Below are 72,089 nucleotides of genomic sequence, written 5' to 3'. Positions count from 1 at the left end.
CTTGGTTTAATGACTGATTAATTCCTTTTGATAATGCCTTGTTTTGTTAATTTGGTTGAATTGAAAAAGCTAGGTCAAACTGGATGCAGATTATATGGACTTCTGAGGGGTCTTTGTCCAGTAGTCGATCGCGACCTATCGAATTGATTAATTAGGGATAAGGGGAAGGGAATCTTCATATTTATTAAGTAGGTGAGACAATCAATTGCCAGAGAAAAAGGATTTATATTATCAGATCTATATAGGACATTTTTACGGCAGTTGAAGTACATGACTGACTTCTTAGCTTTCTTAATTATTCGGAAGTCTTGTCTACAGAGCCTTTCATCGATAACTAATTATTTATCTGAACCTTTTTTACAGCATTATTATCACTGCATTTCACCATTGGACGACAGGGTTATTCATCGAGCAAATTTAACTAAACCCTAATAAAAGACCAAATAAAAATTCCCTCTTCACTCCAAAAATTCCTAAAAATTACAATTCCCTTACCAACATTGGTCGCAATGAAGCTCATGATCCAATCAAAACGAATATTGGCTGAGGTAACCACCATATAACAGGGCAAATGCTTAATAAACCGCCAAATTGGACCCCACCCTAGCGTAACAGGTGAAGTATGCCCCATAAAATTATATTAGTGATATAAATGAAGAGGCCAGACGTGGGGTGGCCTTGGTGGAATTAAAAATATAAGTTCCCCAGTAAATGGTTCCTGGGAATACTCTTTGGGACAGTTGAGTAGGTTGTAACTGCTGATTGTGTAAATGCTGTTTAAATTTCTACTAATTTACTTGGATTACTTGGTTTTTTATGACAAAATCACTTTCCTGCAAAGGCGTCATATGATAAACTAGCTGTTGCCCGCGACTTCGTCCGCGTGGTAGAAGATATAAGTTAGGAATTTTTGAACGGAAGCAGAATATTAAGCAGAGTACAGAATATTTTTCCCCGTTTTTGCTACATTTTCCATTGTATCTTCGCTCCTACTAGTCCTGTAAGAAGGTTGTAGATAGGATATTAGCTAGCCTATACCCTTCCTCGATGAATGGTCTATTCAACACAAAAATAATCTTTCAATTTGGACTAGTAGTTCCTGAGATTAGCGCGTTCAAACAAACAAACAAACTCTTCAGCTTTATACAGTATAAGTATGTATATTAGTATAAGTATAGATTTGCAAAAACAGTCGTAGGAGTCTTAAATGCATGGTTTATTTTTTAAATTAAATGTATCTATTACGGACGCTACCACTTGTTTTTAATATTGCACACAATTGAACATTGTGCTTTCAAAGCATAATAATTCGTTATTTTGCAGTAAGAACATTTTTCTTATGATTATTAGCAAAGACGGCCGAATGGTATATAATAAAGCACAGCAGGCAGTTTTGTGATTCACAAATGCTTATTCTGAGTCTGGGCGTCTTTTGACTTGAATGTTTGTGAAAGCCCCCGCGACCTTACTTCCATAGTGTGGGAGTCGTAAAAAAAATATAAGAAACTTAGAAAGTTTGCGCCTACCGAATCAAAGTCCACAAAAATAATAAACAGTGGTCACCATATATGTATGTTGTCGCAGGTCTCGCTTTTAACTAGCAATAAATCGTAGTTTACGAAGGCCCGTCCCTACCGCCATCGCTTAAAGTAAACAAGCTGCGGTTGTGAAAAAGAGACGTGGCTATTCGGCTTGTATTGCGCCATCTCACTTCTACAGCTGATGTAGACTTGAATTCAGAGGAAGTGTTAGTTGTCCTGCTATAATTTTGACACTAAACTTTACTGTGTTATTACATATTAAGTACGTTTTCTGCCTTACGGCCAGGATTGGTCGTATATTTAATGGTTATAACGTTTTATAACAACTTGAATTATGAAATATTTATTTATTTACACTTTTTATACAATATTTGTACAATGGCGGACTTAATGCCTGAGGCATTCTCTACCAGTCAACCATAGGGTGGATGCGGAGATATCAAGAGGTAGGTGTGCCTATAAATAAAAGTCATAATATAATCATGAAAATTATCCTAATATAAAAAAAATAATATAAAATCCTAATTTTACATCATACATAAAGTGCAATATGTAGACTTACTTATTTACATACTAAGGAAAATGATACTAATACGAAAGATATATTACATGCACATACTTAAATTTAAGAATTAGGAAGAGGAAGGTTGTAGGGACAACTCAGCTAGACTTTCCAGTAACAGTTTACGAACCCTTACTTTAAATATGTGTCAAGGAAGATAATGGAGAAGAACGAAGAAGAAGGATTCTGCGACACGTTTTAGACTGCACTACTACAGATGACATCATACTTACGTACGTTTTAAGCTCTTAAATGATTGAGGATGTTAATTTTTGATTAACCTGTTGGTCTAGTGGTCAGTAGCCCTAGCTGCTTTACCAGGGGTCGTCTTGTGTGATGAGCACGATCGTTTTGTATATATTTGTGTGTAATTATCTGTAGTATGTATTATTTCGAAATATTTAGGTAAGTATGTTTATCAATTGTCTATACTTGGCGTTGCTCTGTAGATCCATCAGAGAACCAAGGTAATCGACATAGCCCACCGGATAAGCAAGCTGAACTTTCTCTCAACGCCATCTAGTCTAGTCTGAAACTAAGCAAAACTTGTATTATGAATACTAGACAACTCATAAAAAACCTATATATTTATAGCAAAACCCAAAGAACTGGTTCTGGTTTACTCCAATAACACATCGGCCTTAACCCTTTACGTCCAAAAAAGAAACACTCAAACAGGAAACCTTTTGAAAAAACTTCATTTAATGCTTTGTACGCAGTGTATCCATGAAAAAACTCATTTCGAGTTAATCCTCTATATAAAGAAACTTCCCCGTACGTCCGTACGTTCGGCGTACAACTAAAATGTACAGAGTTAAACTTTTTCGTCTAAATTATTTATTAAGCTTCGTTGTCCGTTTTTGTGCGCTAAATTTTCATAGCATTTTTTTGTTTTATAACTATTGTTTTGTGTGTGATTATGGGTAGTGGGTTTTGTTGAAATATACGCAATTAGAGATGACTATAGGTCTAAAATACAGTTTAAAGGAAAAAAGCCGCGAGTTATTTTAATAGTAATGGTGCATTTGACAATTTTCGTGTTAGAATAACGAGCTGATCGCTTAAACATTACAGTGTATCACCGTATCAGTCACAAAACATTTCGACAAGGTCTTGCACGTAGGTAATACGCGAGGTTTAACGTCTTAAAATCCCCGACAGTACTAATATTCACCCCTCCAAAACCTTCAATTAAACATGCATATTTAAGAGCGTTGTTACATAAATATGTTTAATACAAAAAACCTAAATTGAAATAGCTCGATCAATCAGACAGGCACGACAAACTTATAACAACCATCTTTTTGCATCGTTTGTTAAAAACATTTGAACATTTTGCCGAACAGAATTCCGATCATCCAAACATTACAAGGATTTTTCTTGGAGCATGGCCTTGGGTATAAGAGAAACTCCAGCAAGCACTAAAGCATTCTCTGGTTTAAAAGTTAGTACCATAATACTGGTTACTGCTGACGGGCTCTCTTTTCCGCACGTAGGTTGAAACAGTCATTTTGCGTAGGGTGGCTTTGGCAGGCCAGTCCAAAACCAAGTTGGCTGTCAGTCCAACCATCCTAACAGACTCTTGCCCTTCTGGATCCCTCTAGAAGTGGAGAAGTGTTTGTGACGTTCACAATCCTCTTTGGTGGAGCTCCCTATACCATGGATCCTTGCCCGGTAATTTACCACCCTCGTGCACCCCAGGAGCACCTAAGGGGATGATTCTTCATAGTACTATATAGTACCCTACCATTAATAGTACCTAAATATATTTATAAATAAATTCACACATTTTACCAATACGGATTCTGCTAACAGATTAGCTCTAAAGCTTAATTGTTTAGATTGAACTAAAATATAGAGGAGGATTTTTTTCCCACTCGCTTTGAAGTTTTATACATTTGAGTGTTCGGTGAATAGCTTTTGGTTATTTCGGTGCGATTTTAAATCGACAGGTCAGAGTTCAGTGGATTAAATTAAAACTAAAAGTTAAAAGTGTGTTGTTTTGTTTTGCCATTCGGAATTTTAAATATACTCCCTAAAGGTGATTTTTTACTATTACTACTAGCTACTAGTATAATATTCTTGCATATTAATCGGTATCGGGAAAAACAGAATATTTTTGACAGATTTTTTAAGGTACGCAATAAACTTTTTAGGTTGTAGCAAAATATATACAGATTAAAAATTAAGGTGGTAATATACTAGAGAATTTGATTTCGCTCGAGTAAAAGCACGACGAAATGTTTGGGCATAAGGCTCGATCTGTTACCATTAAAAACTCTAGCGTACTACTACCCTAACAATCTTCTCTATTATTATTTTCTTGAATTTTTACAACTTACAAGACTCTGCCTCAAACACTAAAATAGTTTCCACAAGTAGCAAGAACTTAAAACTTCATATTTAAATAACTAATTTAGCCTTTGTATAACGGAATGGAGGAATCCTTTTTTCTTTCTATAAGAAATTTGTATTATTTTCAATTTCGCCCTTTGCAAGTTTTCTTTTGAAGTGGATGGTACCCTGTGTACGGTTAGCAAAACAAGTGGAAGCATATCCTAAATACTACTTATCAAAAAATCGCTACTTCTTCTACTTGTCAAAATATTTCTCCCAACTAGTGTTCATTTACTCATTTTTAATTTTTGCCGTATTTTATTTAGCAATTTTTAACATAAATTATTTTTTAATAAAAGTAGAGATAAGTACTAAGTGTTTGGCGTCTTAGCTTTGCTGTCGGTACGTGGTTAAAGGTTTCCTTTTGACCGTGGAGTTATGGCTTAAAAATAGATTAAACCGAAACGCGGTAAGCGGTATCGGTCGGGAAATTGCTTTAAGAATACCATCCTTTGTGCTTGTTTGTGTTGTAACTGGCTTTAAAACGGCTGCGATTTTAAATCTATTCTTTTTGGATAACTTAAATAGATTGTTTAAATCTAATTTTAAAGATTTTTTTATGATAGACATCAATCCTCACGCGTCGTTAAAAATATTGAAAACCTGATATTTTTAATATCAACTGGCGTGGGGATATATTGGTATCTTATTAGTTTTTTACCTACGCAATAACAAAAAATCTTATCTAACAGAAAAGATGTGATAACTTAATTAAGTAAAGTACAAATACAAATATTTTACTAATAATATAATAATACTAATTTTATTCACTACTCTGCATGGCTGGATTTGTGATTGTCACCTAACACTAAAAAGGTGTTCCAAAAAAGTTTCCTACCTCTTTCTTCACAACCCTAACTCGAATTCCGTTTTTGAACTCCATATATTTACTCAACGTACATAGTACACAAGACATGTCCTTCCATAACAAGATATGATTCCAGCGCACATCGGCAGGCATAATTCAAAGCTGGAACACTCGAGTGCGCCGATCTCCTCTAACTCGATTAGTCTGCACATCTGAAGGCAATCGATACGATACATGTATTCTGAGAATATCCGACATCCCTATTATAAGGAATACAGGATGTAACAAAAACCTTCGTCAGGTTTGTGTCCTGTTATGAGATTATGGAGAAATGTGATGGTCGGTTGTGGTAAAATGGGGTGTGGTTAAAATGTTTTGGTAGGATTAAAAAAAAAATTAAGATTTTATGTTTGTGTGGTTGTTTTTATCCGAATCTAAAAGTTTTTAGATGTCTGGGATATTGCGGTTGTAAATTGGGGGTTTAACATAGCCTAGATAGGCTGACTACATTAATGGTCTCTTCCCTAAGGATGGTGACGTGTATTGTTCGAAATCACTCTGCTAGATTTGGACTAATCGAACTAGTTTCTATGGTGAAGTCACGAATCAAATTGGTTAAAAATTTGAAACAAGCTATCCTCATATCCGCACAAACTTATATTTACCTATTTTTCAACGTACCTTACGATTTTCCAGCTTATATTCAGCAACATCCAATCACACGCTTATCTTCAAATGTTACACATAAATAGTTATTCCTACCTTCCATATAATTATAATTACTTTGTTACTATTATAGAACGCTTTCAATACGATCGCTTGCAGCTAATTACAATGTACGCATATCAAAATGGTTTCTCTGACGTTGCCAATTACAATCTTAATTAACTGAATGGATCGTAGTCTTTATTGTTCAAAGGCTTTTGATATGCCTTTGCATTCATGGCATAAGCGATCACAATAGGTAATGCGTACTATGATGTTGAGTATCTAGAGAAGGATGATAGAGCTGTGGCATTTTCTGCTAGGATGTGTTCTTACCAGCTTACAGTTTATTTGTAGTGGTCTGCTTTTCTTAGCCCTGTTTATGTGTATATATGACAAGAGGTTTTACCTATGGAATCGTAGTATTGTGACAAATAAACTTGAAGTTGGGTCCTCAAAATTAATTTGTTAACCTACCATTTTATATTCTTTTGGTTATTTTCGTCGTGTTACATTTGTAACTTAAGTTTTCAAAACTAATCACTGACTAGATTTTCATAATTATATTAAATTTGGTCGTCGACATTGAAACTATTAGCAAGTCAAAATAAAAAAAACCTGCATCCATATCGGTTTACCTGTTGAAGAGCTACGGTGACACAGACAGGCACATACAATCACAGACAGACCATAAAAGCGTTCAATCTTATATTTCTTTCAACCAATCGATGGACCTTTGCCAGAAATCACTCTTTCATTTAAATAAATACACATCAAAATCGGTTTGTTCGTTGAAGTGCCAAACACAGATACATAGACAGACGCACATTGCGGTCAAACTAGCTGCCATAACACCCCTCTTTTTGCATTAAAAATACAAGATGATCGACATAGATGATTTCAACAGCCTTTGACAGTAGAATCGCCGAAACTCATTTCAATCTAAGTACATTTGAAATGAAGACTTTACTGAATAATGTACACGTTAAAACCCAACCCTTTGTTCGAAAATTCTATTGAAAGTATATTAATAAAACACTGGCTTTATGAGACCTAAAAGCTTTGATCGACCTAATGACCCGCCCGGCATGACCTAAGCCTACACAATTTTGCGAGCCGTCGGGAACTGGTGAGGTCAGGTGTCATGGCTTCAGACTTTTAGAACACAAGAACTGAAAGGCTTCTATCAAGTTTCCTGTGGAAATTATCTAAAGTGTATGTAAATTCCTGGGTAATTGGAAACTATTTTGTTTTTATTATAGGCTAGTAGATGGAATATTTATTTTTGTATTAGGTTAAAGATTTTTTAAATCCTTTAGTATTATGGTGACCATGTAGTTTTAGATTGTAATCGAAAAGTGTATTGATTTCTAGCTAGCTGATTTGGCAAACTTTTTGCTACATAGAGATTTATACGGAAGTTCTAGTGTTGAAAAATCATTAAATTTGAAAAAGAATTTGGTGACTTAGGGGCGTAAAAATACATAGTCGATTCTCAGATCTAGGTATTTGCATTTTTTATAACTGTAGCCACCTCATGTCTGGCTCAACAACGGATCCATCAGTTTTTATCCACGATCTTCTTTTTAAGTTCTTATTGTTAAAGCACCAATAGGAATATATCTTTCTTAATATTACAGTCCAGCACAATCTAGTGACGGATGCCCAGACTGACTGATAGACAGACGGACAGACACCAAAGCCTCAGTCATAGGGTTCCTATTTTACACTTCAGTTTCGAAACCTTAAAAACAGATCCATATTTTCCATAAATAAATCACATCAAACAATAGACGCAAATTCTTGCGTGAGTAAAAATAAAAGTAATATTCGTACTCCCAAAAATTGGCATACTTTTACGAAATCCCCGCATATATATGCATCCGCGCAAGTTGAAATTTGATTTGTAGGTACGTATTTACTATTGAGAGTCAATATTGAGTTCCAAACTCAATAAGACAAAGCAGATGTTACTTGTTTATGTCATAAACTTGGAGAGACTTTATATAGTGTGCGTACACTGGCAGCGAAGCGATAGATTTTTAAAGCGTAATTATATAATCTGGGTTTGTGATTTTAATGGTTAAAAATTTTAACGATATAAAAACTATAATTTGGAATGCAGTAGATGAAAAGAATAAAGATTTTTGGTCTACAGTATAAAGAAAGAGGTATTACACGAACGAACCAAAGGGTTAAAACAGAACTATATTACTGAGAGTTCTGTCTGTCTGTTTATCCGTTAGCCTGACCGGCCGTTCTTCACTAAGCTTTACCCCATGAATCGATATAACTATAAAATTAAAATTTTCACAGGTAATCTATTTTTGATACCGTTAATTATTCCATGAAACCATGTTTTACTATAATAATATACCAATCCGAAAGTATATTAATAGGCCATTCAACAATAAATTTCAGCCATAAAAATGCCTAATACTTACGTTGCAAAAATTATCAAACCTCGGCTTATCGGCCTATTATCTTATTAAAATTTATCTAGAAATTTGGTTATTTAGTTTTTAATTAGTAATTTAACTTTTCTGGTATTAACAAAACTTTTCGCATACGCCGTCTTTCGCTACGCATTAAGTGTTCAACATACTCGAATCCCAATATCTCAATAAATGGTACAGCATTATTCAAATGGATGTTCAGTTGTGCAGCGCATCGTGAAGCGTCGAAGTACCGACAAATATTATAAACTATACTGTGCCTTGCGGTTTCTCCCGTCGTTTAATGCAAAAGAGAAGAAATTTAGTATCTTTCATTAATTCTCGTTCTGATTTTATCTCAGCTCTTTTGTACACTAGACATATTTGTCAGAAAAAAATCTTCGGAGGCATTTGCGTATATTGATAAGTCTTAAAGCTTGGAGTTTTTTGCCGGTTCTTCTCCAAAAAATGATATTTTTTAACATTTCAACAATAACGTGCACGTTTTAGAAGTCCCTTCTTGATTTCTTTTTTTGACTTCAGTCATTGGTAAATTTCTCCAATAGTAAAAAAAATAAACCGTAATTTAAGCTTGTCGAAGCGGACTAAACAAACATACACTGGACTTGCCGTTACTGCTTACCATACCAAAATATACTGGAACTAGTAATGTGGGCTCCGTTGGAAAACAGCAACATGTCAGATGATTATCTACTGTTTAGATAATACACATGCGTTCAATACTGGGGGAAAATCAGCTAATATCGGCCTGAGGTAGCCTGCGGTGATCATGGCGAATAGAGTATGATGGAAATTAAAATGAAGCGTTTTAGAATTTACCTAACGAATTTTGTACTTGTTTTCTATTGAGAGAGGAAGAAATAATGTTAAATCTTTGTAATTTTTTTATTATTCTGTGACCCGACGGTGGAGGAGAAACTTTGGAAAACGTGGATTTGACGACCTCCGTAGTCGAGTGGCGTACGCACCGGTTTCAAGGTGTCGCTAGCTCTGAGATCCCAGGTTCGATCCCCGGTCGGGTCAATGTAAAAAAATTCACATTTCTACATTGTCTCGGGTCTGGGTGTTTGTGGTACCTTCGTTGTATCTGGATTCCATAACACAAGTGCTTTAGCAACTTACTTTGGGTGCAGAACAATGTATGTGATGTGGTCCGCATTTATTTATATTATTTATTTTTTTTGGTAAATCTAATTGTCCATCCACAGTTAACACATAATGCGCGGTGATCAATGCTCAAGTGTAATCTTAAAAAAAAAAACGGGATCTTTACCCAAAGCAGGACGGTTATAAGATTGGCAGAATTATCATATCAGTTAGTAGTTATTTAAATGCAAGTTTTCAGACACAAGTAACCCAGATATAAAAATTATCTTAGTAATAGGACACAGGCTGTAAAAATTGGTAATAACCTTAGCGCTAAGCTTAATGTTAGTTTCGGTGTGCCACAGGGATCAGTACTTGGGCCAACATTGTTCTTGATCTATGTAAATGATCTTTGTAACGTTGAATTACCCGATGCTAAAGTGATTACATTTGCTGACGATACTGTAATTTTATTTCAACAAAAAACATGGAGTGATGTCAAATCGTCAGCTGAGATTGGTCTAAAAAATATAATTGAATGGCTTGATTACAACCTGCTTACCTTAAATCTTAAAAAAACTAGATTTATAACATTTAGTATAAAAAATAATTTGCAACCGACTGACTTTAATTTAAAAGCTCATTCCTCTAATTGTTCTGCTGCAAGTATTTGCGGGTGCCCTGTCTTATCTCCTAGTAAAAGTATAAAATACCTTGGAGTTGAGATCGATGAAAATTTAAATTGGAAAGAACACATTCATAATCTAAAATCTCGTATTCGCAAACTTATACCGATTTTTAAAAAAATAAGAAACTTAAAAGACAAAGCTACGAACAAAACGGTCTATTTTGCACTGTGTCAATCGATAGTAACTTATGGTATCTCTGCCTGCGGTGGCGCTAGGAAAAGTACTCTTTTAAAAATAGAAAGGGCCCACAGATGTATTCTAAAGGTGATTAATTTTAAAAATTTTAGATATCCTACAACTGCGTTGTACAAAGAGTTTGAAGTCCTAAATATTCGTCAACTGTTTATTAAAAAAATAGTCCTGAGACAACATTCCTACGAAAAGCCTGTTTCCAAATCTCTTAGAAGAATGCATGAGGTGTATGACGTCCCAGCATGCAAAACCACGTTTGCACAGTGTTTCTCTTATTTCTTGGCTCCTCTATTGTACAATCGCATAAGCAAAATTAAACCTCTTAAACATACGACGAGATTTGTGTGTGGAAGGGCTCTGGATGAGTTTCTGAGCAACCTGGATTATGAACAGACTGAAAAACTTTTACAAATATGTCAGTAATTATTTATATAAAAATATTTAAAATATATATTTTATTGAATATAGTTTAATACAAAACAAAATTTATATAAACAATAAAAAGAATAAATGAATTTATGTAATTGATATATATATATAAATATATACAATATAATCACATATACATGTACAATAAATACATTACATTAAAGTTATAGATACTCTTCAAAACATGAATATATGTAAATAATATATATAAACATATACAATAAATACATTGCATTAAAGTTCAATATATACTATATACTTTTCAAGTTATAATACAAAAAAAAAAAAAATAACTTACTTATGTTCTTACTTTTAATTTTATTATTTTAGTCTTAGAAACACCTTTTTTATTATTATTTTATTTTTACACTTAACTTATTGCAATTTCTAAACAAATAATGTTTTATGTGAAAATACTTTATTTACATTGTAATAGCGTTACTAGTTGCGTTATCTGATTAGTTTGCGTATACTACTTGTTTATGCTAAGCTTGTAACTAGTTATCGTCAACTATGATTCACAGCAAAAGAAATGTATTTAGTAAAAAGTGTCTTAACGTGTTTACATTATGACTATTATACTTTGAGCGAGAATCTTACCTTGCCGTAACACAGTCCTAGACTAGCACGGGAGGTAAAGAACTTTTCTCTGTATACCGTCATTGGGCATTTATTATTTTATCAATTATGTGAACCATTGCTTTACTCGTGATAGCATTATTATAATTTAAACTGTTCTTCTCACCTTGCTACTTGTTATATATAACTTGTAATGTAGTGTAGTTGAACGTAAGTGAGTGTGCCCTATATTATTATGTACCTAAATATATATTATTGGTGTACTGTAACCTAAACTTATGGTCAATAAACTTTTATTATTTATAAATAATATTTATATATCTTACTTAACTCACATTTACTTATAAATACGATGCAAAGGTTTGTTGCGAAATTAAACCTTCTGGACGAACGTCTGGACTGATAACCAAATGGCAAAGGTTACCACTCCAAATCCCCGATAGGACAAGCATCCATGTGATCCACGAAGCTTGCTCCGAATCTGCATGTGATTTGAATGTTTGGAAAAAACCTCGATATAACTTTTCAGCGGGAGTCGATTTTTTAAGTAAAGACGTCTCTCACAATTTTATCTGATACTAGCTGTTGCCCGCGACTTCGTCCCCGTGGGTAGAAGATATAAGTTATGATTTATACCTGCCCTGTTTTTTTTCACATTTTCCATTGTATCTTTGCTCCTATTAGTCGCAGCGTGATGGCTTATTACTTATTTATAATTTATTTAGCCTAAAACCTTCCTCAATGAATGGTCTATTCAACACAAAAAAAAAATTCAATTTGGTCCAATAGTTCCTGAGATTAGCGCGTTCAAACAAACAAACTCTTCAGCTTTATATATTAAGTATAGAGTATAGATTTGACACAGCTATCAGTATTTAAGAAGTCAATTTTACATAATAAAACTAAAATCGAAGAATTAAGTCACCACCTGGAGTTCTCTAGTCTAAAACCTCAAAAAAGTACCGTTATAATCTTTTGAATAATTCAGGCGAGCTGAGAGACACCGTAAGGTTACGTCTTAGGGCCAAAGATTACCATTTCTGTCAGTCAAATAAAACAAATCTGTTTAAAAAACGTCCATTACGATGTTCAAGCTACAGAATCTTAGACAACAGCCTAATTACGTTATTTTTCTTCCTCCCTCTTGGTTTTCTATTTGCAATGTATAAGTATAGTACAGTCGCAAATAAAATACCCGAGACGATCACAAGATCATTTTTTTGACACCAAATTTACGAACATTCTAGCGTAATTTGCGAAAAGATGCCTTAATTTTTATAAAAATAATAATTTATGATAATTTAAATGTGAACTGTATGTTATGTTAATTTATAATTTAAATGTTTATTTGATATTCTAATGTTATAATAATGTATGTACTTAATGTCTAATCCTAATACTGTATTTTTCTCTCATTTTGTGTTGACGTACCTAATTGGTGATCCGTGTTAGCATAAATAAATAAATTAGCCGTGATAGACAAACGGTTAAAGGTAAAAAAATAAATATATAAAAGTTAAGTACTCATTGTTATGGTCAGTAATTACATAGATCACATTTTTTTTTATTACATTTGTACGGAATCCTCAGTGCCACACGTCTGACTGGCACTTGAGCAGTATTGTTTGTGACCGTATCACAATAATTTAATTCTCAGATAGGTATCTAATGGAATTAAATTACCGCAAGAACTTTTCAACTTGTCTGTACTAATTTTTGAGAAAAATCATTATGCAAATTAAGGGCGGTTGCTTATGTTTAAATCAGGCATTATTTCCTTGTCAAGGATAAAAACAAGCAAGACCAATTTTTCAAGTCAAATTTGTGAATCTCTAGTCATTAATCATTTTGTCCGGAAAATGTCACAGTTCATTTTAGATCTTGTTAAACATCGACTTTGCTTGTAAAACAGTTGATGACTGTCAAACACGATTCACTAAGGAAAAATTCGTGTACGTATTTATGCAGTCAGAAGCAAAATAAGTTTCTAGTATTCATATAGTGTCAATTTTCGGTGTCGCGTGTTTTTCAGGCTTGACCGATTATTTTTTCGTATCTTTCATTGTCAGACTGTTTACTTACGCTTGTCCTTTTTATTACCTTTTAGTAGTTTTCCAATTGCGATTTTCCAGTAAATCTGAACCTTTAGGGTTTCCGAATTCACATTCCAGCCAAATTTGAACCAAAGAACGAAAGGAAATAACAATTGCACATAACAACCAAAACTACACATAACGAACAAACATTAATCATTCACGTGTAACCCACAAATGAAAACAAACAAAAATACACATAATGAACATACACTTATCATCCACTAACTTAACGTCCAAAGAGACTGCACATCAGCTTGTGACCAATTACTGCCAAACCTACCACCTCTCCTTAAAGTAAGACCATTTGAAGAAGCAAGAGGACAATATACAATACTAGCTGTTGCCTGCGACTTCGTCCGCGTGGTTAGAAGAAATTGTGACTATAACTTGAGATTTAAACTATCCTATCTCTCAAGTTGGATCGAACTGCACATGGTGTGCTAAATTTATTATAATCGGTTAAGTGGTTTAGGAGTCCATTGAGGACAAACATTGTGACACGAGATTTATATATATTAAGATAGAGCGACAACTCCCTCCCACAATCTTTAGCCCCTGTAGTTAAAAAACTCGTAAACTGAACCATCTTGATTAGATTTTTAGAGACTTATCAGTGAGTACAAAAACAAATGACAAGAGGGAGCAATTACTTACGTCCTTACCTAAATAAAAGTTGACGTCAGCAGTAAAATGATATAGCCATACCATGCTATAGATAGAGCAGAAGCACTGCTTTGAGTTGTCCATGAATTTCAACTAGGTAACAGTAATGAGTAGATAAAATAGATGATTTGAAAGTACACTTTATGGTGCGAACTTATTTAACATACTTTTTTACCACGACAGAATAAACAGAATACAGTTGATGACAGGAAATTGATATTGATATTGACTATTGATGAACTATTGATATTGACAAAGATAAACTACATCTTTGTCAATATCAATAGTTCAGATAAATATAAAAATCCGTGTCGAATATTTTTCGAGACTATTAATTTATATTCTTTTCATTTCCTGTCATCAACTGTATTCTGTTTATTCTGTCGTGGTAAAAAAGTCTATCAGATAAATATAAAAATCCGTATCCGTATCCGTATCTATAATTTAGGATAGGGTTTAACGACTTCGCAAAATTTTATGCACATAAGTGACGTCAAACATAAGACATACTAACTGAAATTCTATTAATTTATTTTTACAGGACAAAGATAAATTATTTGATAATATATTTTTTTATACAAGAATTATCACTGGTGTTCGGTTCTGTGTACCCCAGTTACAAGTTGAAAATAAAACACTTATGTGAATACCGTTATCAATCACACGTATTTTTATCCTGTCTTAGCTACCAAATCTATTTCGCTTTTCCCTGATTTCAAAACAATTCATGATCAATGGTCCTTCTGAATTATCTCTCCAACATTTAATACGTATAAAGGTAGCAATAGCAGTGCAATAGCCATAGATTACAGTAACAACCGGGTACAGATTGCACGGGTCATAACAGATAAACGCAGGTTGTACTTCAAGTTGCCTCCTCGAAAGTATTTGAGTTTGTCCCTAGAGGATAATATAGATCTGTCGTGGCGTAGAGTAGTTAATGTGAGAAGTGTTAGCCGGTATACTGGTTTGTTTTTTAACCCCTGACGTGAAAATAGGGGAGTTATGAGTTTGACGTGTCTGTCTGTCTGTATGTGGCATCATAGCATTGCGATTTAAATTTAGTTTGTTTCGTTATAAAGGTGAATGTCGTGAGAGTGTTTTTATTAGATATGTTTTATACAAAACCGATCATGAGATTACTCTAGGCTATTCTATTTAATTTTTTTTGGGAGTAAAAGTTAATTTAATGACGGGGATTTTTTTTTTATCACTTACGCTGTTTTTTTATTCCGATAATTTTTCTCCACGTAAGTGTTCTGTTTTAATAAATTGGCGACTACAAGGTCATGGGGACTAAGCGATTTCTATCGTCATAAGGCGAATTTAACTACTCCATTGCACATTTCTAATTAAGCTTTAATTGTTGAGGAAAGTTAATTATAGAGAATTCCAAGCTACAAACGAGTTTTTTTTTATTTCTAAATCTAAACTGAAATAATCCTTTGTTCTGTTACCTTAAAGCTCTTTTAAATTTATAGTATCTGAAGCTAAAATACATTACAATTACACAACACGTATAACGTAAACAAAATATCTCTAGCTTGATCCTATATTCTCCTATGATAAAAGCCTACTTTTAAATATATTATATGACGTCAAGATAAGAGAAATCCCAATAGGGCTTGAGTTGCTGTAACCGTATCTGTTATGAGTCCAACATACGTCGATATTGCCTTACTGAGGAAAATGTACGGATTATGTATAGATGTATAATATATTGGATATGTTTATATGTCAAGAGAAATGTGAATACAAAGTTGAGGATAAATTGTTGGTATGACTTACCTGAGAAACATGTTTAAAAAGTGTTTGATTTTTTTCAATACTCAATCATTTATTGCATTCCATATGTTAGAGAGATGGTAGAAAATAAATAGCAGTTAGAGTTCAATATGGACCCTGTTGGGCACGCAAAAAATATAGGAGAGAGGAAGAGGGCAGAATAGCAATTTAGGCAAATTAATATTGCCATAAATAATAATTAATAATAATTGTATAATATTAATATAATAGTTGTTACTTTTATTGTGGTATGTAAAAATCAAATGTTTTTATGTGTACAGAAATGAAATAGATTTTGTCTGATTTTTAATCAAAATAATGATACTAACGTTTGTGTGACTATGAGATCCATTTCCCATTTCCTGTACAGACTTCACAAAAAATACATTTTACTCATAAAACACATTACCAATTTTTAACTTAAGAAAAAAATAGCATCTGAAACAATTTTACCCAATTCCCAACAAAACTCTCAATGTCCGAAGAACCCTACTCATATAACATCCAAGAATTGTCAATACACCCAACAAATTGTCCATCACAGTAGTTAAAATAGACAAAGGAGGTCCGGTTGTGTGTCACGAGAACGATACTCCAACTTCACTTTGATTCCCATTCGATCACTCCCATTCAATTCCGTTCATTCATTCGATATAGCAGATGGTAACAATGAGTTTCCTACTAGCAGGCTAGTGACTGTAATTTGATTCTGAAAACATCTTTGTTTTAAAGTGAGGTTCGGTCAGAATAATTGTTTAATTTTTGCAATTATTATTTGTATGTTTGGTATGGAGATAGCTTACCGCTTGTCTAAAAGCCCGTGTATTAATCATAGGTATAAACTCGACTTTAAAAAATGGTAATGCTTTACACATATAACCGACAGCCAGACAAGCAAAGCCGCGAGAAAAAACTAGGAGATAAATAACTGCCCGTGACCATGATATCTGCAAAGGTGCCGAAACGTCGGGAACTAAAATCTAAAATTAGACCGCGAGAAAATCCGTAAAAGTAGTTTTATTTCAATGTCTAACATTCGCGTAAACCTAAGAAACCATTAAATAAATAACTATTTGAATCTGAAATCATCAACCCACCGAAGAGCTTGATCATTGGTGATATCAATGCTTCAGTTTTTGTTGTATAAACAATAAAAACTCCAGCAGCGAAAAATTAAGTTCAGTGACGTTTTGATATTCTACGGTTCAATTTTAAAATTCCATTTTTCAATCAATGTGTCATCTACCGTACTATCTACTCTTCTATGTAGGGTTAAATCCCCAAAAACTGGCCAACAGCTCAATGGATTTGCATTGAAAATGAGACTAGCCTAAAACGTTTTATAAAATGTGCTAATACCGTCCCCCCTGCCTGGCTTAATACTTTAAAACCGTTAAAGTGAACATCCCCTAAAGTTTCCACCGCATTTCCGCAGAGGTGTTCTGAGGTATATTTAAAATTTAAATTGTATTTTTACATTTTTAAGACGAAAAACGAAGACTGGTTTGGTTTTTTTGGGATTTTTATGTTCTTTTTCGTGTTTAAAAAAGGAAGCGCTATTTATTTAAATAACTTAACAGACAGTAGAAAATAGAAACTCATTTATAGATAACAGAAATCATTCAATTAATCGAATTATTAAAACCTAAAACGTGTTCAACATAAATTTGAATTGTTATTTAGAACAAACATGATGCATAGATTGTAATCATTAGATAAATTAGTTAAAACAATTTCAGCCTGATAATCTACAAGAATTTATACGAGAAAAAAAATATTTTCAGACTAATCATAAAATGAAATCTCATCCAATCCAAAAATTCCACCTTCAGCGGCCATCTTTATTTCAGATACTATTCATTTGAGATGTAGCAATCTCAAATGAATAGTAAACTGAAAGCGCATGTTGCTCATAAGTGGAGAGCGTCCGGTCATTACATGGACGTGACTCCAATGGCAACGAGACCTTCAATAGCCACCTTCAATAGCAACCTTCATTAGGTATCTCACATCTGTGAATACCTAAGTCCCTGAAAGATGGGTAAATGAAAATTGCAAAAAGGGTTACTTCCGTATTTTTTTTTTTAAGCCATTACTTTTCCACTGCAGGGCAAAGGCCTCCCTTAGATTCTTCCACTCTGTCCGGTCGATTGCTTTTACCATCCACTGTTTATGGTGCAAAAACTTAATTGATTAAGGTAATGTGTAAAAAACAGCCGATACTCATAATTAAACGTGCCTTACAAATTTTTTTGAGTACGTCTCATGGTCACCCATCCACAAATCGACCGTATCAAGTGTAGCTTATTAAGTGATCGATCTATTTGGGCAGTTGTAGTTAGCCACAAGCTCCTCCGCAACATTAAATACAAATAATCTACATAAATTAAACTGTAGAACAAGCAAACAAAACGGTAATCCATAAATCCCTATCTTCAGCCACCATCAAACTAACCCCCCAACTCAATTTACCAGTCAAATTTTATCTGAACATCAAAAATATTACGCGTGGAGGGTAGAAGTACCCTCTAGCTAAAATCTGACTTAAAAGGGCCTTAAAACACGTAACCTTTAACATTTCCCTGTATGTCTAATAAAATCGTGGCAAGTGCGAGTCTAGTTATGCTGTGGATTCCGTATCATGGCAAAACGTACAACAGTACGTAAGTCCTTTCGCTAATCTGGTTTTTAGGTATCATCTACATATTAATATAATTAATACAAAATTATGTGACTGAGTGTGTGTATGTTTGTTACCTCACGCCGAAACGGCTGGACCAAATTTGAAAAAAAATAGCAGATATCTTGGATTAACATATAGGCTATACGACTGCATTAAGTGAAGGTAATATTTTAGCTGCTATAACCGACCTCCAGGTCTCTAGTCGTCAAAAAATAATATTATTAGAGGCAATGCATACTTATTTTTTTTAGCTTGTATAAGGTTGCTGAATTTAATAATTTCTGCCAATATTTCTGATCTACTTAAAGATTAGCGATTTATATTCATAGGCACGATTCAAAAGAAAAACAGAGAGAAAAAAAGAAGTTTAAAAAATTGCGCCTCCACCCCGGTGTATTGAGCCTTAGCCCCCGTTAGAACCCTGCTTACGGAACTCTAAGAAGCGAGTACAGATTTGAATATGCATTAACGGTATTTTGTTTGCGCCCCTATGCCGGTCGGTCCCTAAGGCAGGGCTGCCAAATCTGCACATACGCTGTTGCATATTTTATTTTTATCGATCGCTGTATGATGGGGTGAAAGGTTATTTGTGTTTGTCTGTGAGGTATTTTGGTGATTATTTTAGATTCATATTTACTTAGATCTTGGAAATAGCTAATTATTTTTTTTAGGTAATCTGTTCATTATTTAATTGATTTTTTTTGAGATCCCTTGAAGCATATTCAAATTATTTTTATCGATCCTCAGTTGATCCGTGATATCTTACAAAAAAGCATGTAAATATAATGGTGATTGAAAAGCGCTTCTTTGCTTAAACGGCTAAACAAAATTTCTGTAACAGCCCTAATAAAAAGCCCCATTAGTCAGAGTGTTATTTTAACGCCTACAAGTTCTGAAAGTGAAGTTTTGTTCTTGGCTCTGTCATTAAGTGGCTCTAGACGGTTAATTATTACTGTTTTCAGATGCTTTCCCCTTTCGTTTCGTGCTAAAAGCGGTTGATACGGAAATATTAGTTGTATACATCCTCTTATGGGGAGAGCATTTTCCCTTTCGGGGAGCGGAAAAGCTTTAGAAGCTAAATGTACGCAAGATAAAATTGTTAAGATTTGTCCTTGTATATTTTATGCGACTTAATGTATTTTAGTGTAGAATGTATTATTTTATGCTGTTTAAATGTCTGTTTGGGATAATGTCGAGTTAAAGCTTATGGAAGTAGGATGGAGTTAAATTTAATTGCCAAATGCCGGTTACTAAGTTATTCATCCTTATTTCATGAGTATTTTCAGTGAAAAAACTAGATTGAGGATACAAAATTAAGGTTTCTAGAAAACTGAAATTCTACAGTATTGATTAGTTTTGAAGCCAACACCTACGTTTTTCATTTGCTACTTCTCCGCGTCAGCTCATGATTAAGGACTCCGGTTTTGTCCAAAACTAGTCAAGTGATCCCGATAAATAAGCACGAGTAAACCGTTGCATCATTTAATAATTAACCAGTCTCACGATAGTTACTTTAAAAAAAGTACCACCAATCAAACTAATCTAACTCCACACAAGTTCCACAAACACCAAATCACCGATCATTAGGCGCATGGCACATGCTTAAGATATGCCGTAATAAAAACTGGAACGAATTTTAACTGCTGTTACCATTTAGTTGAACGGTCGTTTCAAAGCACTCGACGCTCTGTGGAAGACATTATCCACACGTTCGAAACGTAATGACCCTTCAAAGATGGGGAAACTGAGGGTAAAAATGAATTGCAGTTTTTTTTTTCGAAATTATCTTTTTAAACCGACTGTTACAGTGATTTTGGTATTGTCTTTTGCGGTTTTTAAGGATATACGAGTATCGTATGATATTTAATCAAATATGATGTTTTAAGTTCATATTGAGTGGTATACAATTTTATTAAAATAGTTTTTTTTTCTGAACATCATGATCCTAGTCTTTTCCCAACTATGTTGGAGTCGGCTTCCTATCTTAGCCACGAGGGTCTACTACATTTTATAAAAAAAAGTTAAAATGGTAAATGTCTAATGATCTAATGTTACATAAAATCAAATAAATAAATATTTAATAATTTGTGCTTACTAATAACGTATTTGTGGCATATACTAAAAGTATAGGATTTTGGATATCTTTATGTTTAATAAATAGTGTCCTTAGATATCACAGTACCATCTCTTAAAACCAATATAAACAAAATCTTCTGTTCATTTCTCACTGATAGCTCTCCTATTCTCATCAATCATTCAATCTACTTAGGTAAGTGCTCATACTTTGCGAGAATATTAAATAGCTTTAATAATACATTTCAATATTAAAATTAGTTAGTCTTCTACCAATAATGCCATCGTTAATTATAACCAAAGTTAATGTAAACGTCAATAAAATATTTCGCTGTCGGTTATTTCTATAATAATAATTTAAACATAAATCTTTATTAAATTGTGTGCTAAGCGACCGACCCAGTGTTTATCGATAAATCATTGAAAATTATTGTTTTAATTGCAATAAATTCCAAACACATAAATTCAATTTAACAGCCCCGTTTCCGAACCGTACCGCAAAATGTCAAAATTTAACATGTCAATGTCATCGAGAAATTAATTTAAATTTTTGAATTTCGAACTTGTAGATTCCATTAATAATTGAATATCATCCGATTAGTTTCTTATTTTTATGGGTGTTAAATGAATTACGTTTGTGAATATGATTTTGCATTTCTATATTCTACATCTTTTATTTTATCCAAATACGATTTTTTGTATAAATCGTGCAAAACGGTATCATGAAATAAAGCTTTTCAATTTTAAAAGGCAGTGATCGTTAACAAGTGTGAATAAAAGTTGATATAAAGATTTTTTGAGCTTTTGTACTGAGATTATTCGTATAAGCGGATCGGTATTCATTATAATGTTTCATTTGTTACGATAAAGTATTCAAAATACTAGCGTACCTAGCTTATCATTTCAACTTTCCTCATAAAATATAATTGCAAATTTGAGCCCGTGTATTATTTGAATAAATATCTACACTTGCAACATACCAACACACCTTTACCAACATATTTTTATTTATTATCAGTTATAGCGGTAACAGAAATATTCTGAAACATTCAACATCTGCCGTGAAAATTTTGACTGCCTATCTTTCGGATTACAGACAGAAGGATAAACCTTACACCTCAACAGAAACAGAGTTCCGTTTTTACCTTTGATTACAAAACCATATAATTAGATTGGTACTACGCTAAACAGGTTAATCTTTAATAGGAACACAAAAAAATGTTCCATAATCTCCTGAAACAATCAAGCAAAGATTTAAATAAAACCAAGAGTCACATTACACAAAGAAATATGACTAACAGAGATAGAATCAAATGAAACCACTTCGCACCTAACGGGGAATCGAATTTCTGATAATGAGTACAAAATGTCGGCGACTGGAAGTGCACTTAGCCACATTATGCATGCAAATCGAAATCGTTCAGCGTCATCTGTGAGCTGGTAATCTGATTATGCGGGACCTGGTCGCATGGTAACGGTAGTACAGAAGTTCCAGTTGCATTTACTGTTTAAATAGTATTGGTCTGGTTTTTTTGTGACAACGCCATCTAGTGTCTAGTGGACTTGTATTGTGAGTACTAGACAACTGATAAACATCTTCTAATATATAAAATTCATGTCACGATGTCAGTTACCGTACTCCTCCGAAATGGCTTTACCGATTTGTACCAAAATTTATATGCGGTAGTAGGTCTGAATATCGACTAACATCTATTTTTCATATCCGTTATAAGGGGTTGCGCACACTAAAAAATAATATTTCTTTTTTTGGATGAAATTTTTTGTTTTTATTTTTTTATAACGTGGCATTAAAAAACACATACAACTAGAAATAATTTATTAGGCAAAGCAACTTTTGCTGGGTCAGCTAGTAGTTATATATTTGTAAGTACATATTTTAGATACATTACTACCAGACACAGAACAAATGATCGTGCAAAAGGCAACAGTAAGCCTAAATTGTGATAACTTTTATTTTTTTCCTGATAATATAATGTACTCCGCATTTCGCATAGCTTTTAGGATTTTGTACCCAACGGGTATAGGGATAAACTATTACTGATGCTCCTCTGTTCTTCCTCCCATCCGTGACAGACTGTATCTGTCACGTGATAGCTAGGCAGTTGACATATATATCTTTGTCAAGTCAGACCTCAAAATAAACCTTCTGTCCCCACTTGCGTTATGAATCAATATCCAAGCTTTATGTAGTACTTACATATATATCGCGGAACAGAGAATTATCTGATTATGTTAATGAGGGTGATTTTAAACTTAATTGTTCCCGTTTGTGTTTTACTCGCTGATCAACTGTGCGGTGACAGTTGAACTACCAATTCCAAAGTGTTTGACGCATCTGTGTGATTTAACTATAACTGTAATTATTTTGGAGTTAATGAAATATTGAACAAATATTTTCGTTTGGACGAAAATGATCGGAGTATTTATGAATGGCACTGCAACTTTGTAAGTAGAATTTAAGCTCTAAGTGTAATTTAAGACCATCTAAGCAAGCAATTAAATTATTTATTGTTGATAATTACTTTAGAATTCTACTGTTTTTACAAAAGTATGCAAAAATTTCTCTTAGCAGACTCCTAGATACAAGTCGACCTAATCAGTCATACTGTATTTTAATTTTTTCTGTACAATGTAGAAACTAATATACTTTAAGAACGTCATTAACACAATATTAATCTAAAACAAAGGTTTCCTGAATGATCCGAGAAGAAAAACCAGTCACCAGTTAGAGTACTATAATAGAGGTAAGTGGTTCAAAGAGTACATTAGTACTTACACCTTACATTTGCAAACCACATTCATCATTATCACAAACTCATAATAAAAGTAACTGAATCACAAATCTTTTCTCCCGAATGACATCAATCTTCAAGTGAAAATTCGAATCACGCTCGGGCACGTTCGTCAGGCGTCGTACGCACTCGGGTCGCACTCGGCCGACGTTTTATTGGCTCAAAGGCTCACTTGACAGTTGACAGTTCGAACCCTCGTTACGTACTGTGTGTGGAAGTTAATTCAAATTTCGATTAATCGAGTCTGAAGAATCGTTTATGTGATTGATCGATATTTGACTGTTTGTAGGGGTATTACCTATCTTGTTATTGCAAACTGAAATTGTGAGCAAAGTTTGCTTTGATATTGCTGCCAAATTTTACATTTCCTTGTGTTATTGCGATGAAGTTTGTTTATTGAGTACACATTCACATTTGTTAAAAAATTGTATGTATTGTAAAAAAAAATGTAACAAAATTGTCTGAAGCAAGGAATTTTATTCTAGTGCCTTTACAAGACAAAAAATCTTCTTGAGATCACTCCATCAACACACAATCATTTTGAACATAAAAACAAAACTCCAAAATGTAAATCCAGGATTGTTTTCTCCAAATAAAAAAGCAAAGTGACCCATACATCGAACCCGGGTATCGTACGTGGGCAGATCCGGGGCGCTAAGCAGTAAATTGTCGAACGTACGTGTTTGCCTTTGCCAAAACGTAAATATAAACGGATTACGTACGGAATAAAAACGGGCATTAATTTGACATGTGTTTATCTCGGATTATTGTGCAATTAGCGACAAAACCCACTTTGAATAACGGTTAGGGGGAATGGAACTGGTAATTTTGCTTGTTTTGCTTTGAGTCGGCTGTCAATTGTTTTTAATACGTCTGACCAAAACGTGACGGTTGTGTTTTGAGGTTTTTTTAAGGATCCGTACTCAAAGGGTAAGAACTTAATACTATTATTGAAGCTCCGCTGTACATCTGATTGTCCGTCAGTCTATCCATCCGTCCGTTTGTCAGAACTGCATCAGTATTTTTTTTTAAATTGCCGCTAGAAATAACAAGTCCTAAAAATAAAGATCCTTCAGCCGATCCGAACTATATTGCACTTTAATTTTAGGATATATTGTTTTTCCTTCATCATAGCATTACGTCACACGTCTTACGGCATACGTCTTCCATTACTGTTTACACAAGTATCTACATGCACAACACACTCTATTACCAAAGTAACCGAGAGTATATAAAAGCAGTTCAAAGACAGCTGCACACGACAGGTCCTAACAAGTATAACTACTTTTAATTGTTCGCTAAAATAGCTCGCATGATATCGCCACACTGCGAGCTTAAGTGAGAGAAGTTGGAACAAGGATGTGAGGCAAGGCATGTGTAGTTTAAAAGAGGATTTAAGAGTTTAAAAACCATTTTCTGGACAGAATTCTAGGCCTTACCAACTCGTCAAGTCGTGGGTTTCCTAGAGTTTGTAACGTTTTAGGCTTTTGTTTTTTTGGGACTAGCTCAGCTTATTAATGCAACGTTTTCACGGATATTCGAAACCAGTGTTTCGCAAGGAGATAACTTGAAAAAATAAAGTGACTCCCGCATTAAGGAATTTATTGCTTTTGTCGCGGGGGCACATGCACAAATACATCCAGACTCAGGACAAACATTCGTATATCACACAAATGCGCTCAGTGAGTTTGGCGTGATAACCTAAACCACTCGGCTATCCATGCAGTCTGACAAACTTTGTAGAAATAAGGAAAGGAAGGTCCATTTTACCTTATTAATCTAACTCAAAATCAATTTTTCTCTAAACTAGTACACTATACAATACATAATATATAACATAGCAACTTAAGTACATGAAAACGTTTGTTAGGTGTTCACAATTGTCTATCCTGAGTAACTGATGAATATAAGTAACAGAAGATTAAATAAACATTTATTTAGTAACAAGAAGCTTTTATTATTTTAGTCCATATGTTTCAAATAAAAACCCACTGAGACTAAATCATATTGGCAAACTTGTCATTCCAAACTAGCAGCGTCTCTCATGGGGAATAAAACTTTTAATAACTGTTTTCATCTAAAAAAAATGTGTATTGGAAAATATACAGCAATATTTCGCGACACTAAAACTCGATACGAAATTGGGACAACCATCGCTTTTGTCCATGTGTATAACAGTTTTATTAGTGGTTATTCCATTTTCGAGTCTTAACAAGTGAATTATTGGATCATAATTTTAGGATTTATTGAATTGGAACTTCTCTTTCTATTTATTAAAGGAATTATTTTTTTCGTCCAATTCTTTACTGGATGTTTTCTAGATCGCTTTTATGCATAGCGCTAGAATTAATGATTTCAAGTTTCATATGACGTTTCTGTAGATGTCTGGGATTCTTTAAATTTTTACGGAACAAAAGAATGCATTAACCTTGTTTATTGTTTGTCTTCTTTTTCATCCCATGAATACTCCTGGAATCCATAACAATCCTCTTGCAACGGCATTAAATATGTGTCCACTAATAAAAAGTCAAAATCCGACCCGACATCCAAATCAAAAGAAAATACAAAAATACTCCGACACGTTGGCCTCATCAAAAAATCCGCAGAAATCGCAGTTATAAACGAAAACCATTTCATATGTCGAATTCCCTCAAAATCCGCACTTGTTCATGCCGTGCCACCAAAAAAGCCAGTCTTTCAAACAAAAGAATTTTTGGGATGAAAAAATAAAAATATTTTTTTCCATAGTTTCTGGGTGGTCATTGGTTCGAAAGGCAGTCAGTCACACGAGTGCATTGACAAAGAGCGAAGCATTATCACTGTGCAAGTAATGGCACCCTGTTTTATTCAATTTTTATACCTGCCTCATATCCTCATACACTCATTTCAGATTTATCGTGAATTCAAAGGGAAACCGAGTTATGGCTGAAAATTGGTCATATTCGTTTGCATTACGAATGCTCTTGCTTATTTTATTTGTGTAGTTGTTTGTTATGCGGTCCCGCATGGATACTTCCAGTTTGCTTATTGGTCTAATGAAGGTGTGAAATAGTTTTAGATGTTTTCTCTTCCTAGATAAGTTCATTTTATTATAGTCGTATTTCTATTTCATGCGATAGCTGAATAGCAAAAATCTTCAGTTTTTATCCTACGAATTTAAAGTTTTGCGAATGGGCTCTTCATAATTTCAATAATGTTTGATAACAGGGAAACTAGTTTAATCAGTTCTATAACAATAAAATCCAACAATTTATTTAAATACATATTATAAATCAATTTTCCAACTAATAAATATTTCTCTTTTAAAATCATATGCTTTTAAACACATCAACACAGAGCATTTAAAGCCAGACCACAAATCAGATGATCAAACATTAAAATCAAGATCAACACGAATCGCGTTCCCGAATCGGGGCAATACAACCAAAATATACACCGTCCAAGTATAGGACTGAAAAATCTGTACCAAAGAGAGTATCGGGCAGAATTGGATCGATTTAATCCTTTTTCAGTGCACCTACTGTTTGTGCCGAGAGCTGGAACATGCTAACGAATAAAAATAAAAAGATCCGAGTATACAGATCTTACCTGGTTTTCATTAACTTTGTGTTCGCTCGAGACTCAAAGGCGTGTATGATTGTGAAGGAAACATGGCCATCATATTTAGTAATGACTGCTTGGATGTCGATTTGTATTCTTTCTTTCCTGTTTGGATATGTCTGTCTGCCGGAGTGTTTATCCAGACTGGTAAAAAGAGCAGGTTAAGGGACATGGAATCTTGGTTAAACCAATGCAATTTACAGTGATGCTATGCAATACATAACAAAACGATAAGTAGCGTTACTATGCTGTTAGTCGATCGAATGATAAAAGGGTCGCTCATAATAATGTCAACACATCAAAAGTTGAATAGATCACAAGAAATTACCGTTCTCTAAGTTAAGAAATAATACTAACTTTTATTGTAAAACCTTAATTGCTGATAATATTTTTTGTTGGATACATTCTATTTAAAGTAATTGTATTTTCTTCCTTTGTGATATTATTTATGTCATACACTTATATTGTTTATGAAAAAAAAAAATACATCCACTTTATTTACATATTAGTTGTGAAGGTCTCAGGACAAAAGATAACAGACAACAAAGACACAAAGTTAACATATTGTCTATATGTAACAACAAATTAGGTGAACACCACAGCGAGACACTTACACATGAGGTGCTTAGTATAACAGCACCGATTAATCCAATAGAATAAATTAATGTAGAAATAAAATAAATAGTTCGTGGTAGTTTGGGAGTTGAAAATGACCCAACGGACCCAAATTAAAAGCTTCTCACTGTGGGGATTGACTAACCAATATATTATGAAGTCTTAGGTCGAAACAATTGAGGATGAAATCCAGGAACTCTCTTTTTGAAGCAAAACCATAAATTAGCAATTCGTCCGTCCTAAGGTTTATATTAATAAAGATGCTTTATAAATTGTCAAGAATCTTTTTGATCCAATTTAAAAGAACATTTTTAAGGATGACCTCAAAAAGATGCCTTACAAATGATACACCGAGCTACCTAGAAATACGCTTTAAATAACTTGAAATGATGTCCCCTAAAGAATTCTGTAGTACAATAGCCTAAATGCCTTTTTGGCCTCGTTACGTCACAATGGTCACCATTTTTCTTTTGAGACAAAGAAAAATCTCGACAATGAGTCAGAATAATAGTATTATCGGCCTCAGTCATTTGCGAGGAAATTAGGTTATTTAGTTTCACGGCGAGAATTATTTTATCGAGGAATTGTTGCTGAGTGTTAGACGTTAGATTTCTTTTCTCTGTTTTTCTCAAGTGCTTATATAAAATAAACCTTTTGCGGCCTTAATATAAATAGGTAAGTGTATAAACTAACGAATATTTATTGAATTAAATGCAGAAAAGTTTAACGAGGAAAAATTAAATTGAAGAATTGTTGTCTTAGGATTTTCAACCTCATTACAAAGGTCTAAAATCAAATAAAAAAATCAATTTCGATAACAATTAGCACATTTTAACGTCTAATAATTTAATGGTCGGCAATCACGCTGTATCGACGACCCGTTACCGCTTCCGAAGCGCTCACTATGTAAAGTGCAATTTACTCTTAAGACAAAAAATCTTATGAAACAAAAAATGAAGCCCAAAACAAAATGACCACTATAACGTCACAACTTTTCATTCAACAGGGATACCGAGAGAAATATGAGATACCTATGTTATCAGGATTATCGATTGGCGAATTTAATTTCAGCTACACTGCACGTTCTGGCGATAGGGGTTCCCCAGGGTGCGATTTGGGGCCCAGTACATGTTCATAGTAATCGATGCCGGAGTTATGGGCTTCTTGCTCTTTTATTATGATTTGTAGATAGCGTACCTACTGCTGATGCTGTAAAATACATATCGTGACGGTGAGCCGTACGTGAGGAACATGGGAAGTGGGAAAATGGATTTGTGATGGGAATTGTTTGTTCGATGTATCAATTCTTTTTAATGGCGTCGGCAAGATTGGAGTGATTGGTTCGTCTGATGTTGTAGGAGTATCTAATGTTGATGTATGTTGAGGTATTTGTGAAATCACGTTCCATCAAATCTGACATATGACAATAAAATAAATTCGCATAATAGAAATATAATATAAATATAACTTGTTATATAGTTTAGTTTTTAATATTAAACTTTTAGAAAATGCACATCGAACTAGCGAACATTGCGTTCCCAATCAAGCCCAATTCCGATAATTTTGAATCTTTTATTTCGTTTTACTTGTTTATTGTTTACTTTCTATATCATACCCCCCTTACCTATACTTATAGGTGCTTTTGCACTCCGTAGCAGAGGAATTATTCAGCAATATTAAACCCAAATGCACAATCGCATTGCATCTCATATCTCAAGCCACATTAGATTGCCGTCCCATCAAACTACGAAATTGAGGGTACAGAAACCTATATTTGAGCACAAACTAGTCCACTAGTATATCTTGTACCCAGTTGGCTGGCTTCCATTGAGATTTGTCACTGCGACCGAAATTCGCTCGAAATTTATTTCACTACATGTCAGAACGGACTTTGACAATGGTCATTATAAATTTGAGACAGTGCGAAGCAAGTTTTTAATTTGAATATATAGAGAGAGAATATATAGATTTGTGAGTGCATTACCAGTCGCTTCTATTCCTTTAGGGATAATTATGGGTATGAAGTTGTAGAGAACTTGGTTAAGACAAAACAAGTCATATTTGGCATTGGTTATAGAAAAGGCTTATGTTGCTGCCTCATTAGTGCAATGCCGTAGCAGCGTCGATGTTGCGTCATTTTCCACACAGTTCCAATGAGTTTACTTCACCAGAAATATATGGATGCAGCGACGACAAAATAAAGATAAAATAGCAGCCTGACGTTGATAAGTTACAACTCCGATATAAAAGTAGGTTTGAAAAGTTAAATACAAGTTTTTTTACCTTTCTTCAAATGGATCATTGGTCATTGTCTTTATCCCAACTTATTTGCATTCAGTCAGTTTTATGCCAGCCCCAAACAAAACCAGCTCTATCACAAACATTGGAAAAGGCTCGTCAGTCGTTTTACGACTCTACAAAAAAACCAAACCATTTTAAAGATAAGAAATTTACATACCGTCGGCTGTGAATCGGATCTGCTATCTCTCTAACCAATAGCTGGATTCTGCGGCTTTGTAAAAACATCTATAAAGTCGACGAGGAGCTACTTTCAAAATTGTAGGTTATAAAGTCACGAAAACTGTTTTACGAAGAGTATATTATGCTCAATCTGAACGGTTATAAATTTATAATCAATCTGCTAATTGAATGTCAAAGCTTATATTTTTTTTGTAGGTACTCTTTGTTTGTCTTGGTAAAATAAAGTTGATTTTCCATTCATGTTTTTTTTTTGTTATATTTTACTTATTCAATTTTTATATGCATATTGTTATTGCAGTACATTGTGAATGAAGGCAGTACTTCTAACGATGGCCGATGAATGAATGTAAATTGGCTTTCTAATTGATACTATTCCTAAGAATTATTTAAACGCAATAATTTTAAATTCTATAAGTACGGGGAGAAACACTCACAGGCAATAGGTACAATGAATTTCCAAATATTTTGTTTGGAAAATGCTTATTATAATTAAATACTAATAGTTTCAAATCTAATCGAATTGACATTAATTCATCAGCCATTTTAAATAGCAAAATCGGGGCCCTGAGAAAATTTAACGAATCTGACGAATTATTTCAAGATGAAACTATTGAAAACGCCATCTATGTTTCGCACTCAGCACTATTGATACGGCGTTGTTCTCAATGTTGGTCCGTTTAGGGGTTATCAGTAGCCAAACAAATTGAAGTACTGGTGCGTTAGGGAGAAGCTATTTGGATAGATGGCGTTAAATAGAATGTGTTTCGTGGTGCTTTCTCAAACTACTTTTTGATAAAGAGTAATAATACTAGCAGTTCATATTTATTTACAGTTAAATTTATTTCTTAAACTTAAAAATAAATAAAGACCTTACTTAAATAAAATGTTCTCTCAAATAACAAACGGTAATTACAATCTTTGTGTCGATAATAAAGTGTACCAAAATGACAAATGACTTCTCAAATTATAAACACATAACGGATAAAGTAATTAGAAATCAATCAATCATAAATTAAATCCGAACATTCATTAAAATGACTCTGACCAACTTTATGCATTCGTTAAAAATCTTAAGGGTGTGGTAGAAAGTAACCATCTTTTTGTTGCTCAAGTGGAATCGCTTATTTTAAATAGGCAAATAAAACAATTAAAAATAGGCAATTCTTCACAAAAATCTTCGAAAGACTGTTTGATTTAAACAGTGATTAATAAAATAATTATCATCAACACATCTTCTATCCAACTGGCAGGCCTCCTAGCACACTGACTTCAGAATATTGGAAAGCCATTGAAAAAAAACATTTGACAATAAGCCCAGACCGTCAGACAGAATTCCAAAAAATGAGATGTTTTTATTTATTTTATCTCGTAAACAAAAAATGAAGTGTCTACAACGAAATAAAATCTCTTATGACGTCACTTACCAGTACGGTTTGTACTAGCAAGTGATGTTACTAGCCCTCACTAACACACACTTATAATTCTGAAGTGTTTATCTCTCTAACTTTTTAATGATATGACAAAATGTAAAATACTAACCAATATTTCTGAGAAACCCGTCTGACAGTTTACTTAGATATTAAGTCAAATACCCAATTGTTAAGAGCATTCCCATTAATAAAACCTCCTGAAAAGCGCCAATGCGGCCGCTGACGTCAACATTAAGGTGGAACCATCAATATGCTGCCCTCCGTTAACCCTGCAAGTATCCTCTGTGTTATTAAAAGTATAGAATACTGTGTCTTGAAGGCTGTAGTTAGCAATCGCCTGGTCCAACTTGACGGCATCAGTGTCCTTCAAATGAGGTGTCCTTGTCAGCTTCCATATTTCATCTGTAAATGAAATTAAATCTTTTACATGTCTTATTTTTTGAGAACTATCTGACTACCCTGAGAGGATATGAAACAGACTCAGGGGTCACAGTTTCTTTTGAAGTCCTGACATAGAGAAATGTGGTACGAGCTCTTATGAGATAGATTAATTGCATAATATTGTATAATGTATAAGAAACCGAAACTTTATTCGTTTAATATAGGTATATATTTACAGGTTATACTTGAAATCAGTAGGACACTGTGTTTTTCTACTTGAGCATACAAATTTCAGAGAAGTAATTCAGTTTAACAGAAGAAACACAGAAAATACAGTCACAATATTAACAATTATTGAAAAGTCTAATTCATACATTTGCAATCGATCATAATAAATCGGGATCATTTAAAAAATCATTCAATTTGTAAAAACACTTAAGATTAAAAGTAGCCAAAATCAATATCGATCAATTATACTTAAAGATTCTTATTTCGCCCACAGATTATAATTATCGGACCTGCCAATCAATCAAATTGGGTTTTACAGTTTTTCTCAAACATTCTATTAAAATCACACACCAATCTCGTGCACAGTCCTAAATGCCGTCATGTAAACTATACGGTCTATCTGTATTAATATAATACAATTATGTATTAATACTATCTAACCATTACAACAACGCTATCTAGTTTCAACCAAAGCATAACTTGTATTATGAGTACTAGACAACTAACATACTAACAGATTTCTGAAATCTTGTCGCAATAATTCAATGACGATATGGAAAAGAAAGCTAATTAAAGGATATTAATTTTGGCCTTTATCAGCTGACATTCGAATTTAGATAATTATGTATGCAATTCTTTTTCCTTTTCAATTTGATTCATACCTAACTACTATTTGATTAAGTAATGTTATTATTTTTCTGACTTTTTTGGATTATCACCAACGACCAATATTATGTAGCATTTAAATATAAGGGTTTATAAAAGGAGAAGCTTCTTAATTTGTGTGTATTTTATTTTATTTTTTATGTTTCTTAGCTCAGAACTTCGGACTAGATCGATTAAGTAGATATTTTTTTTTAATTTCGCATAAAATAGCGTCATTTGTGGCCATTAAAATTTCAACAACGTTTCATCAATATTTTGGTTCTTAAAAATCTGGAGGAATTCAGAAATATACCAATACAAGTCTGAATCACTGAAATCGGTCAGGAAATTAGTCCACTCTATAGCCAATCAAAATCGTCTATAAATTGTAAAAACAGTAAGCACTAATAAGCGAGTAATTGGTCTCTGGTCAAATAACTAGAGTTTCCATTCCACCGCATTTGACCTCCATTTAACCGGCAAATTGTCACTACCGGCTTCTCAGTAAAAACTAACGTAATTGACATTTTGCACTTGTTTCTGATAGCTAGGCTTTGCCTTCGGGTTTCCCCATTGTGCTTATTGGAGCAGTGACTATAACTGCAATCTAGAGCAAATACTGAAATACTTAAATTCTCGGTGGAATATTTCTTCAGCAGTTTTCAAGTAAATGTTAGACATTTCAAAAGACTTATAGTTGATAGTATGTTTCCTGGATTTTTGGAACAGTAATTACAATATCTAAAATGAAAACTAAAAAAAAACTGTGGCAAATAACTTACTAACTTGATTAATAAGGTAATAACATACTTAAAAGCAAGAAAGAACATTTCATTATCATTATTAAATGATGTAACGGTTTACTCACGCGTCCTTGATCAACTCTGAGTTCGACTCGCGATCCCGCCGCGTCTGCTCATGATTAAGGACTCTGGTTGGGTCCGAAACTAGTCGGGCTACCCCGATAAAGCGTGAGTAAACCGTCACATTAATTAATAATAAATCACTTTGGTGAATATTTACTTACAAGTGCTACTGTTCCCGTCATCATTATTGTAGCAGGCGAAAATTACAGCATAGTGCTCGTAATTCACGTCCAAGAACGAATAGGTCTCAATTTTGTCATCTGAAAACAAAAAAAACAGCACATTATTGGCTACCATTACCTACTAAACAGATAAACGTTGCTTCCTTATTAATGGTATATTTGCTAATTAACTTAGCCGGTGTATGCTAACGTTTGAAAATTATCGATGAAGATCGCGTCTTCATAAGTCGACATATTAATAATGTTGTTTTGTACTCGTTCGTGCATAACATACTTCACTATACTTGTCGATATCTTGTTTTCCTTTACTTGAGGGACGAAAAAGAAATGCATTCCCAGAAAATATGGGATGATATTGGATAATTTACATTATCGTGAAATTATTCACGTCTATGTACATAAGTATTATTATTCTATCTCTTTTCCTGGTAATCTGGTAACCATTGCTAAGAGATGTGACTCAACTTTTATTTATTTCAACCCACCACCACCAAAGCCCACTAATAACTTTTTCAACATCCGAATTCTGGACTGGAGGAACCGATTTCGGTTGATTCTTTGTTCATTTAACGTAATAAGTCATTTGGTCTCATAAAAATCATCAAGTTAGGCTTAGTAGTTTAAATTTGAAGTGTGTTTTAGTTATTGAATAAATATTATGAGTTTAAATGCCAAATAGTCAAATACCATACCATCATAAGTGACCAGCAACAAATCCCCAGAGCTGTTGCTCTTAGGATCAGGAATGAGGGCCACAGATCCATTATAGTAAGAGACGGTGTGGTTAGTAATCCAGCTAATGGAAACATCTGTCGTGTTTTGATGGTCGAATAGTACTGTGGCACAGTCGCCCTGGACCGCCATGTCATCCGTAGCCACAGCTGAAAGGTACCAGACGCCATCGAGCTGAGGGAAATGGAAAAAATGATGATGTTCAGTAGAAATTAGTCTAAGATCAAGTCAGAAATTGTTTAGTGAAGCATGTAGGTAATCCTCTTTCGGCACTTATAGCCTTATTAATGACTGATAATTTATTTTTAATCTATCACGCAGAATAGGGCCATCTGTCGAGTAGAGGGAGATGCTGTTCTACGCCGTGAATAGAGCTGAAACGCTTCCATAATAATATACAATAATAATATTGCTTTAGGACATCGTGATCCACCCTCGCATTTACGTTCAGATTCAGTTACAATGTCTGCTCTAGTGTCTTTACTTAAATAAGTACATTGAGGCATGATGGAATAGGTATAAGTGGATATCCTTTTACGACTTTTAAAACATATTTGACTGCATTAATTGCTGAGTAGAGTAAGAGCCGTTATGCAATCCACAAATGCCCTATGAATGGGAGTGCATGCTATTTGAATATTTATAGAACCCTCTTGTTTATAACGCTTAGGGATAAAATTTCGTATCGAGTCTTTCTTTAAAACGAAAAAAAAAAACATGGGACCATATCTCAAAACTTACGGCCTTCCAGTCCAATTCCCGCGGCGTCACAACAGGACAGGACATATTTATCATAGCCCCGCCAACACTTAGCACTAAGACAGCCAACAACAAACATTGGGCAAACATCGTGACAAACAAGAACAGCCAAGGCTGGCATGCAACTGAGAACTGTCGTAAAAAGTAACGTCTTATAAAGAGAATGGTTTTTGTTAGCTTTGTTAGTTCCGGGGAGATTTTGTCAATAGTTCAATAAGGTTGGAAATTAGGAGTAATGATGACCGAGCTCCTTTTGGAACGGTCAAAGGCAGATATCCCACGGCTAGCCCAACCAGTGTTTATGTAGATCATACATGTTTGTAATATGTGAGTAAAGTAAACGGTGGTCAACATTTTTGTTATTTTTGTAGTAGTTCTTCAATTTGTTACCTCAGAGCTTTGGGATGTCTTTATTCTAGCATTTGCGTAAACCTAATAAACCACTTTGTCTTACATTAGTTAAAAAATTACATTAGAACTTATAAAAGTGGTTATTACAATAAAATTGCTTTTTTAACATGCTTTGAACTGGCAGGCAAATTAATTTGAAGGATATTTCTTATGGATTCTTGGCTTCATGGAAAAAAAATACCCATAATGATCCATTTCATTGTCACTTAATAACGTTTATAAAAAACGTTGTATTGTCATTAGTTCAATAGGAAACGAACTTCCTCTGTTTGTATCTATGGAACAGTTTTTTTGTATCCAAGTGCCTCAGTTCTATTAAAAAATTAAAGGTTTTCCTTTATTATAGGCCTCTATAAATAAATTTCATTTGTTTGTTTTTTATGAGACGTCATCACGAATGATATTGAAATTTGACGTTGTAACTTACTTAGATGTACGTAGGAATATGAAATTGTAAAAGTCGCGTAAGATTCACCCCTCTTGCCCTGAGTCTGGGTGTCTTGGAGCATGTGACTTAAGGTTTGTGATACACCCGTGTTTAATGCGGGGGTCGTTTTAAAATAGCGATAGGCAAAAAAAGAAACTTAAATGTTCATAAAACTATAATGTTTTTTTTTTGTGACACAGAAGACGTTCGACTAAAAGATTAATTTAATGATATAAGTAATTCCCATATTATGTATTGCACAATGAAGATTAAAGCTAAACCGAATAAAAAATCAAACTATTTTCCAATAATATCTGTGCCATCAAAATCTCTTATCGTTCGCCCAAGATAAGCACAGATGTTTGGAATTTGAGAAATCTAATCTGGCATTCTCAGATGTATTCTCAATGTAGCGTCAAAAATAGTCGGTAAAATGTATCGGCAATTGTTTTTTATAAACTTTCTTTTAGTTTTAAGTGATTTTTGTGTTTGTCAAGTAATGCAATTTGGAGAGTGTGCTGTTGTTCGTCCGATGGTACTTTTTGAAGTGGACAGGGTGAGATAGAAGTTCTAAATTGTAAATGTTCTAGTTTTCGGTTCAGTATCACAGATTATGTCAGTTTTTGTTCAGTGTTTACTGATGTTTCTTTGACATTTCGATCGATAGAAATGAAATGAAATTAAATATTTTTTCTGAAAATCTGACGTCAATACTTTGACATGTAATTTTTTATGCTAGCTGTTGTCGACGTTTCCTAGCTGGCTACCCCGATAAATCGTGGAATCAAACACAGGGGTCATCGTCTCTTAAAGTTCAACCCGTGTCGTTTTCCATAACACCTAAGTAAATAAATGCAGAGCCTTTCCTGGATTAGCCTATGGAAATAAGTGCTAGATGTACAATTAGGAATCCTATGGATATCCGTTTTAATGATGCTGTGCCTTTTATTTAATTAAATAATCATTTACACACTTACAAATTTCAAAACATGTTACAGATAAATTACAAACAGACACAAAAAATATTATGCTCATCATAAAAAAAATTGTTTTGAGTGGGACTCGAACCCACGACCGTTTATATAGCAGTCAGGACTACTAACCACTAGACCAACAGGCCAATCAAATCTTCATACTTTAATACCTTAATTGTATCTTACTTATTCATCTATAACGGTTCCAGTTCACAGGACAATGGTTTGTCATCGAGCGCTTTCCGAACTGGTACGAGAATGACGGCGCTTGCGCGTACCAGCGGATCCAGTACTGCGCTCGACGCATTGAAATCGAACACGCGTACGTCAAGGACGGCATCCAGTATATCCTGCACATGAACTCAAGTTACACACCCGGGGCTGAAGCTGTGTTTGGTGTTCAGGAGAATAGTGTTGGTAAGTGATGACTTGGATCATGTGTTTTCTTTAACTCAGGCTATAGGTATAGCCACAAGTAGTAGGTAGTGGCTAATCCATACAAAAATTAGTCTTAGTTTTTGTTTTTCCTCCGTGAAGTAAGCAGGTAACATACGCTGTATATATTTTGTTTATACATTTTATTTTCTAGCTGAAATAATAAACAAACGTTTATTCTCTCACCACAATGTCACTATGTGTAGAGTATCTATGCGAAACTATGCTGTTTAATGTAATGTGTGTAAATGTTTTAGTATCCTTTTTTATCTATATATTTTTTTGTCCGTTTATATGTATCTTCTAGATTCATAGCTTTTCTTTTAGTTTTCAAATTAAGTTACATGAAACCTTTGCATTTTGAGTCAATTTGAGTTGCAACATCTGTATATGATTCGCAATGTTATCTTAGGTGTATAGTCGCATATTAAGAGGACATTGTGCATGCACAGTGTACGCAAGTATAATTTCAATTAACTAATTACAGCAACGTCACAGCCCATAAAAACAAAACACTTGATTTATCAAACGGTAATCGGAAATCAGTAATCTTTATTCAATCAATTAAATATTTAAATAAGTCCGTAGATAAGACTATATTTTTATCTTTATCAGTTTTTTCATACATTGCCTTAATTAACTAAGTAGGGAAAAAGTGCATTGTGTGCGGGTTAGCGTTTATACTAGTGACCTGTAAATGTTGAACTGCAGAAAGACGGACTAAGACAATAAATGAGCATTGTCCACAAATGTCTTTAGCACGGGTTCGCGATTTTAGAAGAAAATCCTAGGAATTCAAGTTTCCTCAGGATATTTTTCTTGATTGCAAGGGGTGACTTAACGGGTCCAAACACAAGACTACAGGTTTAGGCAGTTTGATCTGGTAAATATCCACGAAAATTCCACACCTTACTATAAAAGGAACGGTGTCACAGAAGAGAAAGAAACCTAGCAATATTACCGCAAGCAGGCTCTAAATAAGCGCATTGTGCGAAGAGTGATTTTGCCAGGCGGTCTGAAAAGTAACTAACCTAAATCATCTAAAATATTCTGCTATATCAGTGTAAGCATGATCAAGAGAATGCATGTTCTTAGGTCGAATGATGCCAATTGAATTATAGGTAAACCAAGGGCCGACGAAATATTTGTAATAGCTCTCAATTTGTCGTTTTAATAACTGCTCTTTGTTATTTCCAGATTTGGTCGGTATGCCCTTGACAGTGGTCAGTACTGACTACACGAACTACGCTGTCGTTCACGGTTGCAGGTACGATGCGGGATTAAGATTGAAGTACAGTAAGTATTTTAGTTTACGACTTATCTGAGAGATTGTAAAGAATTTATTATAATTATACTACAGGTTTTTTTCCCTATTAGACATGTCATATTAACTCTCGATTCTTCTTCGAATTTCATTAAAATCAGAACAATAATTTGTGGATCATGCAAATTATAATTAAATACGTCGAGTTCATTGGCTTGCTGGCCCATCAGGGCAGGCAAAGGTTTTTTTAATACTCATAATTTCTTACATCCTTTTATTTTGTTTTTCGGGGTGAGATCTAGTAAACTTTTTCTCCTAAAAGATTTATGAGTAATCACGTGATCGCTCGCAGATGCAATGCGTCGATTTTACACCCTGCTAATATATGAATCTGTTAGTTTCAGCATGGATACTCTCTCGGGAGCCAACGTTACCAGAGGATCTCCTCAAACAAGCTCGCAACCAACTCACCTCCATACCCTTCGCTAACGCGGCTTACCTGAAGTCCGTAGATCAAAACGAAGACAAATGTAAATCATACTGGACGGCTCATGTTACAGCGGTCAACATAAATAAAGATGAACTTAAATAAATTGACTGGAGACCTACGATTTTTCGTGCGTTTTTCTCACGGTTTGGAAGTGGGGTTTTAGAATAATTTAGTACAACGTACAAGTTTTTGGTGAATGTGAATGTGTACTTTCTCTGGCTTTTCCTTTACCTCGCAGGATCATCAAGATATTAACATTGATTTTGTATGATGTTTTATAGAAGGTATGCAACTAAATAATTTATTTCTTTGCATATTTTTTTGTCAATCCAGCCTTCTGATTTGCATTCAACAAACAACACTTTGTTTATGATTTCTGAGTCTGTAGGAAAGACACAACCAAGCAAGGAAATGCTGAATAATTGCATTGAATTGAACTAACAAATCAAAACAAAGCATTTTCATTCTTATATTTATTTAAAGTTTATTTTGCTTTTTTATTGCCATATATCTTTGCGGTCTTTAGCGAGAATATACAATATAAGTAGGTAGGATTGGAAAAAAAATATTTAGCAACAAAATACTCCTTCAACGAATCAAATTTTCATTAACTGATAAAAATAATCGAAAATATGGAAGCTTTTCAAATACGATTGGCTTAAGATCTCTGATATGGTCGGCAATTAATTAATTGATAATACTGCTATCATTGATATCCATCAATAGATAGTAGAAATATCTTTACACGAAAGTCTCATTAACTAACTTATTGTTTTGTTGATTAACCTTCGTTTCAGTGTTCAAAAACTTAAACCTAAATTAAGTATGACGTCATTGTATTATTCGAATATTGTGATAGTAAGCGAAGTGTTGATTCTTTTTGAGATATGGTAACCAATCTAAACAAAATAACTAAAGATAGTCAGTACTATCACAAGTCATCCTCTTTCGATGTCACTAAGCACTGATGATGGATGACCTTTCGTCCCTGGAGGCCTACCAATACATTTCAGAATAATTCTTGCAGTTGTGGAAGAGAATGATTCCTACTTTCCAGAAAGAGGGGTTTTATAAGCATGACATTTCTGCCTGTGGCATTGTAGGTAACTCCCAAAAGGAATTGAGCGAATCATGTTCCTATGCTGAAAAATCAATCACACCCCAATATTAATCAAAGAAATAAAATCCAATTCGTTTACCATTTTATTTAAAGCTCAGAATTAATGAATCGGTACAGGATACCTAAAAGTCATAGGTTCTGCCTGCATATCTTCAAAGTACTTTGGAGAGCACTTCGAAAGGTCATCCTTGACCAAGTTTTTAGGATCGATTCTAAGTGCTGACAGAGGCTTGATTGCAAGTTCCTTTGACACGTCGTTGAGAATTTGATGTCTTGATAGAATCCATACGTAAACTGCAAAAAGAAATGTTTGTAAGTAATAAAAAGGTTGAATTTAATTTACTGACATAACCGGCAACTCAAAAAGGTAGAAGGGCTGCAAGCTTAGAGCGAGAAGAAAGGCTTTGGACTACTATAGACCAAGACAAATTTGGGAAGCCCTAAATATTTTTATCTGAAGTAGTTATAAGGAAAGATAAATTTAAAGGTGGTAAAAAAAATAACTCTTTGGACTAAAAATATCTAATAAGTACATGAAAAGACGGAGATGAAACTTATTAAAGTTGGTGAAAAGTATATTGATAACGTGACGTCATATTCATTATTTATCTGAAGAGCTAATGGGATTGCTTTAATAAAATACCCAATTTAAACTGTCAAATCTTAATAGATTGCTATTATAAGACAAACTAAACAATACTTACTGAAGTGTTTGTCTATAAGAGGGCTGTATTCACAAGTGTACACAGTAGCGTAATAGTTGTAGTTGGTGGCCAGCACGTAGAACGGATACCTCCGCACTGTTACTGAAATAAAATAACACAACAACATCATTCTTAGAATAATATTTTATCCTAGTCGCACTACGCGCAAACCATTGAGGGATTATGCTAGCTTTTGTTTAGTTTTCCCTGACCTGTCTGTTTCAAATCCTGCAAGTAAAATTTGATAATTTTCACGCTGAGTATTGATTATTATGAGCTGATCAGATGCTGGAGCTAGAAGGTAGTCATATAAGCTCCTCTAAAAAAACACCATTGTAAGTTAGACTCATTTGAATAATCTTTTTGTGTACTTTGCCTTTTTTGCATTGATTTGTCATCCTTCGTATGTGCATCTTCAACGTTTGGTATTTTATTGAAGTGCTGCTTAAGAATAAAGTTTGAAAATCTAGAGATAAAATCAGATCAAGTATAACGCATGGAAATCGAGCGAAGAAATTCTGTACTTTGCATAATAGCAGTTTTGTTCTTTGAAGGCAACATTTTCAAAATACAGCTTCACTCAAATATAAATAAAACGATAAATACTTACATCTTCTCGGAGCATCGGGGAAAGTAAAAGAGACGTTCAATCTTGCTGCATCCTCAATCCGGGGCGGTATTTCCAGTTTACCAATAGTGTAACGATGGAACAGGCCCCTGTCGACCCTGGACTGGTTCAGGTAGATCCCAGTTCTCGTGGTCTCCCATTGTATGACAGAACAGTTGTTCAACTTTTGGCCATCGGTTGAGTAGTAGTGGGTTTGGTACCATTTTTCCAAAAACTGATGAAGAAGCAGAAGATAAACAAGAGTTCAAAAGAAAAACTGAGTGAAAACAAAAAGAGTATTTATCCTTTGTCTCTCTACAGACTATTACAGAAGAAATACCTGTAATAGTATTACTTATATTAGTACTTAATGCTCTAACTAAAGTAACTGTTGCATTATTCAGAAAAGGGTTCAGTTCGTCATCGGCCTAGCCTTTTCCCAACCATGTTGGTGTCAGCTTCCATCCTAACTATATTCAGCTAAGTACCAGTGTTTTACAAGGAGCGACTCAAAGTGAATAAAAGTTCCCTATCAGACCTCCTCAACCCAGTTACCTGAGCAACACGATATCCCTAGTTAGACTGGTTGTCAGACTATAGTAAGATAGAAATAAATATTTCTTTAGAAACAAAAACCAGATTTCAGATGATAATTAAACAGAAATGGACTGCCTTTACCACAACAAAAATATGTCATTAATACATTACCGATGCCAATCTAAATTCTTCTTTCACTGGAACATTTTTTGGACAATCTCCCGGTAAAGTAAAATACCCGAATACACTACACACGGATAACACAAAAAGTATTAATATTTTTAACATATTTACAGAACGGTCTTCCAATCTCAACCGAATGGATATTAGTGATGCTTTATTTCCATTTATTTACTTTATTAATAGGTTATCATCGAGTTCAAACGTATTCGATTAACAACATTATTTTCTCGGAATACATAATTGAGATTTGTGATGACACTTTCGCTGTAAATGTTTTTGTTGCTATTTATTTTTTCGTAGAACTTATATACATAGAATTATATTAAAAACAAGTTGAAGTTGACATCCTGGTCTATGAGATGATTCTACTGTGCGTGTGTATGTCACTGAAGTCCCCCTAAACAGCTGAACCGATTAGTATATAATATTTTTTTTGAATGTTTTTATGTGACTCCCACCCAAATACATACCCTTCAGGGTTTAGATCCATTCATGAGCCTGGCAGAACTAATTTCACTAAGTCAGCTAGTTAATGAGATAAAATAGTTCCCCCAAATGATGTTGCTACATTTGTGATCGTATTATTCTGAACGACAAATTATAATTAACTCTTGAAGGCCCCTTATTGGAAGCATTAACTCAAAATTGCACTGGCTCAATTTTTCAATAACTGCTATGACATTACTTTATCCCTTCCTTGAAAGACTCATGAGTAATGTCTGGGAGTTTAATTTATTTCTTTTTTTAAACCGCATGAATTGTATTTGACTAATAAACTAATCTATACTAATATATAAAGCTGAAGAGTTTGTTTATTTCTTCGTTTGGACGCGCTAATCTCAGGAACTACTGGTCCAAATTAAAAAAAATCTTTTTGTGTTGAATAGATCATTCATCGAGGAAGGCTTTAGGCTATAAACCATCACGCTGCGACTAATAGGAGCTAAGATACAATGGAAAATGTGAAAAAAACCGGGCAGGTATACCTAAATCATAACTTATATCTTCTACCCACGGGGACGAAGTCGCGGGCAACAGCTAGTAGTCTTATAAAATTACTACGATAACACTCGTCAAAGGTGGTGAAACGTATATAAGTGGAAACTAATAACGTCACTTGTCGGTAAAAGTGTACTGATGAGTGACGTCACACGAGATTCTAAAATATTTTCTCTCTATTCTATCTATTTTCTTGTTTAGGCTATAAAAGTACAAATCTACAAGACTTAATAGATTTTTTTCCCAAAAACAAATTCGTTATTCAAATATTAAAAAGTATTTATCGGACTTACGTCTGCGTTTGTCTTTAGTATTTTTCTTTCACCTTATTTTCTATGCAGATCGTACCAATTGTATTGCGTTGTATTTTTTTTTTCAAAAACAATTCTTATTAAATCTTCACTTCTTTTCTTTTGTTCCACGAAACTAATCTATCAATAAAAAGTTAATATGGCTATGACCCTATTATCATAAGGCGGTGTGTACAATCGTCAATATTTTTGCCACAGCATTTTTCACTAAAACGTTTTTTGCTGAAAATTTATATACATATTCATTGCTTAACTTTTGTTACTTCTAAGCCGGTATGCGAAATTCCTGCGTTCTGCCAAACGTATCTGAGTCGTAAAACCCTCTTTACCTGTTTATGTACCACAGGCAGACAAGACAAGTCACATAAGTACATGGCATATTCTTTTTGTGTCGGGGTTTAAAAATTGTGTCGTTCATCATTGACCACACTAGACGCAGCTAAGCGTAATAAAGCTCGTTTTTATTATTTGTTTATTTTAAAGTTGAATATGAAGCGTACAGTAAAAAAAAATGTTTGGTAGCTTGTACCTAGAAAACTTGATCCCAAAATCAGTCTACAATAATACCTCAAAGAAATCTTCTAGTCCCATTCCAAAACTACAAAACCACATCCCATCCAACAACGCAAAAAGTTAGATAAACACCACTAACCCATAACTCAGACTAAAGGATGTCCACATTAGCTCGTAACATGGTCCATATCTATTTCAGTATAAAACATCCGAACGTCGTGGGTCAGAACATTGGATAATTACAACGTGGGACGGGGCACTCATTCCTTATCTCAGTCTCGGTCGGTCCACTTGTTTAATAATGTTGCTTCTTATTCTTCCCTGGTGTATACTAGGAGTTTTGGCAGCTGATTATACCCTACCTGGAGATTGTCCGAATGTTAAGTTGCAAGAAAATTTGGATCAAACGAAAGTAAGTCAGATGTTTCGTTTTAAACCATATTTCTTTTATTAAATTCGACATTTTTTGTAATTGTTCTTCTTGATGGTGTTGTTTTGGTATTCTTCTAGAGCATTTTTGGTATCTGTATGTATTTAAGTCTTTGTCTCAATTGAGAGAGTATTGTGTTCTATTGAACAATTTACTCGTATTGTGGGGGAGTACTCAAGGTCACTTGTAATCTCAGGTGTCCTATTACAAAGATTGGTTTCATGAATGGAAGTATTTTCTAGAGTTTTGAACTATAAGGGGATTTCATTTATTTTTATTTTATAGTCTTAGTTTTGTTAAGGCGTATTTGTATTTTTCTTTGACTTCTGCCCGCGCTTATTTATGTTATGCTGTAGCAAAACACTTGCGACGCCTCTTATAACTAAACGAGAAAATAGAATTCGTTACTTGACGTGAAATAATTTATGACTGATTATCATTTACAGAATAAATATACTCGATAATAGATACATTGTACCAAGAACCGATTCAATTTCGATTATAAACTACCGTCAAACAATTTAAAATCAGATAATTTATTAATTTTGCTATTTTCGACAGTTTGATATTAATATACCAACTAGCCTTTGGCTCCTTGATAAAAATATTTATCTATGAAAACCTACGGATACAAAAATAAATCAATGCCAAACAAACTTTGAATATAAATTAGGAGTTATCTAGTTCCATAACAAAAATAACAGTATTAGAGATATTGATCAGAGCTTATCATAATTCTAAAATCAGTTAAAGTTTAATTATTTGTGTTAAATTGCCGCTATCATTGTTTTTTAAATAAATGTAGACGTAATTTTGATAATCAATAATTATCAAATCACCTCAATAATAATGAGGTCACCATGATCTTAAAGTTTGTGGTAGTCGAAACTTTTGGCAATACTTAATTCTTAAAAGTATTTTTTCTAAAACTCTCACAGATTGTAATAATGAAAAAACCTTAAACACAAATTTCCTAATGTAATAAAACATACTGGTTATATGTAAATCTGAGTAGGTAATTGGCCTTTTTTGCTGTCTGCACTACACCATCAAATTTGATACCAGGCCCATCATCTTCTGAGCAAGGACTCTCTAAATTCTAACGACATTGAAAAAAAAATCCGTTGCGTCCGATATATAAATCAATCTATACTTTCTAGTACCAAATAACATATTTAAACATTTCCAATACTCACAATGATGCTCTCCCAGTTTTCAGGCCTATGGTATAATGTAGCGAGCTACAACAGCGATGGCCGAGAGATCTACGACTGCGCGACCCTTGACTTCCAAGAAGACAACCTGGGATACACCTTCAAGGAGACCTATGTGGAAGTGGTTGATGGCAACAGGACTCAGAAGATGTACCAGGCCAGGGTAGACCCGACCTTCGACGCTGGGAATAACGCTCAGTTTATCATGAGTCATGAGGCTGGTGGTAAGTTTCTTAGAGAAAACTGCCACTATGGGCAGACTTTTTGTAGTAACCTCACAATAAATCTCTGTCTTGAAAACGATAGTTTAGATAAAAGTCACTAGAGAATCTTCTTAAAACAATGTAGGGAGATCAAAAAATATTTCGTTTTCACAAACATGAATTTGAATACGCATGACCCCTAATTTTGTTCAAAATTTATTCGATGGAGTCGATAGTGTTAGGTACGTTTTGAAAGTGCCTGGTAAATGGCCTACTAGAAATAAAGACTTTGGATTTTGATTTTTGATGTTATGTTTCTGACTCCATTTGATTTGTTCCTTTTATTTTCAGACAAAGTCCTCCAGTTTCCCTTCTCTATCTTGTCGACTGACTACGACGGTTACGCCATTGCGTACACTTGTAAGTGGCTTAAGCAGAAGGAGCGAAAACATTATGGTAAGTGTTGGCTAATGATTAAAATAATAATAATTTATAGATTTTTAAAAAATTTGTTTGTGACCTTCAACTCATATTTAGGCAGCGCACTCTGTTAATATTTGCTTTTTTTATCTGTTTTTGTAATTACTATCAACATTTCTAAAATTGGTTTACTTTAAAAATGTTGACTATACTGTTATTATACTTTATTATTGCATATTTTCGAATGTCTAAGAATTTAGGGTGTGGTAATTAGTTTCAAAATGAGACGATCTGAACTGGATAAGTGCAATGAATTCATCGTCTAATCAATCATTTTCAATATTAATTTTGCCGCTCTTAATTTTTGATTAATATCGAATGAAAACTTTTTTATCAAAAACGTAAAACCGATTTTTTGCAGTTCTTCTTAGAATTCCGCATCATAAAGGTAAAATGGGACCGTATTGTTCCGATGTGTCTTTATCTTGCACCAGACTGTATTTTATAAACCCAGATAGTTAGACAATTTTTCAGTTTCCGCTATAACGACAAATACTAAAAAAAGGAGCCATAATCATACAACAAATGACTCCAACTCGCCTATTTTTCAGACGTTTTTATAAACTCACTTTCTTGTTTGTTTGTCTGTTTGTTTGCTTGTCGTTCCGGTGGATTTTTGCAACTCAATTTTGAGGCACTTCCCGATAAGCTAGCGCTGAAATTCAGGTTAACTTCAAACCCGATGACAATGCAAGTTACAATTATAAAAAATGGCATTTAAAAACGTGGGTTTTTATTTCTTTTAAATCTATTCAATTTTCAATTATGCAATCCATCCAATTCCAACCTTATTTTTGACTTAACTTGCAAACATAATTTACTAAAAATTCTTCCTGATTCCAGTACACACTTGGGTCCTGAGTCGGTCTAAGGATAAGCTGGAAGGCGAATTACTGAAGAAGGTTGAGGACACCATATCCAAGTACCCGGACTTGGCTGAGCACAGGCAGTCATTTGTTTTCAAAGATTTCTCCGACGCCAGCTGCGCTTACGCAAACAAACTTGATACCGATTTCTTTACGACTGTGTTTTGGTGATAGTTAAAATTTTATACTAATAATTAATTAATGTAATTATATATTGTGTTTTGAAGTAAAATTAAAATTATTATGTAGTCTATATAATTGTTGTTTGTGTTGCTAAATTTTAAATAAATGAATGATGGACTATCAGTTGCCCTCGGTTCCGCCTGCGTGGATAACGGTTATCGCTTTAAAGCCTAATCCTGTTTAAAGGTCGAATTAAAACTAGCTTAGGTATGTGTTATTGCGGGCTACAATCTATTTCTAAGCCAAATTTTATCAAAAACCGTTCAGTAGTTCAGACATCTACACAACCTCATATTATTATATTTCCTCATTTCTAATGGCAAATAGATATCTGCCTCTAGTCTCTTGACAACAGAGGCCAGTGACTCTTATTAATTTCCTAATCAAACTCATTCCACAGCGGATAGTTTCCCGAAACACAAGCGTATTCGCCAACACAAATGTTTTACTCTCATAGCCCGTTGGAACGACTCTATCCATGATTATTTTTTAAATAAATGATAATGTGATGAGTGTGCGTTTGAATCGAACGAACAAGTGCTATGCAGTGGAGTTGCAGGAGCAGGATGCAGGATGCAGGAGTTTGTTGCGATGTTTCTGCTTCATAGCCAGAGCACTTCAGAAGCCGTGAAGGGTGGGCGATACGCGGAGTTGCCTTATATGATACCGCTTTATAATCTTCAAAGCATAGCAGAATAAATGGGTTTTGATTTTGGAAATGCCTTGTTCTTGGTTTGGCTTGAACTGCTTTGAACGTTTACAGACAGTTTAGCAAGTTTGTTAAATATTTACGAATTAAAGCTATTTCCTTTCTTTTTTTTTCTGCACTGATTTCGGCAATAGTTTCATCACTTTCAAACTCGAAAGTTCCATTCTTATTTATCTAACAGAAAGTATTAAATACATTCCTAAGTGGTTAATCAGTCAAATTCTAATACATCACACATATTTCCGGATTAAACCTAATCTGTACGTGGAACTCGAAATAGAATTGATAATATTATATTTTAGTGTGTTATATTGGTGTCATACAGTTTATATATATGGTACCTGTTTAGATATCGAATAATATAGATAATATTATCAATGAACATAGAAATCAGGGACCGGCCGGATACTCATTGAAAGGGTTTTTGAAGGGGTTTTTTTAAGCGCTTCAAGAAAAAACCCTATCACATATGTTACACCTTCGAACGGATTACTGTTACCCTGTTCCGAACAGGTTACCCTTTACTACCCTGTAACACTGTAACAGGGTAACCCACTCCAACCTAAGACAGTGCAATATGCACTCTTTATCATAGACATTAGTTTGAAAATAGTATAACCACGAGCGCACGTGACATCTTACCGCCCAGCGGCGCCATTGTTGCATTTACCGAGCGACTTGTAAACATGGAATAAAAATCATTGTGGATATGATCTTACAGTTTAATTTTGCTTGTCGCACTTTTCAAACGTTGTGATATATATTTTTCGTGTCTATACTTGTAGACCACGGTCGATAATTTTTAAAACCAAAAAAAAAAATAGTAGGATGAAACCCATTAGAAAAGGAGGGGAATATTATAAAAATGAAAGGAAAAATAATTTACGGGTGATCTGAGGTCGGGAAGGGGGTGGGAGTGACGTTTGAAGAGTAAAAAAAGGTTTTTATCGATTTCCGGCAAAACTAAAATTCGTATCGAAAAAAGTCAAATGGCAAAGTTCTAAAAGAAAAAGATCTAAAACTTTTGTGTTTACATTTTTTCACATAACCTCAAAATTTATGTGAAAAATCTAAAAAACCAAGATTGTGGTTTTTTATTTTTATCTTTTACAAAAATTTATTTTTGTAACGAAATTTGGTGAAAACTTACTTTTTTGTGTCCCAAATACGCTGTAATTTATTTGATTAAAAATATTTATTTTTCACCTTATTTTGAATTAATATAAAAAAACACTCTAATTTTCAATCGAAAATTCACCCGTCAAATCTTCTCAGAAAATGCAAAAAATGAAAAAAAAAAACTTGTATTCGATTTTTTTTAAATTATTATAAATAATTTCATCTAAAAAATTTGATCTCATTTTGTGTTCAATAGACCAATAATCGAGGAAGGTTTTAGGCTAGGTATATAAAATTACGCTGCAACTAATAGGAGCGAAGATTTAATGGAAAATGTGGCAAATACGGGGAAAAATATTAATCTTCGAGGGCTTTCGTTCAAAAATTCCTAACTTATATCTTCTAACCACGCGGACGAAGTCGCGGGCAACAGCTAGTTACCTATATGACGTTTCGCGCGTAGGTAGTTTGTCCGAGAGGCGCGAGTCTTAGTAAAGCAATGAGGGGCCGCTAGGGTGCAAGTATGCAGCTCAAGTTTAGTGGGTAATTCAGGGTAACACGAATAAAAGCCTTTCGTGAAGGTAACCACTTCAAAGGGTTAAGTTATTGAAGGGGTTAACCCCTTCACGTGGTTACCATAATGAAGGTGTTAACCATTTCGCTGGGTTTCGAGGATGTAACTCGAACAAAAGGTAACACTGCGATATGAGTTACCCCGTGTACGGGTTACCCTGTCAAACGGCTTAACTCTAAAGTGGGGTTGTCCGGTCCCTGATAGAAATAATGGACTGAATATTTGCTATGTCATCATACTTGGTAAAGTATTAAAACGTCAACAGGCGGTATATTTTTGGCTAATTGATCCAGATTTTATTTACGGACTCGAATTGTTTGAAGGGTTTTGTTGGACAAAGGAGGCTTTATAAATATTAATCAAAAATCGCCATTCCTGGGCCAAGATTCTGCTATTTACAATGGCCGATGATTTTTTCATGAACTGAAGTCGGAATCAGTGTTTTTACATTTGGGATTTCGGAGTCGGAACGGAACGGAATCGGAGGCAAAGTTGAGGGCTTGTGCTTGTTGTATTTTTTCTTTACTTTCTAGTTTTATTAATTCTTCGTATTCAGTAGAATGCATAGATTTAAAATGGCTTTTTAACGAAGTAGTCGTACCTCCCATTCGTGAATATCACGCAAAGTTTACGCTGTGCCGTATCTGCACTACAACTTCAGTGAAATAGTTCCAAATAACACTTGGTTTTGGCTTCATTGTCCAAATCAAAAACAGATAAGTTTAAATGACACGCCGCGCGCAGAAAACAAAGAAACCATTTTTTTTTTTTTAACAAGTGAAATATTATTCGATGATCAAGAGATCGTGCTTTTCCTTCGTGTGTGGGTTCTCCGGGCGACATGCATAAACCTATTGGTACATGTTGGCCACAGCAGCCGAACGTCACTGCCACGGGCCACCGCGCGCTTGCTATCTGCTGTGCTTCGACCTCCATTAAAATGTTTCGATACCGAGTCACCGGAGGTGTAAGCTCAATCGGAAGTTCCGATGTATCGGAATCGGAGTCGAACCTCCGTAACATCCCTAGTTTTCATGATACTTGTCAAGAAACTAAAGTTTAATAGACCACAACTTCTCTAGTATTTGGGCTAACGAATACAAAAACAACTACCGCCACAATGATCTATTTTATTTAAATCGAACCAGTCATTTTAAAATTGTAAATTGCATTGTCAGCGGGTTCGAAGCTACCTTGAAAATTTCAGCCTGCTAGCTCATCAGGAAGTGCCTCAAAATTTAGTTGCAAAAATCGAACCAGAACGAAAAACAAACAAACAAGAAATTGAGTGTATAATAACGAGAGAATAAAGGTACCTCAAAAATAAAGGAAACCTCAGTTTAGATAGTTCGACTAGCCCTTGACCCAGGTCACGACGAAACGTCAACGTAGCCGGTATTAGCAGTAGCCAAAACATTCATCATAACTTGTTAATTAGTAGGTTACAAAAATTCAATCGTAATTATCGAAATCTGATAAGTAAATCAAATTTTTAAGGACAGATTAACAGTCGTATGATGATAATAAAATTCGTTATGACTCAAATAAGTGTCTACATGTTTTTAAATGTATATCCTGTTTTATAATTAGTGTCTGTTTCTTGCAAAAACTACTTACCGGATTTACATGAAACTTGGTACACAGATAGTTTAAAAAGATTTAACACATTTTTTATCCTTTTTTAGATTTTATTGCATTTTCCTTTCAGATTTTCAGTACCTATAATTGGCAATAGACTCCATGATTGTGGTCTCCTATTCAGTTTGTAGGAAGTCAAACAATACTAGAAATGCCGTTGAGCGTATCCTCAAATTCTCTGATATTTCAGAAGATATGTTTGCAAGGAAAGGTTCAAAATAAAACAATACATTATATAGAAAATGTTATATCCAATTAACAGTAGTTTTAATACACTAAGTGCGTACCTATGTATCACAAGCGCCTGATTACCATCACGATTACATGTTATCTGATAATGAATGTTAAATAGGTATATAATAAACGTCAAATGGTCGCTTTATTAAACAATATAAAATATTAGCCAAACATAGTAACAATTTAGGTGAAAATTGTTGCTATAAAGTGACGTTATTGATTATAAATGATGTCGTATTGTTTCTAATTGATAAAGTTACGGGAAACTGGTACAAAGATGTTTAGAACATTCTCGAATTCAAAATGGTGGATTTGTCAAAGTTACAACGAGGTTCTAAGGAGTTCCACGTCACTTTATCAAAATTGGAATATTGTCATGTTACACTGTAATGTTAATAAAAGAAGAGACCTTAACCACGACAGAGTTCTAAACACAAAAATGACAGATATATGTTCTACTATCTTTAAAATAAAGCTCATAATCGAATGATCAGAACTGCTCTCGTGGTGAAGGCATTATGAATATTTTACTCCTAGGTTTTAATACTCTATGGCAATTCAAGGCTTGGCGATTTGTCCGGTCATCTGACTTGAAGATGTGTATTTGCATGCCTCCTCGGAGAAGTCGGTGGCTACGAGTTTTGAAGAGTCAATCAGGTTGGCGTTGTCCTTCAGGAAAGTGTCGACGGCAGCCTTGGGTTCTCCTTCCAAGACCTTGGACCTTGAGAGGATCCAAGCTTGTTCTGGAAAGAAGAGGATATTGTTAGAAATTCACAAATCACAAATTACGTAGGGGTTAACACGATATTGGTCAATCTAAAGATGGTTTTAATAATAATGAGCCTTACGGCAAATTCGAAGACATGTGCCTGCACTGTAAGCTTTTAAAACAGAACCATTCCTTAAAGTAAGCGAGCTAGTTCTGAGTACCCAATTAAAGGTTTTAAAGGATTGCTTTGGTTAATACTATCTATCAAACAAGTGCAAAAACCGATAACCTACTGGAATCCAAAAATTTAGATAGATCAGAAAGATATTTTTTGTATTAGTTTTATCCATTAATTGATACACATAATTTATTTAAATTTTATCGATATAATTATACTTCCTCGAAAAGGAGATTCTAATTTGGGACATAGATAAAAAATGCCAATATGTCTGAGAAATTTTCAAAATACGCACCGACGCATCTAATCGCACTAGTTTTTTTTGTAGATTATACAATATTACAATGACCGATTGCAGATTATAGATTTTTTGGGACAATTGTAATTTGGCGAATGGAGCGGACTTTTTGTCTGAGCCGTCTTTAATCATCTGAAGATATTGCCTGCTTTTAATGGACGCGATCAATTTTTATAAAGAAATATTTAAATTTAAAGTACATGTAGGTATTCTAAACTTGGACCTATTTAAGTGTAGTCTTCATCAGTAGTTGGCATAGATTCTATATCTATGGCACAAACTATACACTTTTAACTTTCTTGTATGTTTCTACGTTGGAGGTTCGTCTTGATATTGACGCGTTTTAGTAAAATTACGACATCTCCTAGTTTTTTTAAATTGTGAGTGACTGACGTAGCAGAGCCAAACAACAAGACTTAAGATAAAGAAGGTTTAGAAACCAGAATGTTCTACTTCTACAGATTGTACCTATATATAATTTCCCTTTTAAGCTTCTACAAATTAAATAAAATGACATACAAAAATATTTTCGGGATTATTTTTTATATCTAAACGCCAATAGATATAAAAGAGTGAGATTAATAAATCCATGAATGTCTGCTACGTTTTGGTAGATTAATTGTTATCGGAATGATCGAGTAGTGACTGCATCACATGTTTCTACATGTGGGCTTCCGCGTGATGTGTCACGCTGGTTTATATGCTTTTACAAAAATCTGAAAAATGTATAAAAGATAAAGGACTCGATTGAAAAAGGCCATTTGTAATGCTGTTCGTAAGCTTGAAAGTGAAAAACTTACTACAAAATACACTGGAACATTCCATGAATAATATGTTTAAAACTACAAAGACGTACCACCAATTCTATATTTAAACTGCTGAGCCAAAATATATATATTAAAATTGATGGGTCAAAAAAATTACAGCTATTTCACGTTAATGAAAAATGAATCAACAAAATCGATTCGTCCAGTCTGTGGTTCTGTGAAACCAGGAGTAGTTTCAGTTTTTTCCGTTTTTCCGTTCCTTTTTCAAGTCGGTTGAATAATGGCATTAACCAGGCAAATTTTAACCCAAGAAAATTAAAAAAATGTGACAGAATATTTATATCATGCTTCTAGATCCACGAATTTTTTTATCTCGATTTTATTCAAGTTCACAACCTTCAAAACCGTTTCATATCTTTTGAAAATGATCGGCGCCAGTATTACGATAATACGTATACGTAACGTATGACTATAATGCGATTTAAAGTATTAAGTTGTTATGCGTTACTTGATATTCAAATAACGAAAACAAGTCATCAATTATTTATAGGTACATTAATAAAGGACCTTCAATCAGGTGTTACGCTCATGTTGCAATTGATATTAAGCTTTGAATTACTAGCAAATGCCAGATGGATGAATTTGGTTTTCGCATGATTGGGGACCTTATCGCTCTTCACTTTTCAAAGCAGGCACTTTCAAAAATTATGGCGATAGAGTTATATGATGATATATCTAGGTCCTTTTCTAGATGACAATTTTGGCATATGGCAAAAACTCTTTTGGTAAGATATATATTTAGCCAGGTCGTCAAAAATTACTGAATCCATTCAATATATAGATATCATCACCATTTAAATTATCATAATAATAACTTTCGTAGTTATCTATTTCATAACTCTTTCCTTAAGTGCAAATATCGCGATCGCTAGAATAGTTTCGGACTTTTCCGAAGGGGCTGGACCCGAAAGTAGTCGAGGACAATCTTTGTTGGAGACCAAATTCATCAGGTGTTTAAATAAGGAAAATAGTGGATGTTAAACTATATCCCCATTAATTAAATCCAGATTTAATATTTATAATACCCTTATTAAAATAAACACAATAGAAGCAAATTAATCTCCAGAAATCGATAGTTATCTGATATTTTCCAAATACGGTTAATCTCGCATTGAAAAGATAATGGCGTCGCGTTTCCGTACGTGACCCAATAAACGAACTGATAATATTCCGAACAATTTTATCAGTTATAAGCCGTTTATTGTTATGACTGAAGCAAAATTTCTAAAACTATGTTAGAAATTGAAATTTTGGAATTATTGTGGTTGAATTATTGAAAATAAATTATAAGGATGTAATGGTTTCGGATTTGATCTCAGTCAAATACGTTCCATAATATGAATGAAATTATCAAGTCCATAACTTAATTTATCTGTTTTTTTTTTAGTTTTGTGCAAATAACTTGAATGATTGAAACCCCCCATGACGCTACGATCAAATTTCTTAGTGCACGTTTTTTTTAAGGGAAATAAAATATGACTGTCACTTAGCCACTTTTATAGTGATAATACTATTTGTGATATCATATCGAAGCAGCTGATATTTTTGACCTGATAAAAAAGGATAGTATGCATCTTCAATAATCTCATAGTGCCAATGCCGCTACTTTTTTAACGGCTAATAAAGACTAAATCGAATATATTTTATCTATATTTTAGTGAAATCTATTCAGTAGCCTGAAGATAGAAACTTATCTATCGCATCTTTCTAAAAAATCTCGGTTTTTTTTTAATTTTTAATCGAAGTATGACTCTTGTCACGACTCTTTTATATTGAAAGACGAATAAATTTGTCACGATTATATACGTGATACAATAAAGAAATCGATATCTTGTATTTTAAACTATTTTTATGTTTCATAATCTGAAAGTTTTATTACATTAATCATTGGACTTTATGCAATACCATATTATAAGTATTTTTCACAAGTATCTAAAAATGGGATATTATACAGACCTTATACAGTCCTGGTGTACTGCTAACAACTCTAAAAGCAACTACTATTGCACAAAAAGACAAAGAATAGAATCACTTTCAGAACAACTTTTGCAAAACTCCTTAATATTGTACTACTAATTAGGCAAACGGCATTTTCATAAGCTCCGACGCTGATCTAAATCTACGCCACACATGTCTGAACTCGAAAAGACAGTGGTGCGTGCCGGGATTTGAACTTCAATCTTAAACTTGACAGGCCAACGATCATACCACTAAGCTATGCCAGTTTTGGTCATATATTTAACAATGTATTGAAATGACAAGGCAAGTCATAATGACTCATCAAGAAGGATTTCACTTGTCACTCGCCTATGAGCCCTCCTATCAGTAACGAGTCGTTAAGACAAAAATCAACTAACAACTTTGTTACTGAAATTTTGTGCCAAAACAATATTAGCACTCCACAACTTTAATACAGCGCCATCTAGTCCCAAACTACGCAAACTTGTAATATGAGTATTTGGACAACTAATAAACATACTTAACTAAACACATACATATTTTAGATAAGATCATGTGATCTTACTCATCACAAAAACATTTGCTCTAAGTGGGAATGGAACTCAGCCTTAAATACAGCATTCAGTGCCATTAACCACTATACCAACAGGCCAGTCAAATACCAAAATTTGCCAAATCAAGATTCCTTCTGAGATCTACATAAACAACAGTTCATTTACTTCTATCGAATCGTTACCAAGCACCTTAGTAGCACAAATTGTCAAATTATTTATATAACTTTATCTAGAAAACTCTGAATTGTCATAAAGACGTCACGTATCAGTCAACTCCAGCGTGCAAAGCAACGTGGTCTGAAGACTGATAAACAATTGTGCGGAGTGGTATCAACGTACGAACGATATATTTGATTCTGTTACGAGATAGCGATACTTATTTTCTTTTCTAATGCCTAAAAAGTAGGGCAGTGGTCCTCAGCAAGAGTAGCTGATCAAAACTAATTGAAGAATCAGCCTGCTCAGTATAACCGATAAAAGCATTTTTGACGCGATTTCTTTCATCTACTTTTGCCGTTGATGCCCTTGGTACTCAGTTCTATCTAACACTCCTAAAACCAGATAAGTTGTGAAGGTCGACAGGTCTTCAGAAAGTTGCACCCATGTTACACAATACTTGGATTAGGTTTTCTACAGTTGATATCAAATATCCTGATAACGATGCCGTAAAATATGCTTCAATCGGATCATATTTTGGAATTAATTAGAACCTATCCTATTTATTTCTAGAGTTCAGACTATCGTACGGATTACGGAACTTGACTTAACCTTTTTTTTTAATATTATAACATCTGCAGTCCCACTGATAATTTAATTCATTTCAATGGATCCTTAAACTATAGCACTGCTACAGATTGGCTCTAGGCTAAAAATCAGATATGAACCTCAGCATAGGGGGTGGTTCACCTCCGTAAATGGTTATTTTAGGAACTGTTAATCTTTGTTTGAAATAAATACGTACCCTTGTGAGTGTTAGCCTTCTCGTCGAACTTGCAGTTGTAGGCAATAGCGTAGTTTTCGTAGTCAGTTGCCAATACGCTCAGAGGTGAGTTAGTAGTGATATCTGTGAACCAAATGATTATATTAATGAAGATCGAAAACAAAATGAAAATAAAATTATTTGGGCTAAAGATGTAGGAATTGATGTAGAATTCGAAATATATTATTAAGAACTCATGACACCTGTGGATCAGTTGATACATTTCTTACAACTTATACTCCTGTTTTTAGAAGAGTAGAGGCGGTTCGAAATATTTTGGAGGTAAAACAGTAGATCAACTGTTGATAAGTTTCTTATCACCCATTATAAGTCAGAAGCGCCAAAATTAATCAAGATACGTCTCGACCTCCAAATTTGTGTGCACTTTTAAAGTCATTTACTGATATTATCTGGCATATTTCCGATTGAACGTTTTATTTATTAAATTAGTCATAATCCTTAGCTCAGGTACTGGTATGCAACCTTTTTACAAGAATTAAAGATACCTATAATTGTATCCATATGTATTTTGTTTTCACTATAAATGAGACATAGTTTCAAAGCTTCTGACTTCTCTCGTTTGGATTTAGAATCGGTAAATATGAAGTTAAATCAAATGGCACACTTTTCCTAAAGACGTAAGTGCATCTCAAAGGACGTTAATTAACGTCACTATGTATCAAGATGCAAGATATCATTATCAAAGATTATGGTTTCCTTTCGAATCAATAACAAATTTCATAATTTTTCAATGATTATATGGTGATCAATTAAAAATCATCTAGAATGTACATTATTGTTGATATTGTTTTGTAGTAAAATCAATGGTCTGCCAAATTAACGACCTTTGGTTAACCAGAGAAATTATTTTTATTTTTGTGGTATTATCAATCTACCATAATGTATTTTGAGCTGGCATTAATCTGGACACATGATGAAATTGAAACTTATTTTGAATCCTACCTCCGAACTGGAAGGTGACGATTAACTGGGCAGTGTTGCCAGCATCAGGAGCAGGCTTGGCTACACCGTCGATGTATTTCTGTTCACCGCCGATGACGTGGCTGTTCCTCAGTTTGACTTCGTCACCAGCCAGGGTGTATTCAGCCTGAGCGCATTGACCACCACCCTCTGATGGGATTGGGATCTTGGAAATTTCATACCACACTCCTTGGTACTAGAAAGAAAGAACTCTTATTAATTAAAATATATTGTAAAAATATCTTATATAATTATAATCTTATCGCATGTATTCCGAGGAGTACCTTTTTTTTATTTAGCAATCCTGATTTTTTTGACTTCGCTTAAGACAAATTTTCGAGTAGGTAGGCATTATATCCCTATAACTAAATATCAAAAGTGTATCCTAATACTTTAATTTACTAATACTGTTATTCAGAAAATATTTATTTTTATTGATCTCTAATAACCATAACTATCGCCTAATAAACATACAGATATTAAATAACGTAGGCTGAATTGATGTAAGTTAAGAAAAAAAACATGATTGACAATGATAAAAAATGATAAAAGTATCAACATATCACAATTATCGTGCCCTTTACCAAACAACAGCTACCACAGAATGTTCTAGTAAAGACCATGATTACACCGTAACATTAATGATAGACCAAACTCCGTCCTTCACGGCTCGTTTCACAAATTACGTTGCCACGTAAGCACCTGTATTACAACGGATTATGGTCCATTATTGTTAGTTAAACGTAATTCGGGATGTTTAAGGCCGTGATCAATATTTATCGATGAGTTTGTTGTGAGTCATCACTAGCCTTGATCTTGCGTCTATAACGTGGTCACATTGAGTGGTTAATTGGTCGTTATTGACACTTTGTGTAACAATTTGTTCAATTGATGATAAAACTATTGAACTTTGTTCGTGAGGTTAACTTTTTAATTGCAAGTTGTTGTAATTAATGTTCGAATTGCTGAGCCCTTGCGGTATTACCTCGTAGTTTTGGTATAGTGATGAAATGAAATAATTCATTCTGTAAGTATGATATATCATCACTTTTAGCTCACTGGAGTCGACATAATGGGTACAGAAAATGTATAATAATATAATAATAATAATCATTTATTGTTTCCAATCACATTGTCATTCAACACAAAAATTGAGACATCCCCGTTAAGTTATAGAATACTTGTGATGGGGTTGCCTCGCCCTTCTCCTTGTTTCTAAAATTACAATGTTATAAACAAATAATTAAATTAAACTTTAATAAAGTAAAATTAAAATTATTATAATTTAGAAATAAAGTACAAATTAGGAACAAATAGTATAAGATTCTTTTTGCTCGTGGTTTTTTACTCTTTTTGTCAGTACTTCTTCTGCGATTCGCGACAGAACATCCCACAAATAAAAAACATGACTGGTTTATTCGTTTTTCAATATGAATAGTGTAACTCAGTTGACTTTATTTTATTTATTAGATTTTTACCAATCGCACTCTACTGACTCACTATTTAACAAAAAATTACACAAAAACCTGTGTCCTTGCTAGTTTGTTGTACATAAAACGGAATAAATTAAGATTAAGTATTTAATTAGGTTAAATATTTAAATGGGACACACAACAGTCGTTTTTGGATATTTAATAACAATGTTTATTAAAATATGTCTCATTTTAGACCTTTTGGAAATCCTCATAGAGCTTATTCACCCCATACTCGAGGGCCAAGCGAGAACTCTTTGACTTGACTCAGAGTAGGTACGACGAAATAATAAAAATAATGAAACTACTTTTATGGATTTTATCGCGGTTTCGACACCTTTGCAGGTATCACCGTTAAATGTTGTTAACAATAACCCTTTAAAAGACCAGTGACTTGTAAATAAGTGTTTTTACGAAAAAGAATAGTCGGAGTCTCAGTATCGTTTCTAAATTTTAAAGTTTATAAGGAAATTAAAATACCTGTTGTAAGTTAGGAACATCGATTAGTCATTTTAGTAAAACTTTTATCATTAGTGTTTGCAGAGTAACTCAATTCGGAAATAAGTGCATACATGAAAATACTCTTAAGATAAAAGATTAGAAAATAATGCTGTATCGATTTTATGATCCGAAAATAAAAGCTATTGCAAGGTCAGTACTGGTACACAGAAAAGTAACTTTTAAAACAAATCATATTTAAATCTATACTAATGTATCAAGTTGAAGAGTTTATTTGTTTGTTTGTTTGAACGCGCTGATCTCAGGAACTACTGGTTCAAATTGAAAAAATCTTTTTGTATTGAATAGACTATTCATCGAGGAAGGTTTTAGGCTATAAACCATCACGCTGCGACTAATAGGAGCGCAGGTACAATGGAAAATGTTGACAAGTATAAATCATGTGGGTAGGTATAAATCATAGCTTATATCTTCTAACCACGCGGACGAAGTTGCGCGCAACAGCTAGTTCATAGATATTCTTGGCGAGGTACATACTGCTGGGCAGTAAAATATGAGCTTGAGACTGTATTGGGATGTAAAAGTTTTCATTTCATCTAACTATTGCACTATCGTTCAAACGTACTTTTCTATTAGCACTGTTCCTTAACATACAGTGCAATAGACGCAAAAAGGTTTAATATATATCGCTTTTTGAAAATCAATTTTTTTTTCTCTTTTTGTAATTTGGGGCGAAATAGTAATTTGGGGCATAGAATGGTTTCAAGCTTTTTTTAATGACTACGTGACATATTTAACTAACAAAGACAAAAATGGTATCCTGATTGTTAACTATTATAATTAAAACCAATAAAATACAACAAAATGCTGTTAAATTTATAAGATAAGACAAAAACTGCAAAAGCTATCAGTTTGAAAATTATTTTTGGAGATACGTGACCCGCAAACGGAATACTTGCTCAAACCCGATTGTCTTTCTAGATAAAAATGTAAATATTTATGTTATCAATATAGCTAGAATAGATTGAAAACTGGATAACTGTTACTGGATAACTGTTACTGGATAATTTTATGCTACACACACAATAAAAATAAACTTAACACTTAGAAACATAAGATCTGAATTACAAAGTAGGTTTTAAAATACTGAATATTTTTAAAATTTAATATAAATAAAATTTAATTAAATAACATTGTACTTACAGCAGTTAAGTTGAAGTTTTCAACTGGTTTGGACTCAGGGCAGGCTCCCTCATGAGAATGGGCTGCCGGGGCGGCGTTCGCCAAAGCAAAAACGGAAAGGATCAAAATTTTGTACATTTTGAATGATATTTATTTTTGGTACTATAACAGTTGTCTTTGCCTCTCGTGCCGGTCGTCAGAGATACACTGGCAGCTGTGTACGAGAGGCTGACTTATATAGTCGTGTGACAAAGGTCATGGACAGACAATTCGTTAAGGATCATTTAATTGACGGGATTGTGGATGGAGGATGCGAGCTTCCAGATAGGAATGTTCTGGGCTTTAGTTTGCAGAGTGCAGATTTGCAAAAGTCTGTTTTTGTAATTTAAATCCAAATTTGTGGATAGTAATAATTTGGAAGTTTATTTTTGTTTATCGTTATCTTATGATTTGTATTGTTATTTGTATTATAAATTTAATGACATATGAACTATAGTTAATGGCCTTATTTTTTGTCAGAAACTCTTTTGAGGGTTTAAGAAGATCTAATTTATCAATGGCTTACAAAGGTCTATAGAAAAATAATCAGATGTTCAATTTTCCGAATTAGTTAATTTTATTAAAAAAATATATTATATTGCATCAATTTTAATTGAAGAGATAATAATTAGTATGCGGATGTACATATTATGAGGGGTCTACGTTATTTTCTTGTGATATTTCATGTTTTAGTTAGGTTGAGAAACGAAAGTTTAAATGAATTTTAGTACCTACCCAAAATTAAATTTTTAATTTTTATTTCTAGAATGGATATTGATAACTGAGTCATAAAATTAGCCGGATATTACCACACCCGAAATAGCTACAAGATAACAGAATAAAAGAGCAGGTGTGTTTATTTGTTTTGTTACTCAAAAATGATATTTGCTACTTTGCTATCTTACATGGTGACTAGGATAATTGACTGGCCAAGCTGCAATTATAATATTGCAAGAAAAAATAACCAAGAAATCCTAAACTAGAAACAAGAAACAATACGCTAAAACGACCGGACCCCCGCATTAAGCAGTTTAATCTTTGTGTCGCGGGGGATTTCACAAACATTCAAGTCACATGCATAAAGACACTCAGACTCAGGACACACATATGCAGATCACAGAAATGCTTATCCTACGCGGGGATCGAACCCGCGACACGTCATTGGCTTGATAAATGGTGTCAAATTAAAATACATTTTTAGTCTTGTTATGACAGCAAATGGTGTGAATCAGCAACTTTAACTTAAGAACCAATTATAACAGTTATGTATGAAAAGTCCCATATCTTATCTCAATCCCTTTCCGGTCTTCAACATCTTCAAAAAAAGGTGTATCACGAGCTATTGGGACACGTATTAACGTCTTGACACTATCTAGAGTTATCTCTTTAAGAATTTAAGAATCTCTGAGTGCAGTGAATCATATTATTCTTTCCTCTTATACTTATCAAAAAGTACTTGTATACATGTTTTCACACCTGTTCTTATCGTGGCATCGTGTTATGCAAGAATCGTTCGGTAATAGAAGATGATGAAATTAGTTTCGTTTTTTTTTGCACTGGAACATACCCGTATTAATAGTGGTTAATGGGTGATTTTATATAAAATTATTGGTTGTCCCGAAATGAAGATATATATCCGCATATAATCACAAATCGGCTTGCGGGGTTTTAGATACCTTAGAAGTTTCATTGCGTGTTCATAATATACTGTTCATAAACACAAAGACGAGAAAGCCACTTTTATTGATCTTTGGCTGTCAAAATTCTCTTTGGTATTACATATAACAGAAAAGCTTTAAAAAATATTGTAAGAAAACCAATGATATAATTTTCTTTTACTGTATTGTATTCGTATTCGTTACTTTGTGAATAAAAAACAAATGAAGTTATGAAACAAAATGGTGATTGTGATTTAGTCTGAAAAATAGAACCTAAAAAGTTACAGGAGTATTAGGTTGTCATGCTAATGTTAGTTACTATTTTATCAGATGAAATGATATTAGATAATATTCATAAATCGATACGATGGCCTACCAAGTGCTTCACACATGGAACAAAGGTTGCACGTGTAAACCTAGGCGTTTCTGTTGATAAGTGAATGATACGATGTACCTACATAATGTAAGTAAATTTAAGGATTTGTTAAGTAAAACAATTACATAAAAAATTTAAACTGCAACATGTTCCTTTTCAACCGACTTCTGTATTTTGTTTGTTTTTTTTTATGTTTGTTCCCTGAGTTTCATTTAAGTGAAATTTCATCAAATTTGGCTCAGTAGGTTCTTATTTGAAGACAGTTGCAAGTTTTTATTGTTTACAAAATTATCGGTAATAAGTAGAAATAAACCGGCAATGAGAAACGTATAAATTAAACACAATATAGGAATTCTCTTTAGTTCACAGACAGTATAGGGCTCCCTTTTCTACTTCCACTCATTCTTCTCACAAACTCCATTTCATGCCAAAAAAAGAAATCCAAATATTATTCAAAATAACCTACATTAAAAACTTTTTCCGCGAGGTTTCCCATAAAAACCTATAATCGCAAATGGCAGACCATCCATAACCAATTAAGGTTCACAGCAAATAGAGCATAAAGTTACCATAATGGCATCACTAAATGCATCTGCCATTGTAGTTAATGCACAAAGAAGGTTTTATTGACACTTGTCGCTGTGTGAAAGTTTATTGTCATATATATTGAATGACAAATTCAAACTTCTAGAACATTTATGAAATTATCTACATTGAAGAGGCTTTGAACTGCACTTAGACTGGATTTGAGCATCTATTTGAGCAAAATGTAAGAAGAAAAGAGATCTTTATCGAAGCTTATTAAATAAAATAAATAATATTTTGAAAACATTTAACATTATGTTTTCATTTTGGCTAGTCAAAATTAAAGTGTTTGTTTACATTATTATCTCTATATTTTTTGAGTTCGTTAGGTTCAATAATAAGGAAAATCAAATTACAATACGACTTGATTCATTTCTAGGAATTACAGCTGTTATTTAATTAGAATGTGTTTATAGTATATTTGATTATGTTGATCGCGCACGCACATTGAACTTTGTACAAAAAACAATGCTATAATGTATAAAAATTTAAAGAGTGTTTTAGATGCAATTTGAAGAATGATATAGGCAATATAGAAGGAAATAGAAGGACTGACTATTAATATTCTTTTATCAACATATAAATTTTGTGTAAGTGCAGGTATCAATTGTAATAGTTATTTGTTATTTCTGGGACGTAGATTTTCAAATTGTAAAATGTTAGTTACGGAATAACTATGGAAAACGATTAGGTATATAAATATTAAAAACTAATCTATTACGTACAAAACAAATATTTAAATTCCTATAGATAATTGTATTTACAAATTAAGATTACGGTTCGTAATTAACAATTCTATATAGAGTTATTTTTCCTATCTGTAAGGTAGTAGATAATTAGACAATTACGTCATTAAATATATTTCACAATATTTATTTCACTCGAATAACATCAAAACCTTAAAGCAGGCAATACTGTGTCTTAGCAAGTAAGTGGCAGATTATCGATAGGATCTTTGATAGACACAAAATTGAATAATCTTACCTATATTTATAAACTCAAGGACATAAGAAGGAATCTTACTAAAACTAGAAACTAAAAATAAGAAATAATTTCTACTGTCTTGGAGAGTTAGGCCTATAAAGAGAAACTATGAAGTGCCCGTACACAATTTGACATAAAGGGTCGACAGAGATGGTAAACCACTTTAGATAGTATCTACCTAACAATCGTTTCTTAACTTTGATTTTTATTTTTAGACATGTATCTGTTGTTATGACGACAACAGAAACACATCATCTTTGAGACTTCCAAGTGTATAGTTATCACTGTTTATAAGATACAGCCTGTGAGTGATGGACAGATACACGGATGGACGGTCGGACAGCGCAGCTGACAACTCCAAAGAAAGGAGGAAAAGACGGTTCAAAAACATCCAAATTGGAATAGGTCAGGATTATATGAATAGGTTATCTTAAGAATATTAAAACACCGGCTGTGATATGACTAATAATATATTTGCTCTGTAGAACATTCTGTCAAATCTTCAAAGATAACAGAAACACGCCATATTATGTTCTTGTAATCAGGAACTTATAGTTTTTGATTAGTTTAATTACAGCCGTAAGACTGTATCTATAAGTATCATTTTGCTGAATCATGTATTATTTTTACTGAAAGTATTAAGTTAAGTCTGTTAAAATTTTCTTTTACATTAGCGAATTCTTTTGTCCAATGGAACCCAATTTATAAAAATTTAAACATAAAATTGAAATGGCATGATATTACAGCAATCTTTTCTCACATAACTTATAACGACTTCTCCGTTTTCTTTATCATTTTTTTATGTTTAATGTTAAGAAGAATATTAAAAAAAAAAAGAATGTTTTGATCTCGCGATCGCTGATATCTCAGCAGCAAAACTTGTTACATAGTTACACAACTATAGTTATCAAAATAGTTAAATGTTTGCCAACAAACGAATACTAATACAACATCAAATGTGTGAGCATTATGATCACGTTACACGTCATGTGCACCGCTGTTGTGGAAAGTTTAAAGGATGAGAACGATTCAACAATTTGGCGACGAAACCAATTGAGAGCGTCAACGGCACCCCGCGGTCCTTCTCGACGTTGAGAGATCCGTTGTATTGTGTAATACTGGATTACGAGGATACATTGTTGTATGTTGCCATGACAATGCTTGGGTAATAAATGCTGGTTTTCTTTCGTATGGGATATTGTGAAGAATGTATGTGCATAGAAACATGTTAATAATGTATGCCTATGGAAAACTTGTTATGGCTTTCTGATTCCTACATCTTCAACGGCTGATCATGAATTTCGGAAAACAAATAAAGTATTGAGTATTGATGAGTTAATCTAAAAAATAACTTTATTCGTCGTTTTTTAAAACTTGGAGTTGTGGCTGTGACCTCTCTTTGACCTATACCTGACCTATCTCTAGCCTAACTGTGACCTACGTTACACGAAGAAAAGGAGCACTATTCTCATCCTTAACGTAACCTACTCTTCCTAGATATATCGAGGGATTGAATTTCAAAGATAATTCCATACTTATCTCCAAAAACCACTTCATTTGACGGCTAGACAGATTAAAGCTCATCGTTTAGTCGATCAATATTTTTATCGGTACGTTTAAAGACTGACTGTATTTTTAGATTGCATGTACTTAAGCACTTAACACCTTCAAATCTTCCGCATAAACGTTTGGTTAGCAACAATTATGACACAATGTTGTGTAGGTTTGAATCAGCGAACATAAAAAAAGAATCGAAAAAGTTTTTATTTCTTGGAGGCATAATGAAGGCACTTCAGAGAAACGTTGGTTAGTGATTTAAGGATTCTAGGTAGGTGTTTAATATTAGGTGGCCAAGGACACCCACCTATGTACCTACTTATTTACTTGCTTATATAAATGTAACTTTAATACGAGTTTATAAATGCGTAATCAGGCGTAGACTTCGATGCTTTGGGCCTAACTTTTAGAATCTTGGAAGGTGTTGTGGAAAGTTTTCGCGTTTGTTTATTAAATGTTTAGAAGTCGGTTATTATTAAATATGGAAATGCAAATTGAAAATAAGATTGTCAGTTGTAGGTATTGTCTTTTAATGATTTTTTTCCTTTTTCTGAACGTTTGATTTAATCAAATACGTGCAAATTTCGGAAAGTATATGATATATACGAATGTTATTGATCGCTGTTGGCTAGCAACAGTGTGATTGCTCGATTCCGTCCCAAGTATTATCTCAAACAAGTTCAATGTCACGGCGATTTGACTTCGCTGCTATTGTCAACAAGTCGGCGTTAGAAACAAAAAGTAAACAATCATCTTCTCAGTAAAAAATAAAACAAATCGACAGTACTATCTTGTGGTAGGACTACAAATATTGATCTTCATATTTACATAGACATTCTATGATCGTCTTACATTAAAAAACACGAAATATGAAATAATAAAAATAAACTCACTAACTTTATTTTATTTCGCAGAAGCAACACAACTATTGATGAAAACTGATAAAAATATTTATTTATTTTATCAGTCTGGCCGCAGTTTTTTTTATTACCCAAACTTCTGTGTAGCGATTTTCCCCGAATTCAATTTAGATTAATCTTATTAATGACAAATAAAGTAAGGGAGATGCCACTCTATGCTGTGCAATTCGCTGTCTCGCGTCCACCATTACATCAATATAACTTAAAGCGGTGGCGATAGGCCTTCTAGTCTAATAATTAACATAGACGTGTTTATTACGTACACAAACAAGGTTAATAACATTTGCTTGTATGTGAGCCTATAGGTTTACCAGGTAATCCCCCGAAATACGATAATATCGACCATTTATCATTAATTGACTAAACATACTATTAGTTAAAGAACCTTAAAATGAAATATTTGATTTCGACATCGTTGTCGACGGTAATTTTTTTATGTCGACTCCCGCAGTAACAAATTTAATTCTTATCTGCGGTTCCGCAAACATTCAAACAACATGCTCAAAGACAATAATACTCTGAACAATCATTTTTGGATCGCGTCGACGCGCGCAATGGGTTTGGCGTGGACACCTATATCATTTGGCTATCTGTACTGTAATTTCTTCCAGAAGTTGCAGAAACCTTCATATCATTACATTCTGTTATCCAACTTCGCCAAAGGAGTTTTTGCAGCTATAACCGACATCTAGGCGGGCGAAACCACGAGCAAGAAGAGTTTTCATCAATGCAGCCTTTTCCCAACAATGTTTAGGTCGACTCCCAATCTAACTAAATGCAGCCACGTACCATTGCTTTACTAGAACTGCCTATCTGATATCCTCAACCCAATTACCTGGGCAATACAATACCCAGGTTAAGTCAGGTTGTTAAACTCAATTCGCGGTAGACTGCGAAAGCGTTCCCGCTTGGCCCCCTACTAAAGGAAGCGGAGAGCATTCCAGTGGTTTTAGCCGGTAGGAGTCCGGCACACCCCTTCGCCTTCCCCAGGGCGAAGGATGTCCATGAGGATTTCCACTGGACAAAAAAAAAGGTTGTTAAACTCAAAAGCAACAGCTAGTTTTGCGATAAACAAAAAACAAATATTACTTTAGGCCAAGGGAGTCCAAAGTACAACGGAGTCATTGAATGGGTGACAAATAAACCGCTTTATTGGAATCAGTCGTTGAGTGTCGTAAGTGGAAATCCAATTATGTTTCATTTGAAGTTGTATAGCACATTAAACTGCAGACATAATAGACATATGAACGGTTTTCAGATGAAACTCTTCACAGTTAATACATACAATATTATTTTAACACGAAATTTTCAGTGACCTTGTTCAAATTAATCGCTAAATAAATAGTTTAAAATTATATTGAGAGTATAGAACATTATAGTAATTGAAAAAGGAAATTGTTTATTTAAGTTTAAGTGTTATGCATTTGGGTGCTTAGCTCATTTTTTGCCCGGTTTTAATAAGCAAAAGACAGGTTTTCTACCTTTTTTAATTTCCGTATGTAGCAATTCAGTCACGGTGGATAGTCAATAAAAATGTGACTCTTGTTCATAACATGACAAAATAGCTTAAAATATTTCATAACACTATAATCACATAATCACAGAATGAACGGTTTATCTTTGCGGTCATATGCGGATGTTCGACAGTAGCACCTAAAATAATGAACCGATTATGATAAACCAATCGGTTTGTAATTTGTAGGATTCTGTAACCAAAGGGTAAAAACGGAACTCCATTACTGAGGGTCCGTTGTAAATGCGTACGTTCATCATCAAGCAAGACAGTTCAAAATGTTCACATAGTATATATTATTATGTTTATCTCTGTTACTGCAATGAGAAAGCTTGAAATAAACATCGGGTGTTAACATCACACATCTGTCGATGAACGACGAATAACTTCGAGAGTTAGAAAATATTTAGCCCTTTTGTACAGAACCCTCAGAACGCGGGTCAAACTCACACTTGAATGTTTTTTGTTCAAAGGTAAACGTCAAAAACCTAAAATCAAATCGCATTCTTAAACAATTCGTGTACGCAGTAAGGCTCCATCGTACCACCTTGATATGATAACAATCACGTTTAGGTACAATGACTAATACAACAAATTGTGACGGCAAATCGATGATCTTTATCAACATTTTAAATTAACGGTACATAAAGATAAACAACATGTTACTATCTTACTGTAGGGTAAAGACCATTTTGCTAGTATTAGAATTAAGAAATATTAAAAAAAAACAACAAAAACTAATAAGATTTTCAGAATAATTCTGTAGAAATTCTCTCCCCAAAACGCTAGCTCACTCATAAAATCTGATACTGATAACTCGTTATGGAATCTGATCAATTATGGTTCCCTCACAACATTATCATTAAGAGTAAAAAGGACTGACACCTAAGATAGTGAGTGATTACGGATGAATAAATTGTAATTTTCGATGAATGAGAAATGGGTAGAATAAATATTGGAAAATATTACCTAATTAATAATCATTTTATCCACATATCGTATTACCATTTATGATCTTTACTCCAAAGATGATCCTTAAAAATTGGGAACCCAATCTCCGTTTTAAACTGAGGCCAGAGTTCTAGGCTAGCTCACACATATAGCCACATTCATTGCCAATAATTCCTTATCCGTTTACCTAAGAGAAATAATCCCAAAATAATATTACTTTCGCGATTAAAACAAAGATAATAACATTGATAAGATTTTATATAAATTAACAGATTTATCGAATTTTTGATTAGTTCGGTGATTGCATTGTGCCGGTAATCAACTATGAAATAATGATGAAAAATATACTATTAGTTTTTAGTCTTCTTGGACTATTTTGTGTGTGTTTGGCCCAAATCGATCAAGATGGACAGTGTGACCTAAATGTGGGATTACAGGAAAATTTCAATATTGATGAAGTAAGCTATTCTATAATTTTGTTAAACTTGGTGGCAATTGTGAAGTGAAATGTGCTTAAAAATTTCCTCATGTGGGAAGCAGTGTTCATTTAGCGATAGATCAATAATTATTAATTTTCTGATCGATTATATGATATGTAGCTAGAAGTTCCTGGGAGACACGAGTCCTAGGACCCAAGAAACCCAGGATTTTGCCACAAAATAACAGTAAATTACAAAGTACATTAGGCAACACATAAGTGTTTTTTTTTAAATTATCGGTTATAAGCTCCGAATAACAAGTGCGTTGATTTTATTTTCGCGAAGCTCAATTTCTAGTTATAAGAGAAATAGGTCACTACACTTCCAAATCTGATCGGTATCGATCAAGCTTAATTCGTTGTTAATCAATACAGATAGTAACTACGTAGGGTAAACGAAATAGATTTTTACGTTTCAGAGCCAGAATTCAATGACCTGAAGGTTGGACACCTTCATGCTAAAATATTTATTTTAGCAATTATAAAGTAAAGCATTCAAATAAAAAATGTTAAATCACAATTGAATAGTATTAAAAAAAATGATAAATACTTAACAAGCATTTGAACATATAACAATATTGACAATAGATGAATTTCCTGTCAAGTAAAATTTAATAGTCAACTTCAACAACCCGGATGTACATTAAATTCAAAGGGATTTATTATATTTTGACTGGTAGCTCTTTAAATTATAATATAATATAAGTACTATTATATTAGTATTAGGTTATAGTTAAATTATGGTCGTGCAACACACAGCAAAGAGCGGCATATCTGTTACAAATAAGATTACTTTAAAACGAGGCCCCGGTTATATCTATAAGTAAATTGTTAAAGGGCGCAATCGCTGCAATTCTCTTTCTTATTATCGAATCTATGGTCACATTATTTTGTCAACCCAGAGTCCCAGACCCTCTAGCCAGTAGAGTCTTCTACAATCTTCAACGTTGATTAATATCGCTTAATTATTTGAAAGTGATATTTAGTTTGAATAAGTCTCGAGTTTTGACTTGTCATCATCATACATTTAAGCCTTTTTTATTGACGTCAATATCATTGGCCTAGCCTTTTCCTAACTACGTTGGGGTCAGCTTCCAGTATAACCGGATCCAGCTAAGTACCAGTGTTTTACAAGCGACTGCCTATCTGACCTCCTCAACCCAGTTACCTAGGCAACAAGATACCCCTTGGTTAGACTGGTTGTCATACTTTTTCAAGCTTCTGACTACCTGTAACGACTGTCAAAGATGTAGGGGTAACATTCTATTGAAAAATATCAAATGTCCAGAGGGGTGCATATAATGATATAAGTATTTTTAAATCAAA

The 72,089-nt window shown here is 33.7% G+C and overlaps 6 protein-coding genes across 6 annotated transcripts in view; 3 read left to right on the top strand and 3 right to left on the bottom strand.

Annotated features, from left to right (window-relative positions):
• Positions 1–31,813: 31,813 nt before the first annotated feature.
• LOC113504896 (insecticyanin-B-like) lies at positions 31,814–35,842 on the bottom strand. The gene is made up of 4 exons (XM_026887400.1): positions 35,459–35,842; positions 34,678–34,891; positions 33,965–34,063; positions 31,814–32,085 (listed from the first exon to the last, which is right to left on the bottom strand). Exons 1-4 carry the CDS (start codon positions 35,564–35,566, stop codon positions 31,868–31,870), a joined length of 639 nt encoding a protein of 212 aa, XP_026743201.1. The 5' UTR covers positions 35,567–35,842; the 3' UTR covers positions 31,814–31,867.
• An 852-nt stretch (positions 35,843–36,694) lies between these two features.
• On the top strand, positions 36,695–39,600 carry LOC113504895 (insecticyanin-A-like). The gene is made up of 4 exons (XM_026887399.1): positions 36,695–36,870; positions 37,498–37,705; positions 38,921–39,019; positions 39,386–39,600. The coding sequence occupies exons 1-4, from the start codon at positions 36,748–36,750 to the stop codon at positions 39,577–39,579; spliced, it is 624 nt and encodes a 207-aa protein (XP_026743200.1). The 5' UTR covers positions 36,695–36,747; the 3' UTR covers positions 39,580–39,600.
• Positions 39,601–40,527: 927 nt separating this feature from the next.
• Positions 40,528–42,905, bottom strand: LOC113504828 (insecticyanin-A-like). Its single transcript, XM_026887294.1, has 4 exons — positions 42,617–42,905; positions 41,912–42,143; positions 41,302–41,403; positions 40,528–40,891 (listed from the first exon to the last, which is right to left on the bottom strand). Exons 1-4 carry the CDS (start codon positions 42,731–42,733, stop codon positions 40,698–40,700), a joined length of 645 nt encoding a protein of 214 aa, XP_026743095.1. The 5' UTR covers positions 42,734–42,905; the 3' UTR covers positions 40,528–40,697.
• A 1,774-nt stretch (positions 42,906–44,679) lies between these two features.
• Positions 44,680–47,872, top strand: LOC113504909 (insecticyanin-A-like). Its single transcript, XM_026887416.1, has 4 exons — positions 44,680–44,863; positions 46,094–46,319; positions 46,650–46,754; positions 47,622–47,872. The coding sequence occupies exons 1-4, from the start codon at positions 44,753–44,755 to the stop codon at positions 47,813–47,815; spliced, it is 636 nt and encodes a 211-aa protein (XP_026743217.1). The 5' UTR covers positions 44,680–44,752; the 3' UTR covers positions 47,816–47,872.
• A 4,226-nt stretch (positions 47,873–52,098) lies between these two features.
• On the bottom strand, positions 52,099–61,914 carry LOC113504827 (insecticyanin-B-like). The gene is made up of 4 exons (XM_026887293.1): positions 61,724–61,914; positions 58,572–58,785; positions 57,591–57,692; positions 52,099–52,847 (listed from the first exon to the last, which is right to left on the bottom strand). The coding sequence occupies exons 1-4, from the start codon at positions 61,838–61,840 to the stop codon at positions 52,663–52,665; spliced, it is 618 nt and encodes a 205-aa protein (XP_026743094.1). The 5' UTR covers positions 61,841–61,914; the 3' UTR covers positions 52,099–52,662.
• Positions 61,915–70,585: 8,671 nt separating this feature from the next.
• The window catches only part of LOC113504826, a 27,321-nt gene continuing 25,817 nt past the window's right edge, over positions 70,586–72,089 (top strand). Inside the window, exon 1 of the mRNA XM_026887292.1 lies at positions 70,586–70,743. Within this exon, the coding sequence (XP_026743093.1) occupies positions 70,618–70,743 (126 nt within the window). The 5' untranslated portion in view covers positions 70,586–70,617. The remainder of the gene's footprint in view (positions 70,744–72,089) is intronic.

This window comes from Trichoplusia ni, chromosome 23, assembly GCF_003590095.1.
Source record: "Trichoplusia ni isolate ovarian cell line Hi5 chromosome 23, tn1, whole genome shotgun sequence".
In the NCBI taxonomy this organism is placed as follows: domain Eukaryota; kingdom Metazoa; phylum Arthropoda; class Insecta; order Lepidoptera; family Noctuidae; genus Trichoplusia; species Trichoplusia ni.
The sequence above is the reverse complement of the archived record's forward strand: the minus strand, read 5'-3'. Positions and strand labels throughout refer to the sequence as shown.

Coding starts and splice junctions, on each gene's coding strand:
- LOC113504828 (XM_026887294.1), bottom strand. CDS start 42,733: ATGTTAAAAATATTAATACTTTTTGTGTTATCCGTGTGTAGTGTATTC. Junction 41,404..41,911: donor CCCCGATGCTCCGAGAAGAT/GTAAGTATTTAT, acceptor ATTTTATTTCAG/TAACAGTGCGGAGGTATCCG. Junction 40,892..41,301: donor TCTTATAGACAAACACTTCA/GTAAGTATTGTT, acceptor TTCTTTTTGCAG/TTTACGTATGGATTCTATCA.
- LOC113504896 (XM_026887400.1), bottom strand. CDS start 35,566: ATGTTTGCCCAATGTTTGTTGTTGGCTGTCTTAGTGCTAAGTGTTGGC. Junction 34,892..35,458: donor GGGAATTGGACTGGAAGGCC/GTAAGTTTTGAG, acceptor CATTTCCCTCAG/CTCGATGGCGTCTGGTACCT. Junction 32,086..33,964: donor TGACGGGAACAGTAGCACTT/GTAAGTAAATAT, acceptor TTTCATTTACAG/ATGAAATATGGAAGCTGACA.
- LOC113504909 (XM_026887416.1), top strand. CDS start 44,753: ATGTTGCTTCTTATTCTTCCCTGGTGTATACTAGGAGTTTTGGCAGCT. Junction 44,864..46,093: donor AAAATTTGGATCAAACGAAA/GTAAGTCAGATG, acceptor ATGCTCTCCCAG/TTTTCAGGCCTATGGTATAA. Junction 46,320..46,649: donor CATGAGTCATGAGGCTGGTG/GTAAGTTTCTTA, acceptor TTTTATTTTCAG/ACAAAGTCCTCCAGTTTCCC.
- LOC113504895 (XM_026887399.1), top strand. CDS start 36,748: ATGTATCGGCAATTGTTTTTTATAAACTTTCTTTTAGTTTTAAGTGAT. Junction 36,871..37,497: donor TACTTTTTGAAGTGGACAGG/GTGAGATAGAAG, acceptor TAACGGTTCCAG/TTCACAGGACAATGGTTTGT. Junction 37,706..38,920: donor TGTTCAGGAGAATAGTGTTG/GTAAGTGATGAC, acceptor TGTTATTTCCAG/ATTTGGTCGGTATGCCCTTG.
- LOC113504827 (XM_026887293.1), bottom strand. CDS start 61,840: ATGTACAAAATTTTGATCCTTTCCGTTTTTGCTTTGGCGAACGCCGCC. Junction 58,786..61,723: donor AAAACTTCAACTTAACTGCT/GTAAGTACAATG, acceptor CTTTCTTTCTAG/TACCAAGGAGTGTGGTATGA. Junction 52,848..57,590: donor GAAGGCTAACACTCACAAGG/GTACGTATTTAT, acceptor TCTTCTTTCCAG/AACAAGCTTGGATCCTCTCA.